This window comes from Trichoplusia ni, chromosome 9 (assembly GCF_003590095.1).
Source record: "Trichoplusia ni isolate ovarian cell line Hi5 chromosome 9, tn1, whole genome shotgun sequence".
NCBI classification, from domain to species: domain Eukaryota; kingdom Metazoa; phylum Arthropoda; class Insecta; order Lepidoptera; family Noctuidae; genus Trichoplusia; species Trichoplusia ni.
In genome coordinates, this window is record NC_039486.1 from 14,662,021 (window position 1) to 14,734,109 (window position 72,089).

General features: G+C 34.1%; 1 protein-coding gene across 2 annotated transcripts; it reads left to right on the forward strand.

Annotated features, from left to right (window-relative positions):
* Positions 1–17,903: 17,903 nt before the first annotated feature.
* LOC113497151 (ATP-binding cassette sub-family G member 4) lies at positions 17,904–53,747 on the forward strand. Of its 2 annotated transcripts, none has more exons than XM_026876550.1 (8): positions 17,904–18,113; positions 41,816–42,000; positions 48,557–48,862; positions 49,120–49,694; positions 51,051–51,245; positions 51,555–51,953; positions 52,044–52,144; positions 52,539–53,747. In XM_026876550.1, the coding sequence occupies exons 2-8, from the start codon at positions 41,846–41,848 to the stop codon at positions 53,037–53,039; spliced, it is 2,232 nt and encodes a 743-aa protein (XP_026732351.1). In that variant the 5' UTR covers positions 17,904–18,113; positions 41,816–41,845; the 3' UTR covers positions 53,040–53,747. The 2 variants fall into 2 exon arrangements, with proteins under 2 accessions (XP_026732351.1, XP_026732350.1); XM_026876549.1 differs by lacking the exon at positions 17,904–18,113 and adding an exon at positions 31,024–31,135.
* The last annotated feature ends 18,342 nt before the right edge of the window (positions 53,748–72,089 follow it).

Consider the following 72,089-nt stretch of genomic DNA (forward strand, 5'->3'; position numbering starts at 1 on the left):
GCAAAACATGTTTGGACTTAAGGGATATCTCTGTCATTCCTTATTTTTTTCCATCCACATTTACATGTATATGTTATGTTACACATGTTTGTATAAATAAATATATCTTTATCTAAATACTAGCTGTTGCCCGCAACTTCGTCCTCGTGGGTAGAAAATATACATAAGTTGTGATTTATACCTGCCCTATTTCTTTCACATTTTCCTTTGTATCTTCGCTCCTATTAGTCGCAGCGTTATGGTTTATAGCCTAAAGCCTTCCTCGATGAATGGTCTATTCAAAACAAAAATAATTTTTCAATTTGGATCAATAGTTCCTGAGATAAGCGCGTTCAAACAAACAAACAAACTCTTCAGCTTTATATATTAGTAAGTATAAAATAAATCTATTATAATAAATAAAAGTATAAAATCAGTAACAAAAATATCTATTTTTGTTACTGATTTTAGGTTCCTGTGCGATCCGTTCGATCCGATAGTTACACCTTATATAGTGTGTTAGGAGACGTTAAGTGGAATGACTTGATAGATTGAGATATTGCACTTTAATCAACGATCAATAATTTTAACATTACGAATGCGAAAGTAACTGTCTGCGTGGTTATTCGTGCAACTGTTTTTGAATGAGCTTGGGTAAAGGTATATTATAATCGAGTAGTTTCGCCGAGAAAGCGTAAGGCGCTTTCAATTCTAAACTAGTCAATAGATTAAGTTATAGCTCTATATGGACGGATCTTAATCAAATGACCTCAAGCACTGGGGGTTGAGTTCATCAAGCAAAATCTACTTTGCGCGACGTGTCGCGGATTCGTTCCCCGCGTAGGAAAAGCATTTGTGTGATCCACGAATGCTTGTTCTGAGTCTGGGTGTCTTAGCGCATGAGGATTGTATGTTTGTGGAACCCTCCGCGACACAAGGATTAAATTTCTTAGTGCGGGAGTCGTTTTTTTAAATGTGTAAGATTGAGAATAATAAAATATTTAAATTTGAAAATAATAAACTCGTACGGAATCTATCCAGGTTATTTATCTATCTATTATTCAGAATACTACACGTGCATCATTATATTAATTTGAAATTTATTATCCAGTTTCAATATGAAGGTAAGTGGAATATTCTACATCATCATGGCTCGAGCACACCACGGGAGGTTTTCCATTTGATATGTTGCTGTGACAGATTGCTACATAATATACTTAATGAGAAAATTGAATTCTTGATTATACACGTGCGAATATTGGTAATTGCAGTGTATGGCATTGAAATTATTGGGTAGATGACGCGTGTTAAAATCATAGAAAAAATATGAATGACTAGCTCTTTCTCGTGGTTTTGCCCGCGTGGTAACATAATTCTTCTTTGACTGTCCGGTAAAAAGCTTGTGTAATAATTCAGGGTGTCAACTAGCTCCACACAAAATTTTATCAAAATTGGTCCCGTCGTTTATGCTTCAAGAGGCAACAAACAGTCATACATTCACACTAATTCCATACACGTTCACTTTTAGGATACAAATAAATCAATAAAAATATTTTTTAATTCAGCCACAATTCGGTTCAGGACCCAAAACCTCTTATAGTTACATTGCCGCTGGTGTAAAAGAGAGACACTGCTATACACAATGCATCGTGCCATCTCGTTTTCATAACGACTACAGTATAACTTTAAGAGATGTTTGTAGGTATCTATAAACAAAGGACTCAAACAGCTTAGTGTTAATTAATGAATCATTAGCAAATCTCCAAGTTTCTTTGTTATCTTGTTCATAACAATACCTATTGTATAAGTGTTAGTGTAAAAGAAATGTTCTAGAGTACTGTGTAGGGTTTACTTTTGCAATGTGTAATAGAGGCTTGTCGTTGCTATGGAAACGAGAGCTTTCAAAACTTAAACTCTGCCGCATTTTTTTTTATCATTCTACAATTGTGCTTATTTAAATACTAAGACCATTAAATTACATTAACACGGGTAAGTTCTGTATCTGTTCATGTAAACTGGAATGTAGAGATAAAACTACATTAAGACAAAAAACATGCACATTGTGAATCCGGTTGTTAATATTATATACTTAGTACACAGTATACACATAACATACTCGTTGGACGCGAGTGCTAATGGCATTCGCGATAGTGTGGGTTTTGCAAAAATAGGCTAAAGAAAAGTTATAGTTGAGCTAATTGGTTACACGTCGAAATTCTTATTGAAGCAATCAATCCTTAACCTCCTTCTTTGGTTTTAGGGGTTGTTGTTATAGCGGCAACAAAAATACATGATCTGTGAAAGTCTAATTATCAAAATTCATGAGAAAGAGTCCAGTAAGTAATAGACAAACGACAATAACAGATAATAGAGCCGTATTAATAGAGTAGATTTTCCCTTTGAGTATGGAATACTCAAGAATAGTTGTTTTTTACCTTCACATGAAATTTTCTAGATGGTTCAGTACCTTTAATTTAAAGTCTAAAGTAACTAGAAACCCATCGTGGACCACTGTGTGAAATCATTAACATAATTATCTGCACGAAACAGACCAACAATTATACGAGATTAATCACTAACATGGCTTTTACGTAATGGTTTAAAGTTCATTCCTTTGTTGTGACAGGGTTTTCCATTGTCCTCCTACTCTTTTACACTTGCAAGTTAGAGAGAGATAGCAGACGGGCATTATCAAGTCTAAACGTTCGATTGGCGTCTGTAATTTAAAAGGCTTTGAATTTGAATTGTGGTGGATGTCGAAATGTCGAGTTGAACTAACCGTTGTAAGTACTCTTTACCAAGCGATTTTGGTACGAATGGAGTTTTACTTACAATAATGCTTTTTTTTGTAAATATCTATTTTTGATACTGTATGGTGGGTTGTAGTCGTTGTAGAGCTCGGATAGGGTCGCTCCATCTAAAATATGTTACGATTTTAAACAAAATTGTTGTGAGAATGCAGACTTACCAGAAAATACATGAAGAAAAGGCAAGAAAGAAGTTTAATATCGAATAAGTATTAAGCAATGGACACATGACCCGGCATCATTGACAAACACAGGATTACTACACGAAGTAAATCGGAGTTTGGTATTGAAGAAAAATAATTCAGAAAATTAACAAGAGTTAATTTTCTACAAATGACTGTGCTTCAGTTCATTCGCCTCTGCGAAATATTGACCTGTTTAATACCGCTAATTGAAATACTCATGATTCAGTTTTATTGGCCGTCGTTCCAGGTCAATTGAAAACCGTTGTAGTAGGCAGTTACGGGCAGTATTGACGAAATTAAAAAAATATATATTTGACTCTATAAATATGTTATTTGTTTTGACATTGTCCTATTACTAACAAAAGACTTTCAAAGACCGTCTTTTGTTCTAGTTCCCAGTGTTATTGATCATCAAAACAAAAATTTACATTGGAATATGTAAAATTTGTAAATATTAGTTAAATGCGATGCACTGTTACAACTACTACGTGAATCTTATTGGAACGTGATATTTTGAGAATAACCTATCAGACACTCGAGTAAATTAAATGATCAAAGTCTCATCGGGCAAAGAACAATCAGCAGTCATTTTATACTTATCATTTACAATATGACACAGACCACTTAATAATTAGACGGAACAGACGTAAATAATCAACCTAATGTGAGAAGTCTTGTGTAATACGTTTTTAAAGCACGATTTTTCTGTCATTTCAACAAAATTTTGTCATCCTCTATCCAACTTAAATATTATTGCCGGGTCTTAACCGAAATTGTTTCGAAAGTCTGTAACATTGTACCCATAGCATATGACTTGATCCGCAGCTGCACACGCACTGTCTAATAGATCTGATTGCCGCTAAACGATACTAAATTTGTGTTAACGAGTAACAATTGGAGAGCAATTGGTATTCGTCTTGCAACAATTTATTGTATTGTCAATATGTGTATACATGACTGATTGAGCCATTCTTGTCAATTTATTCGAGTATCATAGATCAATGTTCAGGGTTTGATGGATGGGTAGTCACTAAGTGGACTAAATAGTACATGCTCGTTTGTAAAAAAATAATTTCAGTCCAATAATGAATTAGATCAAATTAATTCTTTATTTTGAAAAGACTACACTTAATTAAGTTCTGATTAACATTTTTATGTTTCATTATTCTATCGCTTCCATGATTGCCAGTCATTCTAGCTTTAAGATAGGGAAAACTGAAAACACTGCTTGAAAATTATACCTTTTAGATTTTTCTAGTGACAGTTATGTATCTAAACATAGGTCATAGTTGTTGCTGCTTCGGTCCACATTTCAGTAAGACGAGTGATGTCTCATAAATTACCCGTCAATTTGCGTCATTTTGAGGACGCACACATAATGTTGACGTCAAAGTTAACCAATCATTCTAAGCTATTATTAGGTTAGTTACAATTATGTTTCTCATACAAGCTAAACAATAATAACGTAATTAAATTTAGGATTTATTTCTCCTTATACCTAAGTTATTTACCTATACAAGTGTTTATAACGTTGGATCTTTTAAAAATGACGTTGGTTTCAGATGCCATGTCGCCTAGACGTAAGTGCAATTTATCTCTTTCTCTCTGATCATCTGATTAAAATGATGAAAAAAGTCAGTATACTAACATTGAACAAACTCGAACTGTCGCTAATATAGGCAGTGGAAGCGTGACGGTGCTCTACATTTGCGTAGCGGTATCTCACTTCAACAACGCAATCATTTCTGCGTTAAGGTTAGATAGCAAATAAGTACGCAAATTATATACCTTCAACCATAGGCATTGCTTGTTCAGAAACTTGATTAAAATATCTCAAGGTCCCTATTTCCATAGCAGTAAGGTTTAAATTCGTTAGTAACCTAATACAGATTACACAACATTTAGACTTAACTCTCTATGTTTGTAACACTTTCACTTTGTGATATCAAATGCACTCAAGTGTAGCGATTTGTGCAGAATTAATGTGAACGGAATATTTTATATTATTTTGTTCTTCTAGTGATCACTTATGACCTTTATTTCGTCTTCAATAAGACCGGATTTTGCATTTTTTTTGTAGAGTCACATTAGTATTTAACCTGATATTATATTTTTAAACTGGCGTCATTGAACCATTTGCATTAATGCATATTTAAAAGTAACTGAGTTTATGTCGAATATTACCAAAATTATACAATTTCTTGCATCTTAAAAACATATATATTCATTTAAAACATCTAACTTGACATTATCTCTAACAGACATCGATTGAATAACTACAATTAGATAAATCAATATAATATATTATTAATAATAAAATCCATATAAAATAATGCTCAGGTAAAGATGTCTGCTGTTATCTACCAATGCTAAAAGACACGTGTTCACAATCAATATATTTTATTAACAATATTTACATCATAAAGTCAAAGGTTGTCATTAATTGACGAGAAATAAGACAAGGTTATAACTGTATCGTTATTACCTATATTCATGTAATTATAATAAAGTATGATAGCTTTATATCACTGTATTTGATTTACCTACTTATTGAAGAAAATCAAGCGAACGTATTTATAAATAATAATGTTTTATTCATCATTCATATTACTCAAAACTTGACAGTAGAAAACTTTGCTCCATGCGAATGGATGTAGAGCTAAATGAATCCTACATACTCAATGCATAATGATATCTAGATTTTTGAGAAAAAAAAACTAAACAGTACAATACACTTATCGTTGAAGCGTCATATCACTCACTCTATATCTTAACGTTTTCACGATGTATTTTTCTTTTATTAATAGCTGTCATTTTGTAGATGGAACTCGGATAAAACAATTTAAACTATAAATTAAGAATTGTTTGGGTTGTATTAGAACGTTTCAGAATCCCCAGACTTCCATAATGGTTTTCTTACACGCATGCGCAGTTATCTCTACAATAAACCTAGAGCCTCTATAAAAATTTCGAGCGTCTGATGAATTTGAATTTCTTTTACTTGTGCACATACTGAACGCGTTATGTATCTGTAATTTTAAAGATAGTTTTAATTATTGAATAAAAACGACGTATTACCTAACTTTTCGAATGAAGTTCAGTCAAAAATTCCAGATGAACCTTAAACTGCTTTTCCTCCTACTAGATTGCAACATCGACTATTCATTAAATACTCTACTACAAACCAGTTTGTGTTATATCTCAATATTGTTTACACTTTCGTGCGTCTGCACTGTCTGCACTACCGACAATAAGCGTTCTCTCCTTGATTTTCAAAACAATACTCTACATATTTACATTTACCGTCCAAAAATAGATCGCCATTCTAATTTAGACTTTACCAAAACGTGATAAAGGCTTATAAGGAAAGGAGAGTACCGCAAGAGTTTTGCCAAAACAGTTATGTAGGGTAAAGCCGTGTCCAGATACGGGTTTTGGGTAGAATTAAGTTCTTAGAAACAAATAAGGGAGAGTCAAATAGGAAACAGAGTAAATAACACCTACATCTCAATTACAGCAACGTACAATGTAATTAATCAAGTTAATTAATTAGGACATTACCATTTTCGTAAGTCTCTCGAATTAAGTCATCGTAATAATTTGAAACGTATAGGTTTTATATATTTAATAACTGTCGTGAAGATGGTTCATACTTAAAAGATGCAACGGTTTTCTTACGGCATCTTAATCGGGATTATTCGACTAGATTCGGATCTAACCGGAGTCCTTAATTATAAGCTGACGTTCGTAAACGCCGCGAGTCGAACTCACTTCGAAACTAGTCTTGCAATCCCGATATATACGCGGGAATATATCGTGAATTCTTTTAATAATAGGTTACGAGATGTATTAATGTCAACTCAAATTTGATCTATATAACAGTTTAGAATTTAGATAATTTGATTCGATTTTAAAACGAATTATTTTCGTCTTCTTCATTAGTATATTATTTTAAACGTTTTAACAAAGCAATATCACGAACTCTTTGTTTCAATTCATACCAATGATTCACGAAACACATCTACGGTACAAAAATGATAGCTATTTAAAAAAAAGTTGCAAGTGTACCACATAATTAATAGTATTACGATGTTAATAGGTCGCACGTGCACAGATTGTGTTCGATGCAAATAAACACACATGTCAGCGATTGTTACTCACGCTTTCATCTTATTAGGGATCCGTGTCGAAGGAGTAGAAGTGGATCTCTATTACTACATCGCTATCTGATCTTTTGTTGGTCACCAGGTCGAGTCTCATAAACAGGGGAAGCTAAGTAGTTTTAAATTTTTACACATGATGTTTTTCTGTTGTCCCTTTAATAAGAAATAATAGAAAAGGTCGTGGTTAAGCGTTGTTTGCCACTTGCTAACGGTCATGAATTTGTAAAGTGACAAATAGTTTTTCTTTTTTTTTGCCTATTTGTATGGATCGCTCAGTGTCACGATTCCGACTCGTACTTGGCCGGTTATTTTCGTACTGAGTTCTCATAGCATTGAAAAATAAGTTCAATAGATTTTTGCCCTTTGAAACCGAAAACCTGAAAAGCAATTGTATATCTAGTACTTCTTTTCGTATTCTAGAGAAAAAATTACAACACATATAATTTGTATTATAAATTCAAAATAACCACTGAACCAAACTTTGCACTATCGTAAACAGTTGTAAAAAAATAATAAATATCTGAGTACTCGTGCACTTTTATACAGCCAAGTATTTTGTTAAAAATATTTACATTAGATTTACGAGTTTATTATCATCGTCAGTGAAACAGATAGTCTGTTTTATTTTCGTTGTAAAGTAAATTGTTTTATAACTGTTTAAGAGAACGATGAGTATTTTTGCAGCAGAAATTTATTTGTTTAAAATTATGTGAAAATTTGTTGGTTTTGATGAATGCATTAATGGGTACAATAGCATATTCAATCAACGCTTACGATGATAAAAAATCACTTTGTTAACTTCTGTTATAAGTAGTATTTATCGTTTTTGCATACAGAGATAGAATTACGAGACATTTTGCGTGGGGATTATGTCAAAATTCAATCTCCTGTACCCAAATCCATTATCAATCTATCGACCAATTTATTAATTGTGGGAATATTTGAAATAGCCGCAAGACGGGAGAAATGCAATATATTAAGTATCTTTTACCAGTGAAAACAAACTACGTTCTCATACCATGCGTGGACTGGACTAGGTTACACCCTTTCTATAAAACTCTTTACTTTTCTCAAAGAAGCGAAATGGCCTGACCTCTTTAATGGTAGAGCTGAGCTTGTACTATGCTCTACATTGGCTGCAGTCTGATAAGAAAACCTAAGACTTAAGTTAGTGGATGATAAAAGCGTTTTATAGGTTAACTTAAAACGAATTGGCTTCACCTAAAGATATACTGACTCTGTTGCCTTTTCGTCTTTTCATATGAATATGTTATAGGCAAATTATAAGACTTTAATTTGTGAGACGTATTCAAATTCTGTTTTCGTCCACGGGAATAAAGATTTTTCAAGAAGAAAGAGATACGAGTATACTAAAACTGTTGTTTTAGGGTCTCTTCCTACAAAAAAACAATGGATATTAAGTCTTTTCATTAATACATCATAATTGAAACTTAGCCTTTGTCCATAGATCTATTACGAGACAAGACAAGACCAAAATTTACTTTTTTGACTTTTTTCGAGTGTTCATTTTATATGTGCGGCATGTTCATCTTGCATATACGTCTTTACATGCCATTAATACAAATAATGCAGTGCTTCCGATCCATATTTAAAAAAAATGATAGTTTCTCCTCTTTTGTGCGTCATCAGTTTTTGCGTCGATTAAAACCGTATTAATAACTAAACGTTAAATAAAGATAACTCTATATAATATTATTGTTTATTATATTTAGTTGTCCTTGACTATCTTATCAGTTGGACTCTGGAGCAATGATAAAATAATTTGGCAATAATATTGCTTTTAATGTATATTTATTTATAGTGAGATAATTCATGATTTGACCTCTAGTAAAATATGAATTATTATTGATGCATTTTGTAAAGGTGACTGATATGTGTAGAATAAAAGGGAAAGTATTTCTTATATTTTTATTCATGAACAGGTTTCTTGAAGTGATATTTTGATAGTTCAAACTAATCGTCATCATCATCCACAGCCTCTGTCCTCCAGCTGGGCTTAGGCCTCCCCTTTCTTGTGCCAATTTTTATGGTTCACCCTCACCCAGACTCGACCGTAGTCACGAGTCACTCGATGAGTTCAAGCTGTTGATAATAATGTTGCGATTTTGGGTAGGCACTACCCAAATTTTATAAGCATTTTCGTAATAGACGTAAAAGCGGGATACACACTTAAATATTTAATTTATGTCCTGAGAGTAGAACGATGCGAATGTAAAGAGAAACCCTAGTACTAACATTATAATTCATTATAGGAAAGTAAAAATCAAAATATTTTGAAGAAATACTCTCTAATTGACGTAATATTTGCGTAAACACATCTTTGTTTACTTTTAATATTGTTTGTACGTATTGTTGCTAAATATTGTTTACTATTATAATTGATTCATATCATTGATGTCACGGCCGTAATCTATATAATAATATGTACTTCCCGATGTTTTTAAACATAATAATTTACTCTCGCAAGCGTCATTAGAAGATTATTTTGATACTTATGATAAATATCCATTTCTTTATGTATTTTGTAGAAGTGCCGTTTTTGTCGCTGTTTTCAGACATAATTCAATATTTACTATATTCCGAAGATCGCAGGTATAGCATGTGTTATCCCCATTGAAACACAAAATGTTTATTGTAGATTTAAAACTAAGAATTAAGATACAGTATGCATAAAGACAAAATATCTTACGGGTGCATAATGAGCCTAATCTCTTATTCTATGTTCCAATGCTTAGCAAAGTCAACATTTTTGTACGATGAATATTTATGCTAGTGTTTTGTTTACTCAAAATAAATCTCTTATTATATGCACAGACAGTGCAGTTTATTATCGTGAGTGAGACAAACAAATTATGCCGCATTAGAAGAAGAGAACTTATATTATCTTATCTTATTTTCTCCAATATCTACCTTGAAAGCTATAAAATCGTTGAAATTGTATCTTAAATAAACAAATTGCATTCAAGAATAAGTTAAAAGCCTTTGAAGTATCGACAAACCGTTTTACCATACCGTAATTTGCCTCCAACAAATTGTCTGATAGACTAGACAATTTATCTCAAGATGTTCGTAGAAATGCATTTGAATTCTGTGAGTTATAGTCTAGACTGAATCCCAGGAAGTTTCAGTTCAATGTCATCCATTCACGCGTTTCGCAGACACTGGCTAGGGCAGGTAGATCGATACACACTGCGTTTCCGCCCCTCTAACGATGTAAATTCAACTGGGGGTCGTTGCTCTGGGGTGAAAGGAACACCTTTTTATTCTATACGGTACGGGGACGACACGATTACGATGTGAAAGGGATTATATTGATAAAAATATCGTTTAATTAAAAAAAAGCATAGAGATATTATGCAATCATCTCAAACATATTATTTCTCTACGCATATTTAACGCTTGTTCTAAGTTTTAGGTCACAAACACAAAGACTGGTTGACTGTGTGTTTGTGAAAACACGGATTAATACCTTAAACGGGTTGAAGTTAAAGACAAAGAAAACAAGTGTTATTCTCTTATAAACTCTAGTCTTTCGTAAACGCTGATAAATTAAAAGACGAATTTTATAACGCTTTTTAGAAAGGTTTTCAGAATAAAAAGTAGATTGTCAAGATTCTCAACTGTTTTATAAATTACAACAAAACTAAAATTAACACATATGACAAGACCAATGTTATTCAACCCATTTTACCCTTTCTCATAGTCAAAGACTTACCGATTTCAAAACCGACTACGATTTAATATGCTAATATCGGATTTATTTAGTGACTTTGTGAAGCTTCAGGTATAAGAGAATATTTTGAGTATAGTGAAATGTGTGGTATTTTATTTATGTTTTTACTTATATAGAATTTAAGCTGTGTGTTCTGATACTTATGAATTCCATTTCAATTTCAATGTTATTTATTTTTAAAATAAAATAATGACCTATCACGCCATAATGAACATATTCAATGAATCACAATAATCAATAGTTAAAAAACTATTTGACCACTACTTTATGGAAACTCAACTATTTTTGATACCTCTAAACAGAAAACCGTGATGGAGAACTACACTGGTCACTGACTTAAATGTTATCCTTGAGAGTCATGCTGCCCCGTCGCCGCGTCGCTCTCATGGGAAATATCGAGATAAATATTCCGTGGCACGGATAGCCGACTGGTATAGGTCAGCACACCGAACACTCTGATCATGAAGAATCGAGAGTTTGATTCCGCGCTCATGCATTTTTTTGATCCACGGAACCCTGCTTGAAGTCTTTATGCAGGTGACTGTAATGGTGTAAAACCCTCCGAGACACAAGGATTCAATTCCTTAGTGCAGGAGTCTTTATTTCAAAATAAAAAAAATACGCTGGCAAAGTTGTCGTGACGTCATCGAATCGACCTAGACACCCCTCGTAATCGTCACGTTCCCTTTTCATATAAAAGCTACCAGCATCGACACTCAACAGGGTATTGATGCGTTGACTAGAACTCCATGGAAATAAAACCATATTTGTCAGGTGTATTGACAACGTTGGAAATAAGATTTGAATTTATCGCGAAATAATGTAGAGTGAACACGTTTTCCATAAATTGTAAGAGTGGAAAACAGCTTTATAAGCAACGATTTATTCGTATATAGGGGGTGTTGTTTGTTTATTGTTGTAGGTTAATGGCCTTATTGATTTGGTTAATAAAAGATAGTTCGAAGAAGGAATTGTTGGCTATTTGTTCCCACTTATTGCGGTGTTAGTTACCAAGAGAATAATATCACTTTGTTAATATTAATACTGAAAGGTCGATGATCTATACCTTATTAATCAAGATAAAAGAAATATCTATTTGAAAGCATTTAAAATTTATGCACAAAAGCCTTTTTAGGGCACAAAATAATGAAAGAAGTCTTTAGTCTCTCCTCTAGTTTCTTAAAGAACCATTTTTAATTAGTGAGAAAACTAGATCGCTATTAAAACTTTTACTAGACTTTTATGGACTGGATACCTCTACAATTTTGTTCTCATTTATTTTAAGCTGGTTCGACGGTAGAAATTATTTGGATCAAAATAAATGTACTTTGTATACAAAATGCTAGTCTCGTGATAGTCTGAAGTCCCACGCTAAGATCTACCACCCACTATAAGAAATTAGGATTTATATTTTAAACAAAGTGATTACCTTGTTCTAAGCTATTTTTAATGTCTCTAAAAACCAGCTCAACCACAAATGGGACATATCAACATTTTTTTTTGACTCGTCGCAGAAAGGGGCTATCCCAGAGTAGGTCATGTGATATGAAAAAAATACACAATGGAGCGGTTTAAAGCTTTATAAAGACAACTTAAAAACAGTGGCAGTGTCACGTGTGAGAAGTTCCTACTAAAGTTGAGAAGTTCTACTTAAATGTCAAATGTAAATTGACAGTTTTGAGTGTCATACACAAAAGCTACTTAAAAATTTACGGATGTTCGTTTCATTTACTGTAATTGTTCCCTATTCTTTCTATTAGTTTAAAAACGATAGAATCGATAATGTTTTGTCATAACTACTTGAATCGATTCAAATGAACACCTTATGTACTGTGAAATAAGAAATTGTAACCTACTGAAGACTAGAAATTTGCCGACTCTACCTAAGTCATCTCTATCTTTCTAATCGATTAATATAAATAAATAACAGGAATATAAGATTAGGTACGTACCAAGAGATATCAGTTACACATATTATGAGACCATTGCTACATCGTAGTCAAAGTATTTAAGATTTTGCAATTTTTAATTCATCAAAACAGATTATTTCTTGGAATCTAACAATGGTGCGCGAGCGTTGATTTCTTGCACACCACACCTCATGAGTGTGAGAGAGATAGAACGATTTGACGCTGCTCATCTCTTTCACTCGAGGCGAGAAGAGGCAAAACACGTTTGAAACTTTACTACCGCATTGACCTGTGACTCTACCGACTCTACAAAAGTTTATACTTGTCCATTTCGACTGCTTCATGCAAGTTAGAACTAGATATATCCTATCTGTATTATTTCAGTCACATTTATTATTCAATCACTTAAAAAGGTTTCATATTTTATCTCCGAATGCGTTTCTTTTTACCATAATTATTGAAAAACTTATCTTTTACGATTTTTGTGATTATAATCGGAGTGACATTGGATATATTTTCAGTATAGAAGATATTGCTCCTACGTTAAGTGTTATCTCGGAGCTCGTGGCTAAGCTATAACCGCATAAGTGAAACGATCACAGGTTAAGCTATGCTTGACGCAGTTGGTCCGTAGATGGGTGACCATCTTTATCATAACGAGTTCCTCCGTGTTTCGAAAGGCACGTTAAATTGTAGGTCCCGGCTGTTATTTTTACATCTTTGACAGTCGTTGCAGGTAGTCAGAAGCTTGAAAAGTCTGACAACCAGTCTAACCATGGGGTATCGTGTTGCCCAGGTAACTGGGTTGAGGAGGTCAGATAGGCAGTCGCTGCTTGTAAAACTCTGGTACTTAGCTGAAACCGGTTAGACTGGTAGCCGACCCCAACATAGTTGGGAAAAGGCTAGGCCAATGATGTTAAGTGTTAATTATATCGAAAAGTTTATCCTGTGTTGAATGGTGGTTTCTTAGGTTTACGCGAATGTTAGACATTGAAATGAAACTACTTTTACGGATTTTATCGCGGTTTAATTTTAGATTTTAGTTCCCGACGTTTCGAAACCTTTGCAGGTATCATGGTCACGAGCAGTCTGCCATAAAATCTAAAATTAAACCGCGATAAAATCCGTAAAAGTAGTTTCATTTCTGTGTTGAATGTCTATCGTAGAATATCGATTTGGCACTAAAAAAATATATTTCGGTATGCAAACTTTTAAGAGTGGAGCATATCTTTACGATATTACTGTAGACATAATAAAGCAACATAAAGCTTCAGTGTTTGTTTTAGTAGCTTTTCCCAAGTTTGTTGTAAGAAAAGTTTTGACTGCTTGCCTACTCAGTCGAGAATTTTGTTTCAATGTGTCTATCATACTTTTGAGGTGAGAGATAAAAAATATATCAAGAAATTGGAGTGCTTATGGAGTTTTATTTCTTAAGTCATTTTAATGAACAGTTTGTTGTAGACATATTTACTGCAATACGGTGTGAAAATATTATTAGAGTTTAACAGTGTTTAAGTTAGTTAAAATTACTTTTAGAAGGACATATTTTGCTACAGCCGTTAAAGCAGTAAAACTCTGCAATGAGGCTAAGGGAATAGATATGTTCTATAAATATTATATATCTACTTTTGTATCAGTAGGCTTTAAGCGACGGGTATTATTATATCAGAAAATAAATTTAAATAACGCGACGTTCAGTAAATAAGTGAAATATTTTATTTTTACCTTAATTAGCTGTTGTCGATGTTAATTAAAGGTGAACCAGTGAACCGACAAAATCAATTAACTGACTAGAACCACTGATATTGCTCTTAATTAGAAAATAAACTAACAAAATCCGTTTCATTTAATGTAGATAGCAGTATTCTGTTAGAAAAATCGATTGTTTCTTTACTTAATTTAGTTTTTAAGCCATTTCTTTACCCAACCCCTTAGTCTTATACTAAATATCGCATACTCACAGTATGGTGACTTTAGAATTGGTAAAATGCTACCATAATACGGTTATTTTAAATAAAATACTAGTTAAAGAGCGGTCACTGAACGGAACAAAGTAGAGCGTTTAATTTCATTCATACCCCTATATATTTGGTAATCGATATCTTGATACTTACGCGGAAATTTCCAACTTAACTTAGGACTATGTTTACAATCTCCCATACCATTCCACTGTTGTGATGTATTGAAATAACACAGTACCAAGGAAGTCAAACTATAAACATCCGAACCCTATTTACTTTGGAATGATTGGACTAAGACTAAACATAACAAAGATTCTAATTCCATGAGAATTGTCATACTTTCGAGATCTTTATTTCAAAAGCGAGAATCTTGTTCTGTAAAAGATATTCTGTTTTAGCTCTCTTGACTTTCAAAACTTATTTGTACGAACAAAAAAAAAAACAACTTAAGAAATTCTTAATAATGCTGACAGTTACAATTAACAACATGGACAATCTCTATTCTAGTTTTTTAATGTGAGAATACTCAGGCAACCTACCTTTGTTACATTGATTTTCTTAAAAGGAAAGATATTTTTTTTTTCTAATAGTCCTTAGTAAGTTATCTCTGCTTGCAATCCACGAAAGAAAAGGCGATTTCCTGTCACAATAGTCGGTATCTAAGCGGGCAAAGCCGCCGGCACAATTGACTCTACAATAAATCAACTCAAGCAGCTGAAGTGAAGGGAGAGTTAAACTCTACCGCGGAGTAATGTACTGTAGAGCTAACTAAATGTATTAAATCACTGTCCAAAGCATGCATTCAGCTGTAGCAGTGTTATATAATATCAGTTTGTATCCTACTGGAGGGCGAAGACCTCTCCTAAGTAACGAGAGACGAGCATTGATCACTGATCAAGGAGTTTCATAACTTTTGGGCAAATACTGAAATTGATAACCTTTTCATCTGTAGAATATCGGCAGAGCTTCTGTTTGTTGCTGGGACTTGGTAGTTTTTGATCTTGAGTATTTTGAACTGAAAATATTATTAAGTATATTAAATACATATATAATAATATATGGTGAAAGGAAATAAAGAAAAATCACTTCTTTATTTCCTCTCACCAAGAGCGATATGTGCAAGGTTTCCCTTGAAAATGTTGTGTATGAGAAATCACGTGTATAAGCTCAAAAAAACCTTTTCCTTTACGTACGTAATTTTCAAAGGTTATAAACTCGGTAAACAGTCTCAAGTATTCATTTTTTACTCCAAGAGACAATGTTGTGAGTGAAACTATCACATTTATTATGATTGAATAAGCCAAAAGTTATTTGGAACTTTGTCAAACGCTTTCCAGTGTATTTAAAAACGTTGGCTAATTCATTGCGTTTGCTATTCTGGGTATACATGCTTCGACGAATACTGTACGAGGTATTGTAATTTATTATTACTTATTATGTAACACAGCTGAGCAAATGCCTCCACCTAGCTCTATCTATGGCTGTTTGTGTTTAGTTATGAGTTCCTTTTTCCTTTTACTTGGTCTGAAAGAGTTATACTTCTGAACAAAAAAGAATATATATAATGATGGATTTTAAACGTAAAGGTAGATCGGATGCTATTGGCTGTGTATTAACGTACCAAGGTCTCTACTTCGATAAACATATTATAAGTCATTGATCTCAAGTTTTTTTCGATCAATCAAGTTCTGATGGTAGTTAAATCAAGATATATTTTTTAAATTATCAAATGGTATGGTAATTGTAATGGTGGAGGTAAACTAAATATGTGAAGTTTTGGCTGCTCTACTGATGGACTAAAATCGAATTATAATATCCTTCGATAAGGCAATAGTAGATGTTTGTGAAATTGCTTCAGTTATGTCAGAATAGCCAAGTTTTATGTTTGTTGAATAACTGTATTATTATATGTCTCGTTCGAGTGTTCATGTACTGGCCGCAGCACGTGTATAATAGTCACAGAAAAACGAAGAATCGTTAAAATACATATTTGAACGACTTTTACTTCACTTTTTTTACTAGTAAGTACCTTCTGAAAATGTTTCAGAACATTCCTTTATGTTGTAAAATATATTTTTTGTAATTGTTGTAAGCATAAGAGGTGTTCCAGTTTAGAAGTCCGACCTGGTTTACTTTCATAATCGTTAACTTAAAAAATATTTAAGTATTGTGTTTCGAACAAGAAAAATAATTACCATAAATAATAATATACGTTAATGATGCGCGGAAATGAATATAAATTACCAGCTGGTTAACGTGGGAGGAATACTTTCTACGCTAAATTTAGAATATTTATATGACTTTTATGTGAACAGAATTGAATAGAACGCTACTACTAACACGAAGAACACGTTTAAAAACCTAAACGACGATTATTGATTTTTTCTATCATTGAGTTCCATTCAAAATTGAGTTGTCTCCATCACCGTGTGTACGCTATTATTATTTTTAACCTCACAGACGTGGTTGCACTGAAAACAGAATGCATTCAAAACTTTATCCTAAAATAGGGCAGTTATTTCCCGAGCCGCTACATCCGCAGTGCGCGCCCGCTCCGCCAGAAAGAGGGCACATTGCGCCAGAAAAGGACAGGCACAATGACCGAAATCGATGTTAGAAAGAGCAAGTGTTACGTAAACCTGTCCCGCTCGCCGCCGGTACAGCCGCACCGAGTTTGCACTGGCGGCTCGATCGACAGTGCGTGGTGTACCCGATTCGCACTCATTCTGATGTAATCATAACGTATTGGAAACAATAAATCGAATCGTAACCGACGTTCCGGATTGTTTCGATATTAATACTTTTGCTTTGCTTATATTCAAGTAACTATACTTGTTTCCACGTCAGTTCCAGACAAAATCGATAAAGAACAGAAATTACTTTTATAATTTGATTAGAATCAGAGATTCGTTTTGTTTAAATATAAAATATTTACATGTTATAGAACTGAATCTTGTTTTAATTAGAATAACATGGATGTTAAGTTACGTCACGAGATGTTAGAATTGATAATCGATTGGCAATGAGTTCACAAACATTAAACAGCTGTAGAGCTTCGGGCAGCATCGTCTTTGTTCGTAGGCAGGGACACACAAACACAGCGAGTACGTATAGCCTGAGCGCCGTGTTGAGTTCGTTGTCGTGTCGTGATGAATCAGTAGCACATGAGCCTCGGCGGTGAGAGAGCGCGTTGCCGCGAGCTGCACACAACAATCAAATATTAACCAAACCCTTTGTAGTGCGTACGCATTTCGTTCCATAGAACTTGATTTAAATGTGTGTGACAGGCGTGTGCATATTGTGACGGAAGATTGTTTATGATCCCTGGATTTGGATAGCCATATTTAGTATCAGGTAAGAAAATGTTTATTTTGTTTTTCTCAGTTATTCCGTTTAATAAGAGAATGTTGAATGGTAAAATGTCGGCTGTTGTGTTAAACACGTCGTATGAATTTTAATTGTTTTACGAATTGTTGTGAAAATCACTGAGTTCAGTTAAGTGCATGTTGGTCTGGGCTATTCGGGTTCAGTGTAATTTATGGTCACTTTTTTATTTGTTTCGTCCAGCTTTCAACTGCAGTAAAAGTGAAGGCAAAGTTACTGAAAAAAACGTGTAGAAGTTACATTTCAGTGCTATGAAAGTAGCGTGACTTGGAGTAATTAATCAAGTTCTAATAAGCTAAGTCTGGTAGGAGGCTATATATTTGTGTTTCTTAATGCTTTGTACAAATTAGAAAAGTAAACAAAGAAATTAAATATGAAACTTTTTTATTTGATCTTGACCTACAAGAGGAAAATTTACGCAAACGAGGAAAATTCTATACGATTTGTTTGTTCTGACTGTATTAATATAAGTAACCGTATTACCGTAACTAATAAAAGTTGAATATATTAACGTGTTACCCTAGGCTTACATAGTCTAAGAGATGTAGAATCTTTTTAAACCCAAAAAGCTATTATTTCAAGCTGGCCAATTTTTAGACACTTTTACAAAACTTTACAATAATGGCTCTAGATGCACGGTTCCAAAATGGAAGAAAACTCAATGTTAGTAAAGACATACTTACGGTCAAATACAGAAACAGCAATTAGAAGTCCATGTAAAAATCTTACTATCTCTAACTTTTGAGGGTATTTGGTAGAGTCGGATTAACATGAAAGAGCGTCTTAGTACAAGTTGGATTTGGATAATGAACAAGACCCTTAAAATGGAAAAATCGTGCCACATTATGTATCTAAGTATTACTTTTACGTGTATAGAAAAACAGACAAACCTGTTATCACAAAGCAAAGAGACTTTTCTTAATTAAGAATGGCCTTTTCTACTCCTACTCTACTCCTAATTGGCTAATCCATTATTGATGTATTAAGTAGGAGATATCTATTAAACTTCCAAGTAATTTATTACTCAATACAATACCATTAATAGCTTACAAAAATCTCCAAATTTTTTGCCCCTGCCCATACATTTCTGTCTCTTGTCAAGCGAGTCCGAGAGCTATTTTTTATTCAGACAACGACTGTTTTGTGAATGTTTTATTGGAGTGTATGTCTAGCCGACATCCCGAGTAATATAAAGCTACTTTAATCCAGTTTATATTAAAGCTATTTAATACTAGAAACACTTACATCTCATGGAGAACTTGTACAACTTACAGCAATCGTTTAAAGATCTCTTTTTTCAGCTACTAAAGTTTTTACGAGAACCTTATAAAAATAAACTATAAGCTGCTATTTTGGGAGGTTTTAAAAAGTAGTTATAAAAACGGTTATTGGTTGATACACTTGATACTTAACTAAGCTTGCACTCAAAAATATACTCCAAATGTTTTCCAAAAGTGTTCTCTACCCGAAAATGATTCCCTGATACATACCTGTCACAGCCCTACCTGTCATTAGTTAACTAAATGACTAACAACCTATCATAACGCTTGGTATGAGGTTTGACAGGTCGTTAAGTAATTTTTGTGTTGATCATCCTTCAGAAACTGGGCGTAAGACACAAAAAGGCTGGGTCGATATACATTTGTGAATACAGATAGAAATGAAACTGTGAATGTTGGTAAGAGGCTAGACGAAATCGCTGGTTGGTACTCTGGGAAATTCTAAGGCTTTTAATTTATGCATTGTTAATGGAGAAAAACGTATACAAAAGGTTTTCTTTTGTTTCTTCTCTAAGATAAAAGAAAATTGTTTTTCGCCTTTTGGTTTGAATTACTTGAAAAGGTGTTTGCGTATATCCATAGAGTGTTGTTAAAAAAAGCCGTGAAAAATATATTATTTATGATAAAATTAAAAATTTAGCTTCTAAAAAAATTTAAACATTTCGAACGAAAAAATAAAAAAGTCGAAACAATGTTGCCCTACTTCGTTTCTTGTTCGCTGTTAATAATTAAGTTATGAGCCGACTTTATTTCTCCACTAGAAATTTATTTTTTCGATAAATGTAAGAATTTTTGTCCTTTAGTTTTTTTTTTCTACATTTAAATATATGCCACGAAACATTTACGAATATTTTAACAGGATTAGTAATTCAATATGAATATCACTTCGTCAAACTCAGTCGATATTTGAAAGAAATGTGTTTAAGGTCAAGTAATTTCTAATATTTTTTTTATTGAACTAGTCTGGTTGTGTGGCATACTAATTCATACATCATCATCAGCGTTGAATTTTCCCATCTTTGTTTAAGTCGGCATCCAGTCTAACCGGATGCAGCTACCAGTGTTTTACACGGAGTGGCTGCCTATTTAACCTCTTAAACCCAGTTACCTGGGCAACACGATACCCCCTAGTTAAACTGGTTGGCAGACTTTCTAGCTTCTAGCTACCTTTAATGACTTTGAAGTATATTTAAAAATTGTGAGGTACGGTCTACTCTTCATTTTATTCTTCTTTTGTCCAATAACACATGAAAGTAAATGCACTTTTAGGCACACACACAGTTTTTGATTAAATAATTATTGACTTCCAAAATCTATCCACAATATTTATTTACACCGTAATAAAATGATAATAACTCATTCCACTTTTTAAAATGTCTATTTTATTAAAGAATGTTATTTTCCACAGTCTATTTAAGGATAAAATGCAATAATTTATTATACTTGTTCAAAAAAACTTACTTTGTTCTCTAAAAAATCGTAGTCTACTCATAGTAATTATAGTTCTTCCATATCTATGGAAGTAATCACAAATCTGTGTCAATCTTATTAAGATACCAACATTTAATTTATTCTAAATAATCGACTAACCAACATTGCACATTTCCACATTTTTACACATTGCCCATTAAAATAAAACCACATTCATACCTGTCCTGACACACTGACTTATCTAATTAAAAACTGCTTTAAATTCCTATGTATAAGATCAAACGGCATTATAATAAAGAATAAAAGAGTTTAAGGTCATTTGGAACTCATCCAATCGCTTGCCGTTAATTAATCTCCAACAAAAAAGCATCATAGAAAGCTCTGAGGGCTTTAGGCTTTTGAGGGGAAAAGCGTTTAAAAGTTAATGACATGTAAGTATGTATTAACTTCTTAATGTAATCATTTATCTCAATATCCTTTAACATTTTTTCCGTATTTTTCATCCACATATATAATCTCCGTCATACAACAAAATTATTCAGTTCATTTTTCATCTAAAAATATAAGGCCATTATTTTCAAAATCCTCATTCAAACCTACTTACATTTTGCAATAATATTTTACCGGCTAGTTCCATGTTTAAAAATGAATTGAGTGTTTTTCAACGTTCAATATTTGTTTCGTAAAGAGACTGTTTTTTGTTTCAACCTCTTTGTGTCATTTTTAAGGTTTCTTTTTTCAGTCCAATTAGTTATTTTTAACATTAGTTGTATGAAGTTTTTGTGACCAGTCTTTGTCGACACTGACATTTTAATTTGTGAGTCACGAATGAGATCTATAATACTAAAGTCACAAAGTACAAGCGAAAGTGATTATTATTTGCAGAATTACAAATCGTGATAGTGATATATGGATGAAGAATTTCAGAAATAACTTACAATCTATTTATTCAATTGAACTTTGAGGTTGCACAAGAAAGTTGCTATGAAGAAGATTAATAATATTATCTTGAAAATCATCTGAATATATTCTCATATATGAAATGTTCTTTAAACCATTTAGAATTTCGACCAAATCTCTAGAGCCTTAAGTTTGAAAAACCCTTCATCCCTTCAACCCTTCTGGTAAACCACACGTGACTCTAATACAACGCAAGGCCGCGCAAGCATACTTATCATAATGTATCATTGTAAAACTCAAGCTCAAGGGATGAGGGATAAGTACACGCCCTTTGCCGCCCTTGACCCTAAAAACTGATCTTAGATAAAGGACGTTTTCCAATAATGTTGTGTAAGAACTTCAGATTTTTGAGAATTTACGGCCTAGACGGTGGCATGTCTCTGTATTTTGCGTGAACAATATTACGAAAATTCAAGTAAAATTCCTGAGAAAATAAATCTTTAAAGCTTAATAAATCTACCTCAAATTGATCTTGACGAAAATATTAACACCAGTCTACTAAATCTTGAAACCGAAATTTTGTCGAACCCTCCATCGATTCTAGGTATAGAAAAATTTAATTCCATGGCATTCAGGTATTTAAAAAGTGTAACAAGCTATATCGAAACTGATAGATAATATTGTAATATCAACACACTCAAAAGACATCTAGGTTCGGATGTGGTATTGCAATAAAAACAAAAAACTTAGAGTAGTGAAAAATAATTTTAGTTCCTAAGAATATAATATAAACTAGTTTACCAGCTGCAGAATAAGCACCAACCATAGAAACTTCAAACCATACTGAAACAACCTCAGTTGGTCCGATAAGATATTTAATCGTAGATCGGAAACATGTTACTGCAGAGTGTAATTGTTGAACATAAACAGTTACGCATGCGCATTTCACCGGCGTCGTATTACGTCAGTAATCTTAAAATACATACACGATGTAAACGATGCTGAGGAAGGTAATAATCCAAACAGAATTCCATCTGAAACTGCAAGTTTGGCCGTAAATTTAGAGGTATTTGTATGGGATACAAATGGAGTAAGTCTTGTTGATAATCAAGCCAAAATTTTGGTTGGTGATGAATGCAATAAGGAAACTAAAGGAGAGAATGGCACATTTAAAGAGTAATCCACTCCAGAAGTGCTGACATTGTTGCTGCTTATCACAGTAGACTAGGAACACAAGATCAGGTTGATAGGCCAATTGATTTTACAGACAATTTTGCTGCTGTGGATACCCAAGTGCCCAAATAATAGAGAGTAAAAGATGGTTTCAATTTGCTATGAAATAAAGCCTTGTTTTTCCACGAAATTACATTAGACTAGGAATTAAATGAATCAACTTTATTTGGATAATTCAACGACATAAACATCTGTACTCATACCAAAGCCGTAGTTGTTGCGTCTTTCAACAATGATTCATAATCGAAAGTGAGACAAATAGAATGTCAAGCCTCAAGCAATGTTAGCTTCACACTTAAAATTCAAATTCTAGCTTCAGCCGTTGGCTTTAGGTCTAAATTGCTGTAACATTCGGACATAAATGCAGTAATCTCGTGTCTTTGAGTTCTCTAGAATAACAAAGGCATTTATTTTACTGTCTGTAAGTAAAACGCAATGAACTAGTTGGTATTTTTCATTCCAGTATATTAAGACACCGAAAAATTACAAAATGATTATGTACACGATATAAGCTTATACGAACTAGCGTTTTATTTTGATTTGTTAAATACTTTGGCAAATCTTAAATAAACCAAATCTGGCATGTAAAAGATTCGAAATGCAAGTATTCGAATAAATATACATCGTAAAAAAAAGATCGTCTGGCGATATCTACATTTGCCAAGGACAACTATTATAACATCAGAAAGAATTCCTGGCGCTTAGTGCATACTTATTTTAAGAGTGAATGAGAGTATTTATAATGTCGGGTGTCCAAGCAAGACTAGCAAAACTTGTGACGAAGAAAACATCACAGCAGTAGTACAATGCACCTAAACCACCTTGAGAAGTTGGCAAGGTTCCATAATTACACACAATATCTCATGTCTGAAGATGAAAATAATAGTATTATGCTTACATAACAAGGGCTGAACTTACCGAAACGATAATAATCCCTTAAACTGGGCAAAGGAAGCCGTTAAATGCTGTTACGTATACAAATTCTTATTGTGGATAGCGCATCGAGGGCAGACATCGACTCTGAACAAGATAAGTAGGGTACTGAAAGTTTGTTAGTAGAGCAATCAATCACTGCCCTGTAGCTTCTATTCCGATGGTACTCACGCCAAACTAGATGGATCATCGCGATGTAAGGGCTAATGGTTCAGGTGGCTACCACAAGTAATCGATCTAAGATTTTATGGTATGATTACTCAAGAATTTTTTTGGGATCAACCTCCTGACCTTGCTGGTTCTGATAAGAATACTTAATACTAGTCTCGAACAAACGTTTTATATCCACAAACTGGTTTCAACTTTATTATCCTTTATTACTTTCATACAGACAGTGGTTATAAAAAAAATATCGGAGACGAGATTCGTGTTGTACAAAGCATACTTCGGTGGATTTTGCAAAAAAAAATTATGTGTCAGTGTGTGAGAACAAAAACGTCGCAACTACTTATAATTCAAACATCGTTTTCCACCATCAGACACTTACATTTTCTGACTAATCGTACATCTTGTATTACATACGTCTTCCGTTCAGAAACATTTCGTATTCCTTTTTGACGATTGCCGTTCCGTTCAATTTAATTTACTGTACAAATAGGACTATCTCCATGGACTTTAGTATTCGTAACGATTGTTTTTGTATGTTCGTTGTATCTATGATGACGCATTATCAGCTGGTACATAATTATTCCGAGTTTGATTTCCTGCTTCTATCAACATGTCGTCAAAGGAAGCGGTACAATACACGAGCGGCTGTCCTTTTTAGTCAAAGTGCAGTCGTGGCATCATGCAGATATGGAACATTTAAATATTTTTAGCCTTCAAGAAACGGCATAAGACGGCCAAAAATTGGTTCCAACAAATCACAAAAATCGAAGACTAATAATAGCCCGAGATGATCTATACGACAATATGGAACAAAAATAACTCGAATGAGTCACTTTAACTAAATAGAAACAAAGCATGAATATTTAATTGTTTAAATTACCCATAACACCGAACTGATAACGAACCTCTGACACGAATTCGCTTTTACAAAACCACAATTTATCATTGCAAAATATAGCAACATTATAGGTCATATTGTTTAAGTCCATACAATTGATTTCAGCCTTTCAATAAGCGGTATGAAGGCGTTCCAAATCAGAATCATTAGACCCGTAAATTTTCAAGTGATATTGATTGTCACGCGGCTTGTCTGTGGTCTGATGATACGTAACGAGCACAATTATTTAGTCTATTTGTGATAATAAAGCGAACAGAAACGCCAGTATCGAGTAAAACAGAAAATGAAATACAGAAGTTGAAAGTAAAAAGTATGAGAGAGATGGTAATGTTTATATTTCGAGAAGTTAGAGTAGAAGTCTTGAAAAAGGTTGGTATCAAAATTATTGCAGAACGAGAATTTTAACTCTTAGAAAAAGATGAGAATTTAGATACCAAAAACGACATAAGATGCCATGATAAAGAGCATCATATAAGCAAGAAATAAAATGTTAAAATTGTTACACGAACCACATAGTTAATGAAAAAATGTATTATCCGAAAATACAACCTTAGAAAGTCAAACGAAAAAGAACGTCGCACTGAACTGTCTCCCGGAGAAAATGAAAATCATAATCTTATTTGAGATGTGAATTTGGGTAAGATTATGTGGCAAAAACTCTGACACCTTGTAGCTATTTCTTTGATAAATGTGCGTTACACTTTACCATGATAAATATTTCTGCCAATTATTCCAATTTTTCTATTCATGGATCTGCCTCCTCTTGGTGGACCTTGGTGGTCGCAAGCAATTAATATTCTCTAATTGGATGTTAAGTCGAAAATTCAACTAATTAATGAAGTAATTTAATCGCAGCTGGAATTTCAAAAGGTATTTCTTATCGATAATCAGTTGCGTGTACCTTTAGGTAATCTGTAACCAATATAGTCCAGCTATTTGAACTTATTACGAAGGTCAGAATTTTTATAACAAAATTTGCGTGTGTCGCGTGTTTCGTTACAGTCAAAAGTGTATCGATCGCCGGCATTGTTACACTGAGTTTGTACTAGTGTTTCTATTACGGGTAAAGAGAATTACGTAAACCGACCAACTGGGGTTGATCTTGGTATTCGAAGAAAAGGAAAGCGTATTTATTTTCTACAAGATTCGGTACGCTGAATAGTGATGATATCTTGGAAGTAACCCCTTTAATATAAATAAAGAATGGGTTTTCAGTAAAGAACTAGTCTGTGATTTAATTCATAATTTCTATGCGAAATCATTTATGGCAAAACTATCAGAACCGGCCTTTGATTCCAAGAATATTCCGCTCCATATTTGCGTACTCGATCGTAGATACTCGTTTCTCTGAAATCTTTACCTTCGTGGTTAATGTTCTTACCAATTTTTTTTTTTTTTTTCTCTAGCCCACTGTGTCCCACTGCTGGGCAAAGGCCTCCCCCAAATCCTTCCACCAAATCTTACCAATACTAGTGATTATTTAAATTTCAAATTTCTCTATTTTAAGACTAATTCCTTTGAGTTCAGCAGTTACGTAAAACGTGATAGTACTAATAAATCATATCTATTCATTATTCAGGCTATAAACCCGTTGCCATGGCAACTTGAGTGAAACATCGCATGAGCGTAAGCTCTAGTTCTACATTTCGTGTCCTAACCCATTCTGAAATAATCTGCAAACCTGGCTCCATTAACCCTCGATCTATAAGATAGTAGTGAACTTTGAAGAGGTGTAGTTGTAAACACAAAGTTTGGCAATTGTCATTTGTATTCCATTTATCTTTAAGGACTAGAAAGTTCTTGTGTATTGATGGAAGAATTATATGGATAAAGACAAATCAAAGCATAATATTAAAAGTGAAACTAATTAAAATGACCTAAACCCATGAAAACTAATTGACCCATTATTCTTGGCTCCGGAGATCGGGACAACGTCGTAGAGTTTCTATAGCAGCGACATCTTGTTTCCAAGATGGCAACACTTATCGTACCTACACCATAAGTGACAAGAATATGTAGTAAATCCCATTACTAAACATCACGTGTTTTAATAATCGTCGTGCGTCATTCCAAGATGATACGGAATCCATTATTGCGCATGGATGACAATACGTTAGCAACTACAAAACATAAAATCCAGTTTACCAAAACGTCTGTGGCATCTGAAAATTTTGAGCCATAAACTCAACCAGTCTAGAACAAATTTAATGTTCATTAAAATTCCAGTTTTCATGTTGAGGCAGCAAATTGGATTCTGTTATTCAATCATTTCTATTTATTGCTTTCAAATTCGTCTTGTTTTAGTTAAAATTTAGGATTTAAGTTTCATTAATAATTTAATTGGAACCTAACATTAAAATTAATAATTACGGACTGATTTGATTATTGTTATTTCGTTAACGGTAATTTCGAGAAACTCGCATTTAATATTAATTTTAATGGTTCCGTACCCAAAGGGTCAAACGGAATCCAATTACCAAAGCTCCGATGTTTGTCCGTCTGTCTCTCAGCTGGCACTGTCTCGCAATCTATGATAGCTAGTCACTTGATAATTTTTCAGATGATGTTTGTTTTTGTCGTCATAGCAACAAATAGTAAATTTGATATAAGTAAGATCATAAAACCTCTAGCCTATGCTTACAATACCCTGAGAGTTGCGAGTCCGAATCACACTTGACTTTTTTCATATAATCGTATAAAGATAAATTACTTCAATTATTTTGATGACAGCGCATCGATAGTCTAATATTAGTAACTACTTTTAGTAATATCGAAAATTGGTCTATTACAGTATCGTGTAGGTCTATATTAAGCTATCCATTAGCTATTTATACAACCAGTTCTGGTTTTACGTCATTGTCGTCTTCAATTTTTAAACGAGGCTTTTCAAAAATGTCATATGGAAACATTCTTTGCTTACAAAAGATATTCGTATTTCTAAAACAAGCTATGCCTTCACAGTGCCTACGATGTAAAATCTTAAGGTCCAAGGTTTTATTGAAATACCGCGAAGTTGCCTTCACATCTTGGTATTTCAAAAGGAATGGTTTGATAGCATTTTATTAGCGTTGAACATAAGAATTCTTTCTTTCTTGCCATAAATATTTCTTTTATATTACAGTAAGCTTTTTTTCAATTTTACGAATCATGAAGATCAAAAAAAGTATCACTATGCTTTCCCGTCTAATAGCATTACTAATGTTATCTTAACTTTTAAAGCTATTCCTATTGAATAAATCACTAATAGTTACCGAACTATTTCTTTACCATCTCACAACAATTTTAACATTTTCTTTGTTGTCGGGTCTAAAAGATAAAACTGATGGAAACTAATCGAGTAGGTTCTAATCATAACTTTCTACACAGCTGCTGAACACGTGTGGTATCGTAAACAGATATCTCTGTAATCCGTGTCTAGGTATTTACAAGTTCAGTAACACTGCCCTTATCTACGTTTTCAATGTTGCTAACATACCTAGTATCTAGTAAAACTGTAAAGTTCAAGTAATCTTCATCGTTAATTAATATTCTATTGATAACAATTGTATTTTGACCTGTATAATTACATGCACTATGTTCCCGTCTTGATGTTACTGAAAGTTTGTGCGGGGAATTCACCATAATTGTCTATTCTGTGACGTTTATATCTTGTAAAAACAATCCCCGGCCATTATCATTTTTATCGACACCTGTGGACTTTAAATTATCATAAAACAGATTTATGATTTGACATATTACATTACATTTGATTGTAGGTTTATCGGTATTGTCTGTTCTACCAAACTCACCTTCTACAACATGACCAGTATTATCCTTTTAGTTGTTACAAACAATTCTCAAATGAATGGAATTAATACAACGTAGTCAAGACAGAGGAGAGCTAGACAAAACAAATACTGAATGGTCTATATTTGCTTTGGTCTGAGAATAGAAAGTATTGGAAGCAGGGGTGAATACCTAACAGTGTTGCACTGCAGCAAGTATTTATAAACCTGTTCTCCGGTTTAAACTATACGAAAATATATGGCTATTAACGACAAACCGTGTATTTCAATGGTGTCAATAATAAATTGGACCTTGACGAAGGCGGAAACTTCCTGATACATGTTGGAACTATCGTTTCCTTTAACGGGCAAATACTTGATCATTTAATATGGTAATGATAAATATATATACAAATATGTGTAAGCCAGTTCTAGTGCTAGGGAAGGAATTGGTAAATGAGGGTTTAGAGTAAAGACACGACTTAAGATAAAATAATATAAGTATTTTCGGTCCAAATTTGGCAAAAAGGAACCTTTTGATTTATGCCCCTTTAAAAATCCTATATCTGGAGTGACTTAATTCGAAGAACACAATATATCATAAAATTGCATGGTTGTTTCAAATACCTTCAGAAGACCTATCCAAAACAAGAACCCATTTAATAAATTAGAAATATAACACGGTGATATTACACGTAAAATATTGGCTTAACCGAGGAAGGTTGGCCATTACGATATAAATTGATAGTGCTCACTTTTGGAGGGCAAAGGTAAAATTCCAATAATTTATTGAGTGATTTTCTTGGTGCTTAACTTGGATTATTGGAAACCATACAAAATGGTGGAGAAATTAAATTCTGATGTAAATTGGGTATCCTGATAAAGGAATAGCAGGAATGGAATGGTAGAAACGGATAAGAAAAGACGTAGATTAGGGAAAATAAAAGCAGTGATGACAATGTTGCTGTACTAGTCAATTATTTGGTGAAGAAATAAGTGTAACTAAAAATAATTCCTGAATAAAATAATACTCCGTTGAAAGATGAAAGTTATCCTTTATCATAATATACTTTGGTGTAAGTAGGTAAACCTATAAACAGTAACGAAAACGAAAATGTATCTTTAGTAACAAACAAATTTGATGCCCACGCTTTATGGCCTAATATAGAAAAGTGAAATAATATTCCTAAACCAGCAATTTAAGCGTAGGCTTCTTCAGTAATCCTCTCAATTTCGTTTTAAAGTAAATTTGTTGAAGCTGATTAAGTACGTGTCTTTCAGAAATAACGGCTTTAGCTTAGTTAACTAAATCGCCAAAGAAACTAAGTTGACATTGTACTCACCAATCAGTTACACTTTACTAGTGGGACTTACCTACTATTTAAAAAATCTTAAAATTTTTAAAACCTTTGAAAATAAGGATTTTATAATCTATACTAATATATAAAGCTGAAGAGTTTGTTTGTTTGTTTGTTTGAACGCGCTAATCTCGGGAACCACTGGTTCGATTTGAAAAATTTTGTGTTGAATAGACCATTTATCGAGGAAGGCTATAGGCTATATAACATCACGCTGCGACTAATAGGAGCGAAGATACAATGGAAAATGGGGAAATTCTAACCACGTGGACGAAGTCGCGGGCAACAGCGTATATAATGTTACAAGTTTAAGAGTAATAAATTTTAAACTTCATACGACAGCTGTTTTATATTGAAATAGTCGAAGTTGTAAACGTCCACTTAAAGGAGTACGCCTTACCGATCTCACGATGAAATACGGGGTCTTAGATGCTCAAAATCTATTCGAGAAAATAAACGATCCATTTTTCTGCTAAAACCAGAACTAAATTCATAATACATATTATCTACTTATGGAACTAAACTTGTCTCATAATTTGAAATGCCGAAGCAATTTAGTGTCTTAAAATAATCTAACTTTGATAACTACTGAAGTATGCAGAGGTTTTTTTCAGTAATAGCAGGTTTAGCATCAAGATTGCAATCGTTGTGCAAGTGATAAATTGCTAGCACCGACTAAAGCAGAGGATAACCGAGTTTTAGTAGGTCATTATGCCGATAAGTCTTGCAGGAAAATAAGGTCTGAAAATGAGGTGAACGAAACAGTCTTTAAAGTAATCGTTGCTGCTGAGAAAGATTTTCAAACAAATTTCAATTTTTCGAGACGTAGTTCGCAAAATCGTTTGTGAATTGAATTAATTTTATAAATGTTTGTTATCAAAACATTTAAATACATAGTTACTAAGCGGGCATTGATAAAATAATGTGATTATCGAATTAAATGATCGTCATAATTAGTGCTCATGTTTCAAATGTGTTGGACGTGTTCAAAGGTGATATGTTGAATTTGGGCGCAACGTGGGTTCAGGTATGTAGGTCATTATATTTATAAATCTCTGTTTGCGCGAATTAGATTAGAATGAAATGGGTGTTTTCTCATCAAGTATTATTTCGACAGATTTAATAGAAGACAGTCGGACAATTTGACTATTTTATTTCTCGGGTGTTTTTTCGAATCTCTTTTAAAATTAGAATATTATTTTTAAAAAATGCAGGAGATTAAGTGTTGTATCGGCTATAATTTAAACGTTTCTGGCTACAACAGATTTTAAAAATACTTAGTCTTTTTAGTTAATATTTGGACTAATTTCAGTTACTTTCGACTAAGGTCGGTCGGATGCAGTTTATTTACGGATTAAAAAATATATGCGAATATTTATCGTTAATAATTTATTTTGGCTGATTTTATTTGTTGTACAGCAACAAAGACATTTACTATAGCTTTCCTTAAAATGGGTCATTAAAGGTGTGTTATTGCTGAATTTTATGGCATTTCCACCACAAACAAACATTTAATGTCTTACGAAACAAATGGATCTTAGTCATAGAACTGAGGACGGTAATTTATTAGGTTAGAACGAACGAACCTTTCTAATAAAAAAATCAAATTGATTCTTTGGTATATATTTTTCTAAATTATTTTTAATTTAATACAAATTTTCTTTTGGGGCTTGTTACTTTTCAAAGCTTGTTTTTTAGATGTTAAATTAATAGAATAGTTACACATCTGTTTATTTTCCCAAGACCATGGTCAGTATATATGTACGTTAATAAGCACTACAAGGGGAATACTGTTACAAGTATTTATTGTAGACCAATCTTAAGCTAGTACAAGCTTATGTGTTAAATATTATCTTTGTAATTTAAAGTAAAGACAAAGAAGGTTTAACACTTTTATAAACTATTTGAGATAGACAATGTTATCTGCTCCTAGCTGTCCCAGGAAACATTGTTTTGCCATACAGATTACTTATAGTGAATAAAAAAATAGTGCTATGAAAAAAATGTTGTGCTATTCCGAATATACACACAAAAGTTTGTGTTTATCGGTCGAACACCGTGATACGAGAATTTAGATATTAGGTATTAACATGCTTTGTAACTAAACTAATGTGTCATTACAAATTGGCATTATAACATGCCATGCATCCATTATACATTATCATTATATCCTCCATTTTTTAATGATTTACTATTGAATACTATTATCTAATCGAGCAGTAGAATATTTCCAGTCCAGTGTCAGAAAGATATTTTGTTGTTGTTATAGTTTTCCTTATTAAAATGAATTTGTTCTCACCGTTGTGAAAGAAACCATCTAAAGAAATATTTCTTAGAATTTCAGTCAGCAAAGAATATTTCTTTTTCTTCTTTAACCAACATTATTCCGGCCACCAAAGTTGAGAACTTAATTTATTGTTTTAACTTAGTTCGAGATTCCATACGGAACTTCCCTTATTATGTTCAGGCATAAAGCAGAATTCACTTCTTTTGTTTTCCGTCCTTTATTCAAATATTTTGTTTTTAAATAAACAACAAAAAGTGGAAAAGTTATTGTTAGGTTTTAAAATAAAGTCTGCTATTGTTTTAGGTGCGAATATAATGTCCTGCAAATGCAACAATTGACAGCGAATACTGTACAATTATTGTCGTCCGATTTCTAATTTGTTCGTTTTTGCAAAACGTGATACGAATTATCATTTTAGCAACAATAATTGACAACATCGTTGTCAGCTCTCTTCTATGATATACAAAGTATTGCCTTATCGCCGATACGTTGATCAATCAAATGTTATTATAAATCTGATTTGATCTTGAACTTTCTACCGTAACACGGTTATTTAAATTGTCAAAGAACAATACATGTTATCTTAAAATATCAAGCAGGCATGCAATCATGTTATCAAAAACACGCTTCGAATCAATCAGTTCACGACACGATATCGGTTATTTAGCACTTATTGTTGTTAAAACACCGTACCGTAAATTATATGTTTTTATAGGCCATTGTATTTCATTGATTGATTGAAACGAAGCGACGAAGAAGACAGTTCGTGTATTAAAAATAGTTTGGTTGAAAGCGCTAATAAGTCTCGACTTTGATCCTAAGTAATCAACGTATACGCTAATGGTAAAAGTTAGTGCTGTGCGAAAGTTAAACTTGGATTAGCATCAGCTGGAATAATTTGAAAGCTAGGAGTAGTTTCGCGGTTATTATTAAAATTATACCCCTACGCTTGACTTGCTTTCTCAACTTGAATAACACAGATGTTATATATAGGTCAAATATTTGATGAATGTTGAGAAAAGAATGGATTAAGTAACCTCTTAACAAAAACTAACAGAGAGGGTTACAAAGTGACGAGTTCATACTCAACCCTAGGGAATAAACCCAAGTAAAAAGGAAAGTCTATAAAACTAAAACCTTCACCGGATATTTACATCAAGACACTTTTATGGATAGGAAATTGATATAAGGAAAAAACTAGACCCTTGGGAGTAAGCTCAGGATTGAGTTAGAAATTGACTTAAAGAAATAAAAGTTGGATTTTCAAAGATAATGTAATTATTTATTTAATGTCGGTTTACTCACGCGTGTTTATCGGGATAGCCCGACAAAATTTCGGACGCAACCGTAGTCAACCCGCTGAGCCAGCTGATGATAAAAATGATTTTAATAATCGATGATATAAGTACCCAAGAGTGAGGCTAATGCTATGTATGGACAATGCTGATCTAAAGCAAGTCTTCTCCGTTTCAATTGAAACCCTTGATTCATAGTTAATTTAATCAGTAAACATAATGACCTCAAATCGATCACATTATTCGTTTTCGGTGAACGACCCGAAACTGTCTGAAGACTTGTCGTAACTAAGTTTTCGTTCACGATCTGTATGGACACGGAAATTACGTGAACTCGGTTAAGACGGAACCAATTTTTTCGTAATAAAGATCCGAGTTCCTTGTCTGCTGTCCCAAATTGTTTTTAAGCGAATTAACCCTCAAGACATCAACAAATTGGACAGGTTGGACCATTTCGACTAAATGTACCACTTACAACATTAACCATTGAGCAGTCACCTTTGAATGATGATACTGATGTTAATTTACAGTATCATGATAGACCTTGAAGCACTTTAACTATTCGGCTTCGTAAGTATTAATTCTTAATATCAAATCTCAAATTATATTTTCTCATTTCAATGCTGTTTGTTGCTGAATCCATAGAGAATAGAACCTCGTCTAAAGCATAATGCAATCTACTGGATTTTATGATTGGATGACGACATTCTCGCAGTTCGAAAGGTCAGGTCAATATTTCACTTGCCAATTATGCAGGTGATAAAAACGGAATATAAAACCTGATATTTGAGAACCGGTTTTCGGAACTGGTGTATATAACTCAAGGACTTGAGTCATTAAATAATCTTAAAAGGAACATAAATTTTAGGATCAATAGAAGCGCTGATCGTGACACGTGGGCTAGCTTTGACCTCACAGCTTTAGTTCTATAAAGGTTCCCTATAATGTACGACCTTTTTGACTCTAGTTAGTCAGCAAAAAAATATTGATACTCGATTTCCGATCTAATTTCTATGGTACGAAAACCACGTTTTCAATAAATTGGTTGGGTTGATTGAGTTTGTTGTTAAATACACAAAAATAGACAGTACTTTTATCTCTGTCATAAAATACTCTCGATATTCGCTAAATTAATCGCGAGGTAACCAACCAAGGTCCTCAAAAATTGAATAAACCCAAGCCATAAGGGCTGCGTAAGATTTTGAAGATAGAGATAAATTTTGCGAAACGTGATCCAGATTAACTCGGATCCAGATAAAATCGGTCGCTCTGGAAGAAAATTTCTAAAGACACACTATAGATTGTTTCAACAAGCATGTTTATCTTTTGTACAAAGAATGTTTCAACATGGCGTTCCATGGATTAATTCAGAAATTTCGTGTTTACTAACTTCAGTGAAACCTGTTAAGTTTCCCAGCAATGCTAGGGGACGAAGATTACTATTGTCTACCTATTGTTCATTTTAAGTTAACGGTAAATTGTTTTATTTGAACTTGTGCGTTTGAGCCTTCAACTGTTTATTGGCAAATTAGCACCGTTCGTGGTTCAGTTAAGTTCAATGACACTTGGAGGTCGTTTAGTACGAAAATTCATTTTTTAGTCTTGAGAGCAATGTTTTGTCTATTTATTATACAGTGAGTTATATCATTGATTTTGTCAAATTCGATGGTACTAAAAGCCGCAATCGATAGGCCACATTTGTTAATAATGATTTTGTCTCGATCGTTGACTGTATTGGTAACATCCAGTAGCTATGCAGTCAATACCAGAAAGGGTTTACTGTTACTAAGCCGGATTCCTTTAGAAAGGTAACAGTATAAGCAACATTAAGACTAGGTTGCAAATCCATTGCTGTTTTATCCTCTAGTTACACGCACACAAGGAATTATGACGTAGATTATTCTAATTACTGACCAACTTATCCAATCTACCAAGGACATAGGCAGAGGATTATTTTGATTAACTAATATTTCGAGATTAATTTTCGCAATGTGTGTCGTTATCAGTGTAGGCCGAAATCACAATTCTACATTAAACAAAATTACATTTTATATTTGCGTGTGGCTTATGCAAAACTATGGTCTTAATTCGAAAATCCGGTTAGGTTAACCTGTGTTTTGATCTACAAAGGAAATTGGAACTCTAATACGGGCGCAGTGTTGAACGTAACCCAATTCTTTATGAAACTCGCTTCTTCGAAACAAGTAATCCTGTTCTGGCTTCAGGCACCGCATATGGGTCCAAACATGGGTAATATCATTGTAATATTCAACAATGTGGTTTGGCTTTCGAGTTTCTATGAAAATTACTTTGTATGTTACTTTATTTAACTGTGGGACGTAATATCGGTTTACTACATCCATGGTTACGGCATGTTATCGAATAAGTGTTATTACTTGTATGTTACGAGGTTCAGATTAAATCTTGAGTCGAGTTGTGCTAGAAAACGATCTTGATGCTGGGCTAGCGGAAGTTTAACAATTTAAGTAGGTTCTCCAAGCGTTAGAACTAGTTGACTGAGTGCACGTATAGCCGGATAGTATAAGGTCACCAAGCCACACCCACTAGAAGCAACGTATCGAGGATTCGATCCCTGGGCATGCATTTGTATAAACCATACGCTTTTTCTGAATTTAAAGGGTCCATGTTTTTTAAAAGAAAACATAACAAATTTTGGTACTGACAGCATGGGTCAGCAAGGGTGTATAAAAATCACAAAACAAATAAAGAGAAAAAGGAAGAAAAAACAATTCGATTGTATGAACAGGAAGTTATGAAAACAGAATATTGTAATCGATTAACAGAGACAGAGTACCTACTAGTGGCGTCTCCACACCTGTCGAAGTTTTGGACTGAACGACTGAACTAGATAACACCCCACAGGTATCTCTTAATCTGGGTATAATTATCTCTAGAGTAATTCGGCTTGTTATCAACTAGAGTAGGGATTAACTTCTATGAGTACATAAGGTATAGAAAGAGGATGTTGGCATGTTTTTAAACAAAAACATCTATTGGATGTATGCCAAGAATCTGTCTCCTGAAAATATTTTGTTTATAACAATTACTTAATTACAATAATATTTCTTTCCGTTTCATCTTGCTTTTTGCCGTCGGAAGTTGATGAAAATACGGAGAATTGTCATCGTGATGGAATACGTGAATCATCGTTAGATTTCTCAATTTAAGTACAGTTAAAGATCGTTTTTCCTTTGCAAGTATTGGTATCATCCCTTACAATCTGAGAACAGCAGAAAATTATTCTTTTTCATTCCATATAGTTAATATATGACCATAGAAATGACTTTCTTTGTTCTGTCACTACCACATGAGAAATGCAACAATATTTTCCCTTATATTTCCGACCAAAGTTTTAGATTAAGGTATCAGGGCACTAAGAAGTGCGGGCTCTAACACTAAGAATTGAGTTTCCGCATATGCTAGGAATATTGGTTCTTTTAGGTAAGACCTTTGACATTTATGTAATAATGCCATATCTTTTACCTTTCTTGGAATGATAACGTATCCACGCTCTACTTTCTAAGAAAACCATCTCAGGAAAATTTTCTATTAATAATAACCTGAACGAAAATACCTCCTATGATACTTATAATAATTACTAATATAGAAACGAATCAACAACCTGGTTTTGGAAAACATATTGCAATGTTAGCAGCCTATTTAGTAAAAGTATATCTCCGTCATGAAACAAACATATGTCACCTGCAATTGAAGGCAACGACGTGTTTTTGTGAAGACGTTATAACTACATCTGCACTGAGAATCCGTTTAAGCGAAAAAAAAAGGAAAAAGAACCTGTTGACGGGCGGACGGTCAGAGAGTCAATAATATGTTGTGTCAATAATAATTGTACTTATCGTTTAAAGGAAAGACAGTTAAGCAACAGCAGTATTTCAAATGAACGACCAACGATTCCAAGAAATATACAGTAAATAAGCTAATTAAAGTGAAAGAAACTCAGTTAACGAGATCAAATATGAAACAGATAAAAATGATGAAAATTGCTATCGCTATCAGATACCTAACAAAGGAAGCTTGTACGATAATGTTATCAATTCGTCTACTGACACAGTCGCTTATTTACAAGCCTTATCAATGCTGTACAAGATTTTAATTAACGCAGATGATAATAGAGATGTCAATGCGCTTACGAATGTTGTTTTCGTTACGTTGGTTTATGATACTAATGACGAATCATAGATTATCTCCGTGTTTGCGGACTGAGTCAGTGAGACTGTTTATAAGACGCTTCACAAAATAGTTATAACGGGGAAAATTTGGGAGTATTTACGAGTATGTGTGTTAGCCACTTCATGGTCTAACAGAACGGAGGAATTAATTTTGATACGAGAAAATTTGGAGTATGAATGTAACTGAACATCCTTAAGACAGTCGAAAGTACGCCGGCAACGTCATTATCGAAACTTGGTTAATATTTGCAAATTCTACTACTTCTATTGGACTTTGTTTAAGAAGATAAACTGATACTCTAAAATTAAACGAAATTAGCCTCGACGATGTAATTGAGTTAGGGAAGAGAACATTAACACTAATTCCAATTAGTACTCTTTCGAAGGAAATGCTATTTTCGGTAGAGCAACTTTAGTAATTAATTTAACATTGTTATAAATAAGACAAAGGGTCGAAAGCTTGTTCCAGATCCAAATCAAAAAATTGGACTAGTGAAAAATTTCAACCTTTTCCAAAAATAAGATTTTTTATGTTTGCTACTGCACCACATTTCATTCAAAATGTGAAGCGTGTTACATGGATCCACATAATATATGTAAGTCGGAACGTGTCTTAGTAGTGATATGAAGAATGCTTCTGTAACCTCTTGTGCAGCCTCCCCTAGTCCTCAAAGCCGCAATACAAAGAAGCCTCGTCGACTGAAAACGAAGCATGGAGCCTAATTAGAAGAAAATTTTGATCTCAGTTTTGCTTACCTGCATACTTCATTAGTTTCCAAACCTCGTTCCTTGAAGTCAAATGTTTTTGAAGGGAGGAATTAATTTATGGAAATATCGACAATTTGTGAGAAAATCAAAAATACCTCGGAATCTTCTAAAATTTGCTTCAACAACTGGCAATTTGCTCAAAAATTGCCAGTTGCTTAGATAAGATAAGGCGGTTTCTTGTAAAATGTCGACCTACGGGTTCCAACAGTTTTACACGATTATATCTTTTCCACGAACCGTTTAACCTTTGTTCAACCTGTTTCCAATAAAAAAGATGAGCAGACAAATTGAATTTCGTTAGTTTGAAACTGGCACGGACCGTGTGGGCAGTGCAATGTGATTATCTGCATCGTCGGTCAACAATCACTTTCATACAATCCACTAGTTACGTGGGATGTTATACAATGCTTTTATATTGCTTCTATACTATTCTATTTCTACATATGGACTCTTATATATACGTTTGCACTGGAAACCACTTTTCTTTTTTTCTTTTCAAGTGGATTTGTACGATCATTACCGTAATGGGCAGTGACATTTTCAGTACTAAAAATACCATAAAAATCATTTACGTTTACACGATGTTTCATAACATCTATTTAAAGATTCACCCTGACTTCCGAAATTACCTTTTCAATTTACTAAACAAGATTTAATTTCCTGGTCATAACAAAAATAGTACTGTAACTATATTTTTACGTGCCAGCTCGGAAGAGCCGGCCGAGTGGTTGATACATATTTTAAAGGGGAGTACAAGCTAAAGCGAAGTTCCATTCAGGATAACACTTGGTAACTGTACCTGCGAATACTGAAACACTTACGTACATAATGGAGTAGTAAGAAACTATGCAACAGCCTGGAACTCCATTTTCTTTCACACATTTATAAGCACGCACCTTTGGGAAGGCAGGAGTTAAATTTGTCCATTTAAGTTGTACTTTTGCAGCAAAAAGTTGTTAAAAGAATAATAAAATCATTAATGTTATCAAGTTGTCGTGAGAATTGTAAACGAAAGCCAAAATTATTGATCCATCAAATGATATTTCCCTATTGATATATCATTACTGCTTTATTGACCTTCAAGTGCTCCTATCTTTTGGTAGCATTTCTCGTTCGATAAGAGACTTCTGTGTTATTAAAGATCTCGTCATATATGTACCAAATTAGTTGCAATCTTCATTTTTTTTTCATTTCCATGTGTGTGTTACCTAATCGAATTAGTACTTTTAATCCTGATAATACCTCGCCATTTCTTGGAGAACCTTAAGCAATTCCTTGTTTGTCCAATCCATTACACTTCCAATTTTGTTAGCATTACCCAGCCTATAAATTTTAACGTCAATAGATACTCTTACGTCTGACATAAGTGTCGGTCATAGTCTCCGACGACTGACGTCATAGCTCTTATTAAATTTGTTCTATTCTAGGAAAGGAAACAGTTTTATATAACCATAGGTGGGTTTATTTGGAAGGTTATGTTGATACATTCATTTTGTTATGGCATTTTGCAAAGTGCTCGCTTTCAGAACGAGAGACTGAAGTATTTTTAAAACATTTGTTTCACGGCCTCGTTTTATATACCTAGATAATAACTACGTTCAGAATACGACTTTTATATTGAGAATTCTTAGAGATTATGATAAAGAGGTTGTTGTAAGAGGAACTTCATTTAATATAAATAGCCTTGTTGGAATGTGCTAGTTAGCATACATTTTCTTCAACAAATTAGTTTCACATACATATACTTATATTTATTTTCCGTATCTGCTTGCCCAAACCATTATTATTTTTTCGTGTTTTCTGACACGTGACAAACACACTCAGATATCAGCTCATCAAATCACATCCATAGCTTCACGATTATGTCTGCATGTAATGCATTTAGTTCACTGACATCCATTGATATCAGATCATTCAAGCAGGTATTACCATCTATTACCAGTTAATGCACGTTCTCATTAACTTTGAAGGTCGCTGATGCTAGCAAGGGGTTGGCAGCTTAATACGTGTTATAAACCCTTCGACGAGTGCCAAATGATTGCGGTCTGGCGATGCTTTGGCACCAATGTTACTGATAGCGATGACGGCTTATGACTCTAGTCTGTTTTGTAACCGAGGTTTTTATTACGTTAAGTAAAGCCATGTTCTCACGTTTGTCATACAATAGATTCTGCTGTTTTATGTAATACTAGTTTTGTTATACGTTTGAGATTACAATCGGTGATTATTTTCTCGATCTTAGTTTTTCACTCTTCATTGACGATTCTTATGCAAATAGTAATTTACAAGAAGGTACACCCAATGAGCGCATATCTGTCATCAAGTTTTGTTTTCATAAATCATCGAAGTTGGATTTATTAAACCTTTTTCGATTCGATGCATTACTGCAGAAGACGTTCAGACAAGATTCTCAAGAAATATTCAAAATTATCTATGACCAAAATAGTTTAATACTTAATCAATCTTTGTCGATTAGGTGTCAGTTGATATCTAAATATTTTGGCTTATAGTTTGAAACTAAAAGATTTATTATTACTATATTTAATCTTCATTTTCTAAACCGTTTCAATCTGGATCTTATTTTTAATTTAAGCAGTTGCATCACCAGACGTTGTTCGCTGTTTTTTGCTTAGAAGTCTGTTAACTAAAGATTGAGTTCAACTAAGATCAACGAAGTATACCGAGAATCTTATTACAATAAAAAAAAAGTTCGTATACCCAAGACCCGAGCAGACAAAATAACAAGTTTTTATTGCGACTTAAATATGTTTGTGGCTTTGCAAGTGTCGTTTTGTAGACGTCATCAACGAAAGAACTTGATCGATAAGGGGCGCAGGTCAAATTCAAATAAAGACTCTTTTAAGTCTTAAAGAGTTTAGCAAATAATATTTAGTAGTTCGCTTATTTTATTTTTGTATTTAAGCTGCCCTAAAGTTTTTTAAGGAAATATAGTAAGTGGTGGATTAGGTCCACTTGCAAGGATATTGTGGAAATCAGACTAGTCTTGACTTCTAAATCTAAGAATTCCTCATAACGCGTGGACTTTGCAGACACCATAATTTGAAGTATTTACTTACAAGTATCCCAAGGACGAATTTCAGCTTATTGGTTTCTCAAGACTAATTCCTATCTTCACTTGTTTCCAGGGCCCAACATCACACGATGTTAATGCAGCGATGACGTCGGGCCTCAAGATGGAGTCGAAAGGCACCCAGATCCACCTCCCGCTGATGGGTCGCGGCAGCCGCGGGGAACTCAATGACAAAGTCACCTTCGCCCAGGTCAAGTCGCCGCCCTACTCGGAACAGCTCAACAATGGACAGTTGTTGGGGTAAATATATTTAGGATTTTATGTTTCGTTGTAGGGATTTGATGACGTATTGTTGAATTTGATTGTGTTGTTTCCTAAAAACTGGATGTAGTTTTTCGGGTGGGTTGGGTTTTTATTTCATTATCTGCTGTATGGATAAAACGAGTTTTAACTATGTTTTATGAAACCACTTAAACTTTCAGTTCACTATGTACGTTACTCTAAGTAAACCAATGATGTGTTTGCGGTAAACATTTTCGGTCATTTCCTCTAAATTGTTTAAAAAAAAAACTACGTACCTTGACAAAGTAATGGTGGTCTTTACCTAACAGACCGTGAAAACCTTTGATCAAACATTTTATGAAGTTACACAATTTCATAAACACACAGACATTAGGTATCCCAAAAGAATGGGGAGAGAATACTAAACTCAAACCTAAAAAGGGACGGAATCCAATTTCGGGTTACATAACAACTTTCTGAAAAACAAAAAAAGGTCTGTTAGGATGTAACGAAATTAAATAACATTTTTGTTGATCTGAAACAATGTTTTAGTATTATTAGAGTAATGAGGACAGTGCAATACAAATATTGTAGATGTTACTGTGCTAAGAGAGGTTGATGCAGAACGACTGACTATATTACGAGTATATGTTGGGGTCTCGCTTTCACGAAGGCAACGTGTAAAAGTTCATGGTATGGGTACTGAACTTAGTAGCTAATGCCTACAAGATAAAAGAACTATTTCACTCAAATAAATAAATTTTGGATTCACTTTTTTTATCAGCACACGGAAATTTGCAAAAAATGAATGAGATGTAAAAATTCAATATTTGCTACCTATGGTTGCACTCATCTTAAGGACATAATGTTCTAGTGACATTCTTAAAGTATATATTTGACTAATAAAGGTGACTGTTCTTAATCTTTACATCTTTATGATAGCTTTGTAAATATTGAATTGAATTGTCTTAAAAACACACTATAAAAATTAAAATGCTTTATAAAAACTCACCTCTTTTGTAGCTTCTTATGTTTTTACTGCTCAAAATAGATGACATTATCAATCAGTTGTTTTTTGCTTGTGACAAACAGAATGAAAGCCAAACTCTCCCGGATCAATTCCCTACTGACCAACACTCAAAATAGTGGGAACTTAAATATCGGGATACATCCGGAAGTTAGCAGTTTTTTGCTCCTACAGACGTCAGCGGCTTACGTATGACATGTCCATGTACACATTATTATGGCAACATGAATAATATATTATTGGTTGTTATGCCGCTGTTTTTTTGGGTCAGTCAGGTTCTGCGGTCTCGAGACACTCGTCCATTTGAGTTTTGCATACAATTGACCTAACATTTAACACTTATTGAACTGATTTGTTTGCGTCTATTTGAACTACTTTTTGCTCGACGGCGACGACATCTTGAAAATGTTTTTTTAAAATGTTGATTTGTTTTCTGAAGGCAAGATGTATTATTTTCAGTTGCCATTATGCGATTTGAACAGGTTAACAGGTTTTTTATGCTTATTTTTATTACACACAGTAAGACATATTTTTTACTAGGAGACAAAAAGTTGTGGCTAAGTTTAACACAGGAGTTTAATGTTGCGGATATAATTATACTAAAAATAAAACATTACATCGTACATTTAATAGGCCTCATAAAACAAACAAATTTGAAATCAACTAATTAAACCCATTGTTAGTCATGAGAAAATCCGCAAACGTTGTTTCGTTTTAACTGTCATAACGTATAAGTTAAAATACATATTATTCAGAAGATTACCTACAAACATACATTGACCAAATATTTTAATATGACCTTGAAAATTTTAATTAAAATCTATATATATTCGGTCCTTAGGGACACGAGGGACAGTGGGGGGTTAAATTACCATCCCTTTTGTAACCTAGCGTAAACGTAAGGGTAGTGAGTTGCCAGACAGCGCCCCCTGCTGGCAGCCAGCCAGAACTCTGCCGAACCCAGCGACCATCAATATCAAACAATCCATTTATTATATAGCTTTGGAACTATGGAACTAGTAAGAGTATCTCATGTTTCAAGGTCACGGAAAAGATATACTTAAAAGGTGAAATTGTTAAGCATTTTCCTGGATATAATAACCCTGTAATAAAGTCCAGTCAGACTTGTTAAAGTAATTACTATCGATTGATTTCAATTGACGTGGCTTGAAAACTATACCTAGTTTTTAATGTAGAAGAAGTTGCGGATTGTCACTGTTTTACTGCCACTATTCCAGATCTCTTATTGTATAGGTTTTAAAGTAAGAATAATGAATTATTTTCGTAAAGCGAATTCATAATTTTTCATATAAAACGGTTTACTCCCGCCTAAGTATTTGTTAAGATCAGCCGACTAGTTTCGGACCAAACCGGGGTCATAAATAATAATTATTATACTCCGTGTGGTAAAAAAGGTTCATTTCTTCATGTCTCAAAATTGAATTGTTATCTTTTTTTCTTAATTACTAACCAAATGAGGTAATGTATCAATACAAACGAAGTTCCCAACTATTTGCAGTTGCTGTATACATCTTAGTTTATAAATCGACATCATCCTAAGATCTAAAGGTGTTAGTGTTGTAAGTGTAACTACATAGTTAGTCCGTCTACTGATAGCTAACATGTAATTGAGATCGAAGTGCTGAGCGCTCCCTCAGCACTTTACGATTGGCTTTTAATTACTGCAATTAACATCGTTACGTGTTTTTCTTCGTTACGTCATACGAGTACGATATTACTTTTACTTGTCGACACTGAGGGAGTGCTATTTATACAAAGTGTATGAAAATAACTTCATGAAGGGAAATTACTGTCTATTTATTGTACATAGTTTAGAGGGTACCTACTTACTACACAGATAAACGAAGACAGTGCAAGATATGATGGAAGTAAAGGTAGTTTTTGGAAGGATTTTTGAGACAAAGCAAATTAGAACTATTTTTACAATAGACATTTCACTTCAGTCTCTGTAACGAAATCTTTTAGTAGTACCTACTGCCCCTCTCTCAAACAAAGTTGAATAATAAATTCCGAGGGATCACTTAAAATCAATGTAACTTCCCAAAGACGTAGGTCTTCAGTAAAACATTCATTAATATTCTCATCGAACAGCAAGTCATTCAGAGTCTGCCGTGTTCTCGAGACCCACTTCAGTGGCTTCCCTTGTGTGATGACGTCACTAAATCCGTGCTTTACATGACCGTCTTGTATTTAATCTTGTTGGAGTGTCACCCACTAAACTTTTGGTACTACTTACATTTGTTTTTATTGCATGTTCTGTAACAGAATTATTTTTTATCTGATTTTTTACTGTGTAATTGTTGCAAAATTTTATATTTAGTTAGTATAGATGGTTTTTATAGATGGTGGTCGTGTAGTAGAATTTTAGTAGATGTTCTTGACGAAGCTTCACTTTTTTGATGAGGTCTTACTAGTTTCGGGCTCGACCAGAGTCCTAAATTATTAGTATTAGTAGAAGTATTTGTTAAAAAAATCGACTGTGTTTTGTAATCTGTTCTTAAAATTTAACTCTACAATACCACTAGAAAATATAAACTCAAATAATAAAATTCAATAGATTCTTGAGATAAACTACTCAATACTAAGACGTGCATTCAATGCGTGACGGTCATTACTAACTAATGTTCTGGCAAAGGACACACAAACCATTTGATGAAAGCGACGTAACAATGTCTCCGTTATAAAAATTAATGGCAAGGTCTGCTCGCAGCAGGCGTGTGCCGGCTTATATGATAGTGATTCCAGTCGTAATGTCCTAGAGGAAACTATTTGATATCATCATGAGTTTTCATATTCAGATTTGTAATTTACATGTAGTTAGTCTTGAGTTAATTTGGTTACACTATTTACTGACATTAAACCTGACGATTATGTCAAATCATATTTTTCAGCGACGATAACGTTAGATTGTTAAATCTTCATAGTAAATTCTAAAATTTACACAAGGAAAATTTAAGAAATAGATAGAAACTACAGCTGTTCAAAGCAAAATTCAGTAACTACATAGTTAAGTGTAACGAGCGGTACAAGGCCCAGCCTTGTAAGTGTGGTATCATACGAAATTAACGAACTAAGTAATGGGAGGGGCGAGACTCGTTTGAGCAAACCAAGCCGACGCCTCTAATAATGTTTGCTACGGATCTCGTTCAAAATGTAAATGCTATTGTTTTAAGGAAACTGAATATTTGAAAGACAATTGATTAGACCGTGGCTGGAGATGATGTTAATAAAGAAGATCGTTTACGTGCTAAAACAAGTTCAGGGTTAAACAAACTTGTGTAATAGGATAATATTTTATAAGCGGAACACAAACAGTGTGTACAATTTATAAAGAAAGAATGAGTAATGTTGCAACGATTGGTTACTGGTCACTGGTTCATCATAATATTTTCCATTACATTAAAAACACAGCCATGGAACTTACACACAAGATTATTTATTAAATGTTGTTAGTATCATTAGTATTTGTCATGGCGTTCACACGCTAAGTCAAAAGGGTGGAGGAAAAACATCGCAAGGTCTTTACCTAGATGGTGTACCTCAAGGCTGTGGTTATGGTTGACATAGCATAGCAACTAAATGATAATCCCTAGATTTATTATAAACTGGATTTTGGTTAAGAATTTGAGCACTATTATAATTTTTACGTTCTATTTGCTCTGGTTCCATTTTAAGCTGAAAGAGATTGGGAAGAAAGCGCACTCGTTAATACTGGGTCGATCTAGTTTTCATTGAGTCTTCATGTGAAAACAAATCCATGCCATTGACGTCACGAACTCACCCATTTTTCAAATTCCCAACGTCATCGCGAATGATGAATGTACTTTCACAAGCAAATAGCGGATTTATTCACATTATTCATAACGGGAATCAACCGGATGCAATATTCAGACAGAATTTGTGAATAGTAAGCCGTTACGTGACGTCAAACATCAAAATTGTATTTTAATTTCTGACCATGGACGTGAAAACAGTCTGACTGACCTAGAAAAACATAATCGGAATTTGAAATTACTGAAAAGCGTTTTTAAAATGAAGAATATACATCAAGATTTAAAATAATGTTGAATGCACATTTTGGGAAGAAATTAAGATAGAGTAAGAACTATCAAGAAATACTATTAAAGTTTTCAGTGATCTTATTGTCACATAAATATCTTGTTTCCGTGTTGTTAGAATATAATTGAATGGAACACTCCTATTACGTGAATTGCGACCCGCCCTTGGTCTCTTACGTAAACAATAATATCGCTTAGTGACCCAGGAATTATATCATTTTTGTTAAGGGCATCATGTCAATAAAAAATATTATTAATAGTCTTTCGATTGCATTGGGTCGATGTACGTTGTCCGTAAGTCAAACCAAAACACTACTTAAATTAAGAACATTTTCATTTGCATACTAGGTTTATTTTTCTTTATTTCTTGTAGTATTTATGCATCATATTTAATGAGTGCATTAACCTCTCAGCACGCATTTAAAACGTCAATATATATTGTTCGCTAATAACTGTTCACAACACTTCAATCTTCATCAACTTAAACTCCAGAATCTTCCGTTTTTTACTTCACAAAAAACATTAGTCCATTGAATTCCGCTTCGCAATATCTACGCCGCTTGGCAACTGTCCAGTTTGCTATAGATGACTGAATAACTGACACGACATCACGAATTTATGCAAACATTTCTGAAATGTCTGTTCGAGACAATTATGAACAATTTCACGTTTGTACAGAGAACATGACAAACCTTTAGCAACATATATTTACCATCCGAGAATTCCACGCGGACAACATTTCAAACATGCGACGTATAAATTGTAGTGTTCCGTTATTAAACAACCTCCTTTAGTATCACTGTAGTGTAGCCATAAGAAAACACATAAACCAAGAGTTTAATAGCCACCATTCTCAGTTTAACATTTTCCCAAGTTTCTTTAAAAAGACACTATCTTGAACCTAGACTCGCTAAAGAAATCTTATTATGATTACCACCCCGACAAGCGGGTCGTAGTTCGCTTGCTGTTATAAGCGTATTAGAGGCTGGTGTCACCCGCCCTGTTAACACAATCTCTTAGCTGCCTCCACGACACCCTCGAGAATAGAGGGGAGCCTCATCTTTTCCTTAACAAATGGATATTGGCAGCAAAACTACATACTTTAAAACGAGGGACTAAAATACACCAGAACGGAAAAAACGATCAAATACTTAAATGTAAATTTATTTGCATCCAAAATGTCATAATACTGGGTATTATCATATGGTCTATATAAACCATGTTAGTGTTTCGATTACCATCAGTTCGATGCGAAGCTTGCTGTGAGGTGATTCAGACGTTTTATTGTATATACAAACTGGAAATATTGACTTTCCTCAAATTTATTATTTACACTTCGGTAGCTACCTAATTGAATGAGTATAGGGCTACCAATAGGCATTACTACTACACCGTAGCTGACCTTTGAAATATGTGGCTGTCGAATTTCGATTGTATTTAATCAATATCCTTATGATATTTGTTTCAGGGGTTCCCAAATTAACCTTTGCAACGGTGGTGCCGGCACAACAGCGATGACCGGTCTTCCAAAGATACCCAACGGGTACGGAGACCAGAAGAAGCCGATGGCCACGCTCACACACTTGCCCAAACGCCCACCTGTGGACATCGAGTTCTCTGATCTTTCATATTCGGTCAGCGAGGGCAGAAAGCGGGGATATAAAGCTTTGCTCAAATGTATAAATGGTACATTCAGATCTGGAGAACTTACGGCCATCATGGGACCTTCTGGGGCTGGGAAAAGTACGCTCATGAACATATTAGCGGGATACAAGTAAGTAACTGTTTCTATCTAGATACCACAAAATATTTTAGAGTACTTTATTTTAAATAAAGACTATAATTATAGAGAAGTTCTTTTCACAAAAGTAACGGACACCTTGCCATACTAGGTCATGACACAATTCCTGTTGTTTCTGTATGAATCGTTAATGACAACGAGTCCTAAATTCCATCGAATGATGTAAACTGTCGGAATTCCTATTCTTGATTTGAAGCCAAAAGTGTTAACGAAACATTTTCCACTTTCAGAACGTCCAATGTCAGCGGATCGATCCTCATTAACGGAAAGGAGCGAAACTTGAGACGGTTCAGAAAGTTGTCTTGTTACATCATGCAGGACGACTGTCTGCTGCCGCATCTCACTGTGAGGGAGGCCATGAACGTGTCGGCGAATCTGAAACTAGGAAAGGACATGACTGTCACTGCCAAGAAGATCGTGATAGACGAGATTCTGGAAATGTTAGGGCTCGTAGAAGCTGGGGACACTAGAACTATAAACTTATCAGGCGGCCAGAAGAAACGGCTGTCCATAGCTTTAGAGTTAGTTAACAACCCACCTGTGATGTTCTTCGATGAGCCAACATCGGGACTGGACAGTTCCTCGTGTTTCCAGTGCATATCGCTGCTGAAGTCGTTGGCGCGCGGTGGTAGAACTATCATATGTACTATACATCAACCGTCCGCAAGGCTTTTCGAGATGTTCGACTTTTTGTTCACGTTGGCCGAAGGGCAGTGTATATACCAGGGGCGGGTTAGTGGTTTAGTGCCGTTCTTGTCGTCAATGGGTCTTCACTGTCCGAGCTACCACAATCCTGCTGATTACGGTAAGTTTAATATGTATAATATACTACTCAAGTACAATTAAGTTCTCTCAAGTTACCTTGCGGCTAGTGATATTTTTCGAACGTTTTTTTTTACAAAACCTTTAACAAAAGGTTTATTCTTGTTATTGGTCGGCCATTATTTGTATTTATTTCTCAGAACTGCCGCTTAACATGTAAGGTCATAATAATTATGGTCCGCTAAAGCAAACATGTTCGGTTATTCTTAGTCCTAATTAGGCTTATGGAATCTCCCAAAGCACGCACCTGTGTTCTTATAGAAAATTAGGAGGCCGATTTAATTTTTTTGAGTCGGTAACCCAATTTTGGTCGATACTCCACCAAAGATGTAATTTTAATAGTTTTTGTACCACCAAAACACGAAATTCTTAGAACTCTTTTTTATGGTCTAGACAGACGTGTATATTTTCTATCGTTTATAAATCAGTAGGTGTATACTGCAGCTGGAGTTGGAAGCGAGCTCGGTATAAATTACTTTGCTTTATTGGCTCAACTAGTTTGTTCTCATTTGATACAGACGGCTGTTTGTGAGGCATACAAAACTATGAACGAACAATTTAGAAGTTCCAGTGATGCATCAGCAAATATTTTTTCTTGTTAGACATCAAATTAACAAGTAACGACACTTATACTAAAATATCGCTTGGCGTATAAGTTTTTTCTCACATTTTTATTCAGTAGATTTACAACGATCGACCGCTAAATTAACTGAGTATAAAAACTGCAGGAAAAAATATCGTAACATGTCATAATGATATAGGATGACTTCGTGTGTATTATGAAGGTTAAATTAGTTTAACATTATTTTTAAATACAGCTAGCGATGTAAACACAGCTGAGAATGTTCATGACATAGAAACGATAGTCTGAATAGAAAACATGAATTCTACCTTTTAATGGATTTATTTTAATCTTTTTAACTATTTTCTCTCTCAACAAAGCTATTGTAAAATGTGAAAGCACTTGTATGAATTCAGTTACTTGATTTTAATTGTTTAATCGCTAACATAAAAATAGTCAATCCAAAAAAAAAAACAAAACCTATAAGTAAATAAATTAATTATTCTTGTACTCGATTTCAAATTGATATTGTTATGCAAAAGAACCGGCAAGACATTCCATAACTAATAAGGTGTAAAGTACTGTAAAGTCAAACGCCACCTTAAGAAACCTATCAAATAATAACCTCGTGCGACTATATTAACCTAACATGATTTCATTTTAGTCTGGCTCTATCTATACAAACCTATAGGTACATATTACATCAAAGAACGTTCGATATTCATCAAAAACTATCAGCCCAGCGGCCTAATTCTAATAAATGCATCGTTCTTGCAGTGATGGAAGTAGCAACAGGCGAGCATGGAGACTGGGTCCACAAGCTGGTGATGGCAGTGAACAAGGGCAACTGCGGCCGCGGCCAGTCTTCGTCTTCATCATCCACATCATCCTCTGTACCTCAGAACATGAACTATAATAACCAGACCAGCAAGAATAATACTCAGAAGGCTGAGGCGCTAGCTATTGTGATAGGTGAGTCAATATCAGTGTAGCCATTTTCTAAGTACCTTATGGTGTAAGTAAAACTAACTTTTATAGTTTTTATTCAACGTTTGCTTGAGGACAATGTGTAGGTAAATAAACCAATTTAAAAAATGTTAACATACTTTTTAAAAAAAAAATTGTCGGTAATATTTAGTCCCCTAGCATTTCAAAGATATGCACCATGCTCCAAAACGAAAAAAATATTTCGGTTAAGGAAATACTCCGGGCAAAAACCTTATAGTATTTAGAAATCCATGATTCCATTTGTTCTTCAAACAAAGATCTCTAATTTTTCAGACAAACCAACCTGCACTGTGATAGACATGTCCGAACCAGTCCTAAACCCCGAAAAGCAGAACGCACTACCGAACTCCACAAACCTCGCACCAGTGACCTGCACTACTTCACTTTTAGACTCCAGCGAAAGCTTCACGAAGAAACCGATCAAGACGGGATTCCCAACATCAGGCTGGAAGCAATTCTGGATCTTATTGAAACGGACTTTTAGGAGCATTTTGCGTGATCAAATGTTGACGCATTTAAGGCTGTGTTCGCATACGGTGGTTGGTCTGCTGATCGGGTTCCTGTACTACGACATCGGAAGGGATGCTGCTAAAGTGATGAGCAACGCTGGATGTATATTCTTTACTGTGATGTTCACTATGTTTACTGCTATGATGCCTACTATTTTAACATGTGAGTACTTTTTTGGTTTCCTTACAACAAAATAAGTAACTGTACAAAGTAAAAAAATAGCACTGATTTATTTGTTTTCTTCTATTCCAGTCCCAACTGAGATGAGCGTGTTTGTGAGAGAGCATTTGAACTACTGGTACTCCCTGAAAGCATTCTACTTCGCTAAAACAATGGCGGATCTACCGTTCCAGGTAACTACATTTTTTTAAATTTATTTGTTCCGAAATGTTTATAGTGTAAAATAATTTGTTATATCAATTAAACAATATAAAACCAGCCTATACACGTCCCACTGCTGGGCCTGGGCCTCTTACCATATAGAAAAGGATCGAGCATTGTTCATCACGGTAGCTCACTGTGTCATAGAATAATTAAGAAAGTACATATTATTATGCTCACTGAGTCTTAAAATAATTAAGAAAGTTCGTTGAATATAACTTTGAAATAGACACATTGGTACTTCGTAAGCGTTAGAGTCAAACGTGCATCTCGTGCAAACAAATCCATGCATAGACCTGCAAGGCCAACACAAAATATCGAACAATATCAATAATTACCGATCTAAAACTTCATCTCTCATTCCAGATTGTATTCAGCGGCGTGTACGTGATGATAGTGTACTTCATGACGGGCCAGCCGATGCAAACGGATCGCGTGCTCATGTTCACCACGATCAACATCCTCACGGCCCTGGTGGCGCAGTCTCTCGGTCTGCTCATCGGGGCCGCAATGAAGATCGAGACCGGGGTCTACCTTGGACCAGTCACTACCATCCCAGTAGTACTTTTCTCAGGGTTCTTTGTCAATTTCAACGCGATACCCAGCTACTTGCAATGGCTTACTTACCTCAGCTACGTCCGATACGGCTTCGAAGGCGCCATGCTCTCAGTTTACGGCTTCGGCAGAGAGAAACTCCATTGCTCCGAAGCTTACTGCCACTTCAGGAACCCTAACCTGTTCCTGAAAGAAATGACGATGGATAAGGCGAACTTCTGGATCGATGTGGGCGCCCTCAGTGCGCTGTTCGTCTTCATTAGGGTAATCTCTTACTTAGTTCTAAGGTTCAAATTGAAGATGATGCAGTAGGCGCATGCACAAAACAATAAGCTTCGTTGGCGATGATATTTTCATTAAATTTGTCGATTTTGATGGAATCGGAGTTAAGTGAATCTTGGTTCGGTGGAGTCTGTTTACCAAAAGGATATTATGAATCATTCCTAAGAATAAATTATTATGTTTTAAGTTGGTTTGAGCTTTGTGTGGTTGATGAGTTGTTCAGGCTCGCGTGTTTCGAATGGGAGTAGTTTCAGTATGAGCGTGTTGTCACTGCTAGCTATGCTTCGATATTAGGGATGTACTTAATGGGGTATGCCCCGTTTAGCTCAACAGTCTTAAGTCCGATTCTATTACAAAAATCTTTGATCATCACGGATTCTGATAGCAAGTTCGTAGTTATAATAATAAAAATAGTTTTCGAAATACTTTAGCTTTTTAGTACGCAGATAAAGTATAGATTGTTTATACGTACCCATAGGGGATAGTCGTTAAGGTTTTATAGGAGATCGGGCCCATGACTTAACTTTTAAGTTATTTTAGTGGTTATTCATACGTTATTTTATGATTTATTTGTAACATCACGCGTAGGCGATATCAACTTGTATGTACTCAACATTCTTAGGTATTTAATTAGTATTTTAAAGTACCTTTCATTACGCTAAAGATTTTTTCGTAAATCTCTATGTCTATCCTAATTACCAGTATTTATTATTAAATAAACGACTGTGATTTTTATAATGTTGTTGTTTGAATCCTTATCCCCTCGATGTCCAACTGTGAAGAACAGAAACGTTAGTAACTGTTTTTGTAGTCTACATCAAAATAACAATTTCAATTAAATGTTAACGCAACGTTCGAAGCGGTTTTAATCAAATTCTAAACTAGTAACCTAATTGTCTTACATAAATAATGTAGACACATTGATAATGGAATGCTGACTTATTATTATCTAACTGACTCTGGTATAGTCAGTTACAGAAGTCGATTAACATTATAAGCTTTTGAAAGTAACAATATTCCACAACTTACACACAGTACCATCTAGTCTCAAACTAAGCAAAGCTTTTATTACGAGTATTAGAGATCTCATAAATATACTTATTTCGTTTCTAAATTCATATAACAAAATATAGATAAATTACACCCAGACACAGAAACAATGATCGATTTCATCGCACAAACATTTGTCCTGAGTGGGAATCGAACCCACGATCTCTAGTATAGCAGTCAGGGTCACTGACCCCTTGACCAACAGGCCAGTCAGACAGTGCTAATATCAATTTATTATCTGATTGTGGATGTGACTCAAACCTTCGCTTTGTTTAGTGCTAAGGCCGACTGACTTTTGATGTTAACAGTACAGGGCTAATGACCTCAAACAGTGAATAAACTATACCCCGAACCATCAAACGCAACGAGATTCTGTCCACGTAGTCTCAGTGAGAGCAAATAAAAATTTAGTATTTTAGCCTACCCGTATCCAATAGCTATCTACTTTTAGAGCACAAAAACAAGACAATAAAAAACAGTGTCAAGGTACAGCTACAAACACACGTGAGACTCATTAAAATGAAATAAGGTCAGCCTGTTACAAAGACATTTATAAATTATTTTTTTACTCGTGAAAGCGCCATCTGTTGCAATATGTAAAAACTAATAACAGTCGACGTACACTCACTTGCTAGGTACGGTAGAGTATGTCAAAAGAGCCGATAGATGGCTCGTTAGCGAATTTGAGTGTGGTAGTTTTAAGTAACTTCTAAGTCGATGAATAGCTATATTTTATTAAGCTTATAGGTATGTAATAGTTTCAAAATACGCTCAATAGTATTTTAGAGATATAAATATATCAGTTGCTTGATTTCGTTTGAAATAAAATTGAATGAACTTAAAGTTCTAAAAACCAACTTATTAACGCCTTTCCAAAGAATTCAAAAGTATTACTTCAGAAAAGAAAATACCTCTACACTTTAGAATCAATACGAACTATCTAAAACAGTGCTAATGGTAGCTTAAAATTTACTGCGGCCACATTCACTTCGCAAATTCACACTCGATCGTGCCGAATCCGATTAATTAGTAATCAAGAACATTTCCGAGCGCCCCTGCGATTAGATACCTGTATCGATTAATTATTTATCGATTGCCCACCGGTTACGGGACTCGATTATAATCGATTTATGTGGGTGAATTGAGTTTATGTGTTCAAATTAAATTTAATAGGGTCCCTCATTTGCTAAGCGTTTTGGTTACAAAGTTATACCATAGGTTGGACTGTCAATCAAATCGTTAAGGGTTGCCAGGGTATGAATAATTTATGACAGGATGTAGATACGGTGGGATCTTAGGTAGAGTTATCTGTTCGGTGATCCTTCGAATAGTATAAATACCGACGCTTAGCTGCTTGGGTACACAGACACGGAGTTAGATTGTTAAAATCGTTGGTAGAGGAGTTCATTATTAATTCTATTTAGGGATCTTATTAGGGGTTTTGTTAAACATGGGGAATTTTAGTTCTGTATTAGACAATGGTGTATGAATGTGAATATTCTTGAGCTTCCAAGATAGAATTAGAAAAAGACTCAATCGATTTTTAGCAAACATGTCTAAGAACACTCGCAAGTTATTAAATTCACCTTTAATACAAAAACCACCTAAATTAAATCTCAATTGTTCGGGAACTATGATGCCACAGACAGAAAGATAGACAGAGATATCGAACTTAAACCACCCCTTCTTATACTAACGTCAGGGTTTAAAAACACTCTCTTCGGTGGCAAATGTAATTTCTATCTTTAAGTGACCTTAGAGGTCGCATCAAAAGATACATCATACATAGATATATATAGAACTGAAAATTGTGTCGACCAGTTAAAACAGCGTTAACCTTAGTTAACTATTACCGTTGACAAGCGCATGTTTACGCAACTTGTTGAGTTCGACCGCCATTGTGATTGCTTTACCATTGATTAATGTTAATGATGTTTACTAAAAACACGGTTAAATTACAAGGTTACATCGACAGAGTTCAATTGTAACTGTGTTTGTGTACCTAGTACATGTAAATATGATATATTAAACTTTAGCAAACACAACATTTTATTTGAATACCTACTAGTACTATACTAGGATTAAAAACCGTTTTTGTTTAAAAAACTATTTTTGTTCTAGCCTATTTTGACCGGTTTTTTTGTTACCTAGATACAACTTTTACAGCCAAGTCAAATTCTTCTACTGTGTGATGTAATTAAGTTCATCTTATACAAGCATTTTGAAGATAATTAACGGTTCAAAACAATTTTGATTTTAAATAAAATTAAATAATATTATTAAGCTAGACTTGCTCGACTTTAAAATCTGTAGTTTATTAATAATATTAATTTATTTTGGTAGTCGCAAGCAGTGGAATATTTTGTAGTAAAATATCTTGTTTCATTATCTAGTCTGGTAAATATAAATAGATAATATTTAAATGTCCAATCCTGACTAGACTAGTTTTATTAAAATTATTTATGAAATTCCTTTAGAGCAACTTAGAGGTTTGGGTACACATAAACACATACAATAATATTACAGTAATTGAAAATGTTAATATAAATTTATAAAAAAACACTAATTATATTTATGACCTTACCCGTTGTCCTTAACTACCATTTTTGTTTATTTCGTGTTGTTATGGGAGAAAATACGCATCACCCCAAAATGTTATCATTTTTAGCTATCAAGATTCATGATATAGGTACTGCTGGGTGACGGATTGACAAACAGGAGTTCTAAAAACCTTAATTTATACAGGAGCACCTTTGGTAAATACCTTCTCCATACCAAAAGAATACTCAATATTGGTTATCCTTTTCAAATCTGAAACATTCAGCTGTATCTATACAAAAAAAAAAAAACAATTTAGTCGATATAAGAACTTTTGCCTTTTCAGTCAGTTCAAATTAAGAAAATACTTTTTCTGTATTGTACAACTTACATTTACGTCTACTATATTACTCCTTTGAGGAGAGATACTCAACATAATTTACCAAAGGTAAAAACTACAGAAACAAGCACATTAATTACTTCAAGTTTCTTTCTCCAGCCACGCTATTAACAAGCGTGCATTCGTTCTTAAACCACATTAAAACAACGACTAACCATAGTAAAGCAAGCGCCATTTTTATACAGCGTTAAACTATCTAACATCTCTTAAAGCTTAGTCGTGGAAGCAGGACAGCATATCACACTTTGTATAGTGGCATCTCGCTTGCACAACTCTCGACTGCACGGATAGCCGAGTGGTTGAGGTCACACTACACCAAAACCCTCTGTGCGCGACGTGTTGCGGGTTCGATCCCCGCGTAGGACAAGCATTTGTGTGATAAATGAATTCTGAGTCTGGATGTGATTCGTGTTTGTAAAGCCCCTCGCGACACAAGTATTAAATCCTTAATGAGGGAGTCAGAAAAATAATCTTTCTTTACCTTGTTACATTATAAGGTAGGTATTAATGGCTGTAGTAATGTAATGTTATAAATGCGAAAGTTTATATGTAAGTGTGTATTTGAGTGTGTTTGTAAGTAAGTGTGTATGTTTGACCAAGAGGGGTTACATTACTATTTCTCATCGTAACCCTCTTGCTGTTGTGGAAGGAAAAAACACACTACCCAAAGTAGATGGTGTTCTCTTTTCTACGACTGGAAGTTTAAGACATGGTGGTAGCTATAATACAGGTTAAAACAAAAAGATTAATGCCATAGAACTTCTGAGAGAGTTTTAAGGTTCCTGCAAGTCGGTTACATTTCCACTAAAGATTACATTGTTGCGGTTTTTAAGACGTTAATAGTACATGGGGTGTGTGAACTTACGTACTTTGCATTTTATAGTTGACAAAAAAGGCTTCCCTGCATAGGTTTCTTGCTAGGGTTTCGTACTTTTAAATGAAAAAAGAAACTCTTGAAATAAGTTCGTAATCTTACTTTTTGTCTGTACAGTGATTTTTCTCGATAAGAAATCTCTTTTCTGTGCATCACGTCATTTTCTCGATTCACTTTCACGAAGAAAAACAATATCGAACTATGTTTCTGCTCGAGACTTCGCTCTGGCTGGATGTCGGTTATAGCCCTCCTCTAACGAAATCGGAGCCTTTGTTAATCCATGGCCTCAGCTACCTAAATTCATAAAAATCAGTCAAGCTGTTTGGGCGTGGAGAAGTACTTATAAACTTTTGCATTTATAATATTTTAATATTACATTACATTACTACAGCCATTGATAGCTAATTTATTTACATGGAATACCTGATGAAGAGAAGCCCCAGCATATCTTACGGTTTCATACAATATTCAATTATCGTAAACTCTGTAGCTTACTTAAGTGCATACAACTTTATAGATTACCATAACCGATGTACACTGATGGCTTGTTAATGGCTGAGCTTAAATACAGAATAATCCTCTTTATCTAAATCATATTGATCCACTTGCTTATTTAAATTCAGAGGTCATATTCGAAGCATTAGAAATCCTCGGCTGTCTCTAGATAATTAAGTGTATAATTATTATAGAAAAAGAGTAATTCTTTGAATCTTTCAAGAATAGTTAATTAGTATGTATTTATTCCCAGTAGACTGGCTGAATATATTACTACCCTTGCCTTATTTAAGAACAAGCGATGATCAAATAAAGAAGACAGATGAATTAAAACCTCCTTAAAACATAAACGAATAAATGATAAAACAAAAGAAAATTTGAAAAGCTTATTGAATCAGGTTACGACAATGACCTTGAAAAATACCACTTTCATCACATTATGCAAAACAATAAGTACTGTCAGCAGAAAAAGCTACAAGAAAAACAGGTTTTGAAATGTTAAGAACGTCAGGGAAAAACAAAGAGGGATTTAGGTCTCATACTGAAAAAGTGAACAATGTTTTGTAAAAGTATTCAGAATGTATTATAGTTTGAATATACCAATTCCTACAGCAAAACCATACAACAAAATCTAAAATTTGCACAATTTCTTTATTCTAAATAATATTATTTAAAAAAAAAACTTTTGCTATCGCTCCCTCCAGCCGCCAAATACTATCAACCCTTGGTACTTTCAAACTTTTTTCAGTATAGTCAGATTAGCATGGAAATAAAACATTTACATAAGAAACTTCGTTTTATCTTGTAATTTGTATGTTAATCAGTTTCGTTTGACCTTTGAGGGAGAATACAACTTTACTCAAATGTAATTGATTTTGTTCGCTATTTTAGCTATCTAGATTTTTGACTGAATATGTAATTTAGAACATATTTAGTAGATATTATAGTTCTTTAAATGGGATCCATGTATTCAAGAATAAAAAAAAACATACAAGTGACTTCAAATAAAACCTACTGAGGCAAACTTGATGAAATTTTAGGGGATGTTAAATAAAAAGAAATAAAAAAGCGGTTTATTTTTCCAGTCTGAAGTGAAACGAAAAAAAATACTGACTAGAGAACGAACACAAATTCGTTATTTTTGAGGTACCTTGAAACCTTTGCCTGCTATGTTTAAAAACGGAGGCTAATAATCTATATACTAATATATAAAGCTGAAGAGTTTGTTTGTTTGTTTGTTTGAACGCGCTAATCTCAGGAACAACTGGTCCAAATTGAAAAATTATTTTTGTGTTGAATAGACCATTCATCGAGGAAGGCTTTAGGCTATAAACCATCACGCTGCGACTAATAGGAGCGAAGATACAATGGAAAATGTGAAAAAAAACAGGGTGGGTATAAATCATAACTTATATTTTCTACCCACGGGGACGAAGTCGCGGGCAACAGCTAGTATTAAATAAAAAGGTACACAATCTCGATGTATCTTTAGCGAATCAACGGGTCTTATATTTAAGTGGTACATTTGATTCGGCAATCTTAATTTTTGTTTCTTATTAGTACCATTTTTAAACTGTTTTTTAGACAAAAAAATATCACCTTTACAAGTATCTTAACAATTGGCGCATAGTCTTACTTTCAGAGGTAGCAGTCCTTTAGTAATCTACTTAAAATTTAACAATCTTAAATAACAATATTATACAAGTAAACATAATAAGCATTTAATATTGCAGTAAAATTCAGTTGTTATAACACGTTACATCAACAACCAAGTTTGCGAAGTCAAAGTAGGTTGTATTGTGAGTCAATTTAAGTTTACGCCACAATAAGGATTTTATCGCAGTAGTACTTTAGGTACAGATTTTACTGTAGTTTTAAGGCTTTACCTACTTAGCTTGGTCTTTGATCGTCGAGATTTAAGTTGCGATAATTTTTGGGTTTACGTCAAACTATAAAAGAGTTTACGATATAGTTTACAACTGTTATAACTATTCATATTTTTCTACGAAGCAAATTCTCTATTGATCATATTATTATGACTACAAAACCATACATTGATCTATAATATGTATGTATTTAGAACTATATAAGTATGTTTATCAGTTGTCTAGTACTCATAACACAAGCTCTGCTTAATTTGAGACTAGATGGCGTTGTGTGAATGTTGTCCAATATATTCAAATCAAATCAATTTTATTTGTTAACACAGGTATGAAGTTACAGGTCTTATTTTTAAATTACAGATCGCCATGTTATGCCTGGAGGCGTATATTATATTAATATATTATATTATATATATTATACAACCGACTTCAAATAAAAACCTACTGAGGCAAGCTTGATGATTTTATATGGCACCAAATGTAAGCTGTTTTACGTTAAATAAAAGAATAATAAACAAAAACGTTTCATCGACTTCGAAGTTCTGAGGTTAGAAACAAAATACGGACGAATGGTTAACCTCTTACTATCGAAGTCGCTTGCTAACACAATGCAAGAGATGCACATGGAATTATTTAATGCAGTTTAGAGCAGGTCACATCACCATGATAGTTTGAGTTAATTTATGTATAAAGCATCTGCACCTGAAGAAATTAACAGAAATAACATCACGTACAGACATTAGGAATTTAATTAAAATCGACATGCAAATCGATATTCGAACGACGATTAACTCGAACAGCACCGACAATCAAATCGATTCAAAATCACTCGAGCGGTAAGGTAAACGCTCCCAGTCTTATCGATTAAAACAACATTATGTTATTGTTTGCCTTACTGTTGCCTATTCAAATAAACACATATTTGATTGTATTCATCAGAGTGTGTTTGGGAAACGGGTGCTGGAGAATACTCGAGATATTGTTCTTTGATAACCAAGGAACAGTAGAATGGAAGGAAGTGGCACTTAGACTCCTTGTCTCTTAAGGTAGACTTTGATTAACAAATAAAACGATTAAGATTTTTCCGACCAATGGTTACAATTTTCAAGTGATAATGATAGCTTTTTATGTTAGGGTAAACAACATCATAACGTAACACGTTACGTCGGCATTTTTTTCGGCTTTCCTTATCCTAACGCATATGGTAGCAGTTGGCAGACTCTTTGTCTGTTTCTTCAATGTACATTAGTTTAAGTTCCATATTATTTTTGACGAACGTCATCATACGAAAATTATTTTTTTGTTTTTCTTTGTATCAAAACTGAAGATCGCATATTCTTATAATAACTTTCGTGAAGCGGAGGTCACCACACCAAACTCGCTGTGCGCGAAGTGTCACGGGTTCGATCTCCGCTTAGGACAAGCATTTATGTGATCCACAAATGCTTGTTCGGAGTCTGAGTGTCTTTGTGCATATGATTTGTATGTTTGTAAAACCCACCGCGACACATGGATTAAAATCCACTGTGGGACTTTTTTTTTATAATATCATACGTAGTAAAAAGTATTTTTTTTTTTAACTAAGTTATTTGACTCTCGACTAAGAGCTGTCACTATCGGAAAGCAAATAGCTCAGTTCAGCGAAATTAATTCCAATTTTACGACGGATAGAGTCACATCCATCTAATTTTCCGACTTCTGCGTTAAAATCAGAGATATAAATCTTTGTTCTCTTTCAAGCAAAACGGTTTGTATTGCAGCGTTTTGGCTATTGATATACAACAAAGATATTGAGAATATTAAAACGTGAAAAACGGGAATTATAAAGCGCCTGGTTTTATTTACTTCGTGACGTGTGACGGCTGAGAAAATTTAAACAAATTGTAAAAAAGTAGATATATTTGTACCTTCTATATTGTATCGTGTGCTTTTCATTTATGTTTGCAGTATTTTATAGAGTTTTTTCAAGTTATCATTGAATACAGAAATTCTGTTCTTATCGTTTATATTTTTACTTCATTTGTAATTTGACAAACAAAAAACAAAACCTGCATCATTGATCATAGAAACTAGTTATGATAGGATAAAACCTTTAGGTAAAACTAGCTGTTGCTCGCGACTTCGTCCCCGTGGGTAGAAGATATAAGTTATGATTGATCCCTGCCCTGTTTTTTCACATTTTTCATTGTATCTTCGCTCCTATTAGTCGCAGCGTGATGGTTTATAGCCTAAAGCCTTCCTCGAGGAATAGTCTATTCAACACAAAAAGAATTTTTCAATTTCGACCAGTAGTTCCTGAGATTAGCGCGTTCAAACAAACAAACAAACTCTTCAGCTTTATATATTAGTACAGATTAGGAAATCAGTTATACAATTATACCGTGCCATTCAATACAAAAATTGGTGTACCGAGACAAAAAACTTTAATCCTGGTATTTTTTTAATATTCAGAAATTTAGTACTCATATCAGAGACTGTTGAATGAATTGCGATTAAGAACCTTGTATCTATCAGGAGATACCTTCAGGAAGTAATCTCCACCACCCGCGACATCCGCGCTCCATCCCCTAGGCCATTTCCATTGATTCTCATTAATCCAAGTCTCGGTATAAATCTCCTTGCACCCACATCCACCTGTCCTGATAACTCGCCTTTGACTGTACGGCGCGGAACCCAATTTGTCGGCGGAGTTCAACCCCGCTACCCGGCTATACCCGGCTACCCTGGTACCCGGCTGCAGTGATTGGGTTCAAATTGAAAATCGAATGAACCACTCTAACTGGTTGTACCTTTACGTCGCCGGCTTCAAATTTATTTATATAAAAAGTTTTATATGCTACCTCGTGTATTTCGTTGGACTTTCCCGGTTTTGGTTAAGTAAATACGGATGTAGTTGAAATGGACTAGAAAATTTAAGGTGAAAAAACAAGATGCAAAAAGCAAGGAAATTGATTGAAAAATCCTATTTGATTTTGTACTATTAGAATTCCTCTCAGAAATGTGGGATCAAAAAACATACAAAGTACCTAATGGAGGTATGATCAATATTGCCATATAGTAATTAAAACACGAGATAAATTGTACGAGTACCTACCTCTTAACCGGTGGAAAAAATCGTCGGACGAAATCTATAAATAATACTTTTGGTTCTCACTGATATATAAAAAAAAAAAACATTAAATATTTGAACGTTGCAGTAAAATAAAACAATCATGAAAATAGGTAGTCATTTAAAATACAGTGTTTATTTTAAAGAATAAACATTTTACACTCAATAAAGTTCAATTTGAACTTTTCAATAAACATTATAAAACAACGGCTTGACAATTAAACAAATACACCGTTTTTCCGAGTTACCGAAAATAACGCGGTAAACTGCAGACTGATCGATAAAAACGTAATATTAACATAAAATGTGGAAGCGGCGCCGGGGGCGAGAGCCAGTCTGCAGGTAAATTGAATTCTGTAAACATACGTACACGCAGACAGGTGTCAAAATGAAAATATATACAGAAGGATAGATGTGAACAGGAAAAGGTTATTGTGTATTTTATAATAAAGTTATTAGTTTTTTTTTCGTATTATTATGTATAGAAAATAGATCGTAAATATTAAAAAGTAAAGCTTACGCCAGCAAAGTTGAGGTGATGGTTTGAGATGCTCCATATATGATAGTCATAATAAAATAATCGCAACTGTTTTCTAGAGCAAAGAATTTGAAAGTACCTATTAAGCACCATCTCAACTGAAATGAAAGGTACAGGCAAAGCCACAACACTACAAAACTTACATTTCCTACAAAACGTTTTAAGATTTAAAACTAGTTAAACTTCTGTTTATCTCTACATAGTGGGTTGCGCGGCAAACGACGCATCGCTCTTGGAAATGAGACGAACTGATTGCATTTGGTTGATCGAGCTGAAGTGTTTAATTCGTCTGAATTAAAAACCTTACAGCTTCCATCGTATCAGGATGAAATCTTGATAGAGTTTAAATTAGTTTCGTATAAATAGGAGGTATAAAGCTAATGGAAGAAGTGGGGAGGCTTTTGCCCAGCTGTGGGACAATCCAGGTAAGTAATAATAATATAATTTTGTTTTAATGGAATTAGATTATTTGTTTAACACATTAATACAATTGAGGTTAAATTTTAACTATATACGTGGAAAAGGACTACACTTATAGCCGAGTGAGGGTTAAGTCATCGCCTCAAACCCACTGCGCGCGACGTGTCACGGATTCGATCCTTGCGCAGGATAAGCGTTTATGTGATGCATTAATGCTCGTCCTTAGAGCTTGTACTTTGTGCATCATTAATAGAAGATAATAATCAAATAAGAAATGATTCTAACACATTATTTTCCTGATGTTATATTATTTTGAATAATGAGTACAGCTACCTACATACTCATACACTTTAGTTAAAATCGTGAATAAAATATTACAATATAACGTAGAACTATCAAGAATAAATATTAATTCTATAATAATTTGCTTGTTAAGCAATATTAATGGCGCGTTACATTCTAAGAACCCTCTCGCATAATTTATTAAGCTAACATTCGTTTAAGTAGTTATTAAACATAAGACTTTGAGTAGAAATGGGTTCGTAAAAAGCTTCGCGTTGTATATATATTATTGTTATTTCAAATAGCTTAATTTATTTCTGCGTTATTACTAAAAAAAATAAAATGTAATAATTAATTAGATCTCCAGTTTTCAATCAAAAATATGCTTTGATTTCGTTTTTAGGGTCCCACACACGTGTGGTAATTTAAACTTTATTACTGAAACAACGCGCGTCCGTCTGTTAGTCAGCCAGTAGGCTCTACCTCAAAAATCATGATAGCTAGAGAAAATACGCATGATAGCGTTGAAATTTTCACAGCTTATGTATTTGTTCTTCAGCGTATAGCAAACAATACTTAAAAAGAGCGATATTCAGCAACGCTGCTACCGCGAAACCGACTCGATCTTGACCAGTTTTTACATATTCATTTCATCTCTTACACTACCCTACTTATCAGTTCATTTAAACGTTTACATTTATTCAATAAAAAAAATATATTTTTAACTTCAGATAAATGCCAACATTCAATCCTTTGCAACATTACCTAGTAGAAACATTTCACAAAACTTGTACAAAACATGTGACAAGAAAAATATTAGTTGAACTAATGGTGTGTGGGGTCTACCAGTATATCAGGTCGAAAAATGAGTATGTTCTTGGCATGATGGCTGGCCCTAAACAATCGTTACGACCAACATTCACTGTGAACTGAAATTTATGGGCCATAGCCAATATTAAATGGGTCACACAATGTCACAGCTTATAAACAAATCACCGCTAAAGCTTAATACCTAGCTTAGGTTAAGAAATACGGTATTTTCATTGCAATTCTTAAATGTAAGAGATTTATTTGCCAAGTAGTTTGACATCGACAGCTAACATTAAAAACACTCAACATTTTACGTTTTTCAAAATATATCAAAAGAGACTTTTCAATTGTCTCCTATGTCTAATATATAGCATAACGTATGCAAAAGGAATTTAAGGAATATGAAAGGTTTCACAGACATTCAAGTCAGAGGTGTCTTTGTTGTTGTTTCGCCTACAGTGGGTTTCGCGTGGTGACCTCAACCACTCGACTAGCGATGACTCAAGTAAATTAACATCGTTGCAGTATAAACTTCAACATTTGTCGAATAAAACCTTGTTTAATCTATACTAATATATAAACCTGAAGAGTTTGTTTGTTTGTTTGTTTGTTTGTTTGTTTGAACGCGCTAATCTCAGGAACTACTGGTCCAAATTGAAAAATTCTTTTTGTGTTGAGTAGACAATTAATCGAGGAAGGCTTTAGGCTATAAACCATCACGCTGCGACTAATAGGAGCGAAGATACAATGGAAAATGTGAAAGAAAAACAGGACGGGTATAAATCATAACTTACATCTTCTTCTACCCACGGGAACGAAGTCGCGGGCAACAGCTAGTTTAATAATATAACAAAAACGTGCCTTTCAACATTTCTCAAATAAATCATTTTAAATTTAATATAAAAAAAAAAACGGTTCCTTCACTAAGAAATGTACCTAATCCTTGTGTCGCTGATGTTTCACACACATTTATGCAACTACAAGGGCCAGTAGCAGTATAAAAAAATCGTGATAGTCAACCTTATACAGAGTGTGTTACATTACGTCAAAAACTGGAACATTCTTGTCGTCTCTAAGCTCTAAACAATATCATTACGTGCGCCGTTCACAGTGAACTGACATTTATGGCCCATCGCCCTATTAAATGGCCCGAACACAATGACACAACTTATGAAGAAATTATTGGTGTGTTATTATTTTGTGGCCTTAGATGGTGGGATGTTGGGACTGTGTGACTTGATGTTTTAATTAGGATTTTTTATGAGAAAAAGTTTTTATTTCGTTTACAATCTTCTTCACATTTAATAAAAAGTACATAATAGTGAAAGAGTGTAAGATAGTTTTGATGGCTAACATTCTAAATTAAATTTTGTAGATTTAAAGCCCTTTTTAAATAGACACTATATCCAATTGCTTGGCAAAGACCCTCCTTTCTCATCCAAACCTCTCTATCTTTGTGATTTCTGACCACGTGTACCACGCGTGGACTTAATTTCGATTAACATAATATAAAATGTTCATATAATAATCGAGTATTACATTCATCGAAATTAAGCAAAAAAGGCAAAACAGCAACCACAACACAGCACTATTATTACTAAATTAATTGAACATAAATTGAAAAACTTGACAGTTCAGATTCAATATGGCAAAGCAATCAATGCGTCGAGTGATAAGTACTTTTGGAAACACCAATTAATACGACGATAAGCTGTCGATAAACTGATTTCATGGTAATTAATCACTACTGTTTCCATATATTAATTGGTCATTACAAATGAAAATAATTGATAACTCACACGTTTTATTTAATTAACGCTAATGAACTTGTCTTGTCCATTTTGTTTATTGTTTTATATGGACCGACAGGTCTCGGATTATTGTTTGGATATCGGCTCCTTTTCATATTTAAAAATTGGACAAAAACTCTAGGTATTGAGAGACCTTTGTTTTCGTAGACACTCACCTCCTTGGGGGGGTAGTGTCAGATTTTTACTAACTAAACCTGAACCCCCGTGAAAAGTTTCCCGCGTTTGATTGGTGCGTGTCAAAGCATAGCAATTCATCATTGATGTTATGGAGGGATGGGATACATGCAGGCCTTACATCTTCTCTAAAAGTATGAGAATTGCAATTGTGGAAGCGAGAAGTCAGATACGTATAGCGGCCTCTCTTTTCCACTCAGGCAACAGATGGTAGAAAGGATTTTGATAATCGGCTTGAAAAATCGTAGGTGGCAGTCACTTTGATGTTGTATGGCCAAAGAAGTAACTTAATAATTATGCAGGCACTTATTCATAATCCTCGAAAAATAAATAAATCACATAAAATTCAATAAGAATTAAAGTGAATTGCCAATTTGTTTAAGTCGTAAATTTTATGAGATATGATTTATTCAATCAACGTTTTCGAACTAATTAAAGTAGATACATTAAAGTAAAGATTCGTTTTATTGTAATTCTAGTCTTTGCGATAATTTAATATTTTGCAATGTCTAGTGTACCTAGCCGCTGACACTTTGGCACGATTTATTTAATTTAACTTAACATTGACCTTAATAGGTCAGCCAGTCCTCTTCTCCTGACCAATTCTACTCCAAGAGCCTGAACAAAACCAAAAGAAAAGTAAACTTCTTATTCTTTTTTGTTTGTACACATTAAAACGGATTTCATTTCTTCCAACTCTCCGTTATTGAAAATTTTAACTTTTGAGATATGTGTTCAAATTTTGTGTTTACCCGCTTTGGATATCGTAATTGTGTTTCGGGACCAGAGCAAGGAGGGGTGGAGGGGGCGAGGGGGGTGAGGTTTGTTTGTTAGCATAGGAAGTTCAAGTATAGCTTTGTTTTGAAATCATTCCCAGTAAGTGGATGCGGCGTTCGGACTTGATGTCTTTCTTGGACAGAAATAATAAAAGCATACCTTGTTCCCTTGAGGATCACTTTGAGGTACGACGGAGTTGTTTTATGTTTTCGTCGAAGATACATCGGAAATGTTATACTACATGGATTTTCACTCGTTCTCTAGAGTTGTTGCGGTAAAGTTTGTGTTTGTGTAGAGTTTTTTTTTTTTGCGTCGTTTCTTCTCTACAGTTGGAATACTTAGTCAGTGTTAAAGGATGGGTAAATAGGAGTTTTATCCCGTGTAATTTGGATATTTAAAAAGAACTGCTAAGTAAGGTAACCTAATTAAAGTAAAATACTTTTTAATTTTAATTTTAATGCGAATTTGCCATATAAAAAACTGCGTGTTTTATGCGTTTGTGTGATTTATTTACTTAAATGTTTCCAAAACCCTTTAAAAGATACCAAGTGAATGATTTTAAATCATAAATATCATCAATAACGAGTACCTTTTGAGACACATGACATTGTATCCTCTTACAGCCAATTTTGTTGCAATGAAAGGGAATCAAAACGGAAAGGCAATTAAAATAATGAAATCCTCCAGAAATAAATCAAACAGTCTGAAATAATCCTCGATAAACAAAGAATACATTTTCTCTTTACCATAAAAGTATGATTTTCTCGTTGTCTCCAACGCTATATGATAATGTACGTCATATAATGCGGGGAGCATGAGCAATATTTCACGGCTTAAATATTCGGTACTGGTTTAATCTCCTAAATCTAGGTCGTAGGCAGACTTGATTTAGTATTTCCAGCTTTTCTATTTCATTTTAGTAAAATTTCTATATCTAAATATTTGTGTTTTTTTACCCCTGGTTTAAGGGTTTTAGTAGTGAGTTAATTTTTATATAGAGCTCGTAATACATGCTCTTATAGGACTGTTGCTATTGTGGAAGCCTTCTCTGGCTAATAGTGGCATCTCGATTTCACATTTGCTATAATCTGCTTAAAGAGTTTGTAGTCCAGGATTAGTCTTGATTTTCATAAGAGCAAAATTATCTTCCTAAACAGTGTGAAAATTATACATCATTATGATTCTCAGTTTTAGTAATGTAGTACTTTTGATGATTCAAAATCCGACCATTCATGAGTTGTGACAGAAATGTCTAAGTATAGGATAACGACCTTACTAACATTTAAGTCGGATGATCTCAGGACAAGTATTCGTGCATCAAACAAAGGCTTGTCCTACGTGGGGAGCGAACCCCCGAAACGAACGGTTGGTTTTGCATGGTGACCTTAACCACTCGGGCATCCGAGCAGTCAGGAAATATTCCTACTCCTTTTAAAGAATCTCAATGCGTTAGTATATCACTACCTACTGTTATTAAATCTTACTGGTATCCATTTGTACTCCAAACTCTGAGACTTGGTTAAGTATGTTTGAACGGAGTTCCGAAGAGCAAAAAAAAGCGAATGTAGCCGCGAGATGAATCTACGTAGGTAGGAGTTCGATGTAATATCAGTGGAAACATAGGTGTCACACGGTAGGGGCGGGCACTTCGTACAAGAAAAGAATTATTATTTTCTAAGAGACCGATTGATTTATTTGAAATAAGCATTGTGACAAATTGGCAATTAGAGTTGATCTTTCAGCTGTCTTTTTTACCATATCTGAAATGAGTCTAAAAAGAGTATTGAGAGACATATTTGCTATTCTGGGAAATACAACTTGATAAGAGGTAAGAAATCGTTGGACATGCGGTACTGAAACAATACTTTAAGCAAGCAGAACCTACACTAAAAATTATACAGAGACGAATTTTAAAAAAAAATTTCAGGCAAAACTCTTTTAACACGAGTCCAAAACTATTCACATTCACGTACAAATTAGTATGGTCCAAATATAGTCAAGGTAGCCGAAAATTATGACAAATCGTGTCGACTGTTCCTCTTAGGAGCACGCGCAGAATACATTAGCCGCGAACGTAGGTGTGTTTTCCTGTCATAAACGATTTAATTCATAATGTGTTGTGCGTGTTTCATGAACTTCAGACTTACTCAGTATTCGGATAATTAAAAAGAGATTCACCTTTAATTAAACAAATGTGAAAATAACTTGTTGAAAGGAGTGGAATGATGATGTTTGAGTAACTACGTGTTAATGATACAATTAAGTTGGAACGGGTAACTATAGGTAACATAATTGTATTCGTCAAACAGCAGATTCTGGAAAAGTCAGGTAGACTTATTTAAATTAATGAGTATGTGTATAATCATCTTAAAAGTGACGGTAAATTTATTAGGATTGTCTTGCAATGGATTTTTTTGTTAACTAAACAGCATCGACTTGGTGGCATCTAGTTGTAATTTTGTTTTCGTGGAACTGTCATAATGTTTTTTTGTACTGAGTTACATTTAGCGTAAACATCTTTGTTTTCGAAGGGCCCGCTCTTATTAATCACTCCTATGTTCCTAAAGTTGACATCACTGAGATATGGGAATTCGGAACCAAAAAATAAGGAATGCAAATAATCGGATTCGTTTCCTCGATTCTGTCAAAGTTTTAGGGAATACGACAGGAGGCAGCGAGAGGCTTCGACAAAACTTCAGCAACAAAAAGATTAATTAAATTATTCACCTTCTTTATTTCAGTTGTTTAAAAGTTGTTTTGGCTGATTTTAAAGTTATTCGAAGCAATGAAATCCCAAATTTATTGGAATTAGGTTCCTACTTGGATTTTAAATAACCGCACCAAAGTTTTTGAACTTCAATCCGAATAGCGGATTGGAGAAATATTTTTCGAGATTGAAATAAACAGTATATTTTGTAATCCGTCTTACATCTGGTTTCATCAACTCGGATCAATTTAGGTGTTCCTAAACTAAAGCTTATTTGTTAATGGATCACAGACGGGCTTCCCAACCAAGAGTTATTCTTAGACCAATAAGACTGCATTATACTCCAAAATCAAGAACAACTTAGGAACTAGCAGCCGTCTAGACCTCTAATCCCCATGGAAGCACGCACTCCAGCTTCAACAACTTTCGACAACACTTCGATGTCAAAACTTGAAAACTGAATACGGTAGCAAGGAGGGTAGGTAGTGAGAGGTATTGCACAAGTAGTAAGAACTGGAAACTTTCTGAAGCACTTAACAAATTACCAGTTTTCCTAAGTTGCGTGAGAAGTGCAGCTGTACAAGTATAATTCGTTCAAGTGATAGTGAAATATCTGGTGAGTTAGGTATCTTGGTGAAACAAGACAACTGAATGCACACAATTCCACGAAATTGATAAATTGCGTTACTGGTGGATAGTGTTATATAAATTAATTTGGGGTATTTGTACAAAAGGCTGTTGATATCCAGAATTTGAGAACAGGATCTCTAGTAACTTTAGCATAAATGGATAAAAGTGATTTCTCTTTCGCGTTCGCGTAACATTCCGGTTTTCGATGGTTTTGAACAAAATTAACGAGATTTTTTAATGTTCCGTTTTTCATTATTACAATGTAGATAACATTATATTAGATTATTATTCATATTTAAATTATGCCTTTTTATGGACTCTTAGAATGTTTGATATCGCACTTTGGTCAGCAATTTCTTTGAATTGCATCTGAAGTCTAAAGTTGTCACAAGGGAAATCGATTTGGATGTAAGCCAAATGTTTGTCTTCCCTTCCAAGTATTAACTAAGCATTACCTTGATAGCGTCATATAGCATAAAACACTATTCAACATAGTCCTTTTGCGAAGTCCCAAAGAACTCAAATGGGAATAAAAGGGACATCATCAACGTTTGTCAATTTACTGACAACAAAAGGGAGAAA

Bases quoted from the DNA above. Each gene is read 5' to 3' on its own strand.
- LOC113497151 (XM_026876549.1), top strand. From the start codon at position 31,049: ATGATCGTCATAATTAGTGCTCATGTTTCAAATGTGTTGGACGTGTTC. The intron at 48,863-49,119 runs GTAAGTAACTGT...TTCCACTTTCAG, and splicing joins AACATATTAGCGGGATACAA to AACGTCCAATGTCAGCGGAT. The intron at 51,954-52,043 runs GTGAGTACTTTT...CTTCTATTCCAG, and splicing joins GATGCCTACTATTTTAACAT to TCCCAACTGAGATGAGCGTG.